The 60,948-nt window shown below is 34.8% G+C and overlaps 2 protein-coding genes across 3 annotated transcripts; both read right to left on the bottom strand.

The window, feature by feature from the left end:
• Positions 1–870: 870 nt before the first annotated feature.
• On the bottom strand, positions 871–2,112 carry LOC145565117 (uncharacterized). The gene has a single exon (XM_081625212.1). It carries the CDS (start codon positions 2,110–2,112, stop codon positions 871–873), a length of 1,242 nt encoding a protein of 413 aa, XP_081481338.1.
• A 4,673-nt stretch (positions 2,113–6,785) lies between these two features.
• Positions 6,786–31,706, bottom strand: LOC145562386 (protein VAC14 homolog). Of its 2 annotated transcripts, XM_081622646.1 has the most exons (21): positions 31,315–31,706; positions 31,098–31,211; positions 30,906–30,971; positions 30,497–30,556; positions 23,324–23,413; positions 23,128–23,247; positions 23,016–23,044; positions 22,760–22,902; positions 21,359–21,453; positions 21,121–21,207; positions 20,867–20,974; positions 19,075–19,166; positions 17,765–17,846; positions 16,678–16,743; positions 13,461–13,576; positions 13,225–13,345; positions 11,634–11,795; positions 11,427–11,555; positions 10,486–10,554; positions 9,331–9,624; positions 6,786–7,098 (listed from the first exon to the last, which is right to left on the bottom strand). In XM_081622646.1, exons 1-21 carry the CDS (start codon positions 31,402–31,404, stop codon positions 6,997–6,999), a joined length of 2,235 nt encoding a protein of 744 aa, XP_081478772.1. In that variant the 5' UTR covers positions 31,405–31,706; the 3' UTR covers positions 6,786–6,996. The 2 variants fall into 2 exon arrangements, with proteins under 2 accessions (XP_081478772.1, XP_081478773.1); XM_081622647.1 differs by lacking the exon at positions 30,497–30,556.
• Positions 31,707–60,948: the final 29,242 nt, after the last annotated feature.

The raw sequence follows: 60,948 nt of genomic DNA, 5'->3' as shown, positions 1-60,948 counted from the left end.
CAGATTACGTTGCAGACACAAATAGAAGGGGATGTAGGGTTTTCAAGTGGTTTGATGAAGGGCAGACTAACTGGCAGAGAGATGTGATATTAGGGTTAATGGAAGAGAAGAAGTTGTTAATTGCTGATGTTGAGAACTTTAGGGTGAAAATGAATGAAGCTAAGGCCCATGCAACGAAGATGCAGACTAAGTATATGATGCTAAAGATAAAAAGGGAAAAGGGGAGGGTTTATGTAGGGTTTAAGTGTGAAAGAAGGGTGTTAATTGCATTAGTAGTAGTTGTTGTTTGTGTTTATGTGCTTAGCAATATTTTCACTTAATCAGTAGTTTTAATAATAATGGTACTATTTGTACTTAGTTTGTGTTTAATGAATGGAAAATATGTAGGTCTAGAATCTATTAGGATCAGAACACTCACAGTAGCAATCCTCTGAAATCCATTGGGATAAGTGTACACTCCAACACCTCTGTTGTGCATAGGGATAGAGTTGTTGCTTATATTTGCAGCAGCTTCATTTTGAACTGGTTTGGTGTAAGACCTTTTGTTATGGCCAGGCAGTCCACATGATGTGCACTGTTGTTGTTGCCCTTTCTTGTTGGGCTTCCCTGTTGCTGTGGTTGCTTCACTGTGAACTGTGTTTTCCCTTGAAGAAGGAACATCACAGTGTTGTTCTGGTGGTGCATTCTTGCAAGACCTTTTGTTATGGCCTCCAAGTCCACATGTTGTGCACTGTAGTGGTAACCCTGTCTTTCTGACCTTCCCTTTGGCAGTGACTTCTCCTACCCCTTGCCTTCTATTCTTCTTGGTGCAGAGATTGTCTGATCTGAATGGGCCCATTCTTGTGGGCCATTGAGTGGCTCCAACAAGTACTAGTATGCCAATGCATACGTTGACTTTCTAAAGTAGTCAATCACATAGGCTTCAGGCTGCTCCCATTTGTTCCATATGACAACAATAGAATGCTTGCATGGTATACCACTCACCTGCCATGCGTTGCAGCTGCATGTCCTATGGGCTAAGTTCACAACATACTTAGTTTGTGTTGCCCCTTCCCTAACACCATAACAGAATCCACCATCCCAAAATGCAGTCCATCCTCTAGCCCAAACCTTGTGTTTCTCTAATTGTTGGTGTATTCTTGGATAAAGTGACATGTTAGCTTCTTTCATCATATCCCTCTTTTTGTGAAGTCTTTCCATTAAACTCTCCCTGATGTCTTCCAACATTGTTATGATTGGTTTGTGTCTGAATTTCAAGATGAAGGCATTAAACACTTCACTCATATTGTTGTCCACACTGTCATAACAAGACATAGGTGTGTAAAAAGCTCTGCACCATTTTTTGTAATTTCTCTTCATAAGGTCTTCAGCAGCATCATCTGAGAGTTCTTTAATTCCCTCAATCCTAGTATGGAAATCATTCTCATCGTTGCTTTTAGCTATCATCCAGAATTGTTTCCTAAGCTCAAGGCTTCCCCCAAACACACCTCTGAAATTGCAGTACACATGTCTTGCACACACCCTTGTTTCTGCTTGAGGGAAAACTTCAGCTACTGCCCCAATTAAACCTTTTTGTTGATCAGACATAATTGTATACCCTCCACCTTCAGCACTCCCCAAGTCTGATTTTAAAAGGGTCAGGAACCAACTCCAAGTGTCTGCACTCTCTACCCCCACCACTGCCCAAGCTAATGGAAACATTTTGTTGTTCCCATCTCTCCCAACTGCAACCAAAAGCTGACCCCCATAAGGGCCTTTCAAAAAACACCCATCAAGTGAGATAAAAGGCCTACAACCACTTAAAAAACCCTTCCTTAAAGCTTCAAAGCAAATGTAGATCCTATCAAACACCTCACCATTCAACTTCAACTTCACAGTGTTTTCCCTGTTTCTTCTCATCATCTCTTGTGCATACCTAGGTAGCAGACCATATTGTTCCTTATACTCACCAAGTATAAGCCCTTGCCCTCTTTTCCTAGCTCTGAAAGCCATGTACTTAGTTATTCTAATACCCCAATCCAACCAAACAGACTCCATTATATCATGTAGTCTCATGTATGGGTTTACTTTAAACTGATTCTGGTGGGTCTTAGCTAGCCAAGTAGATGACATTGACTTCACCTTGTGAGTTCTACCACATGTGTGTTCACTGACATATGTTTTCACAGAGAAGGAGTGTTTGTCTTTAGTCCATGAAGCTCAAATCCTCCTTGGACAACCTTTACTACTGTGCTCACACTCATCCCCCACTCTAGTTTTGTCATTCTTAGTGAAAGGCATGTTCCTACCTTGAGAGACATAGTAGTGCCTCAATGCCATTTTAAATTCAGATGGGTTCATAAACTTTTGCCCAGGGTAAAAATAAGATTTACTTTGTTCAATTTAGTTGGTTTTTACTCCACTATACTTATTATTGCTTGGTGGAACTAGATATCCACAATCTCCTTCCTCATCTGATTCCACAAGGCTGTCAAGGTCACTAAATCCCTCAAAATCACTGCCAATATCAACTACACCCTTTGATGCAGCAACCTTTTTCAACATCTCAACCTCCTCTTCATAAGATACTTCATGTTTCACATTGTTAGCAATTTCAGCCTTGGCTTTCACAACTTCTTCATCTGTACCTTTTGTGTCATAGTCTATAAATGGGCCACTGTGTCTAGGATGGTAACCAGCACTCAATGGATCAAAATCAGACTCTCCTTGAAGTAACCCCAGCACACCACTCCTAAACCCCATATTATGAGTCACTGGTGTATTTGTTTCAAGATGTTCAGTGTATATGTGTATTAGTTTGTGTTCCATAAGTAAAGGTAAGAGAGGATCACGTATGTTGCTTTCAAATCCCAAGTATCTTATGCCATTATCAAAATCCTTCCTAGGATCCAAGAAGTGAACCTTAACAATGTCATCATACCCAGCCCAGCTATTAATTGCTTCACATAGGCTCCATCAACATTTTTAGGTATATTATCAAACACATTAATTCTCCCACCCAAGTATGAAGCATTACTACCAATTTTCCAACACCCACCATGATGAACAACCAAACATGCAATCAACTCCATGTTCAATCTAAGATAATTAGCATTATTGCACACAATTAACATAAATCACTACTAAAAGAGCTCAAAATAAATACTCAAAGAGAATAAGTAAGCACAAACTGCAATTTCATATATGTCATCATTTTAATTCTTTACAAAAGTATTGTGATTGATATGACAATGTGTTACAACTTACACTCACACTGTCATCTACAATCACAATCATTGCAGATCAAAAGTAATGTTCAATGCATTTCATCATAATCATAAAAACTACACAAATAGATTGATAAGGCCAGTAAGCAAAAAAAACAACATGGCCATACACCACAACTTCCCCCAAAAAACTACAACTACTCCTACCCCAACCCCTGATCAACAGTCATCTTCTCCAAACAACATGGGAAACCCATCACAGTAAACCCACCACTCCCCAGACATGCCTTTCCAAAACTCAGACCCATCACTATCCATCAGAGACTCCAAAGCCCAGTTCTTGGTGGTTGGCTCAAGGTTAACTGTCTTAGGCTCCCAAGGTCTCTTGTACCACATCCTCCTCCAATCCTTGCAAACCAGCTTCGCCATCTTACCATCCCAGCTATCAAGTCTTGGAAACACATTCCTACACATAATGTCCTCCATGGACAACAGAGGGTGGGTGTGGTCAAGGCCATGACGAGCTATCTTCCTCCAACCCCTGCAAACACTTGTAATACACTCACTGTCCGCAGGGTCTCTCAAACGAGAGAATACATGCACAGTCAACACGTCTGCCATTGACAACACTAGGTGAGGTTCATCAAGGTCGGCCATGTTTATCCTAGGTAATAAAAACCAACATTGAGCGACCATAAAAACAATTGCAGAGTTTATTCACAACATCCCCTGTTGTTTACACTACTTAAAACGATTTTCTAGTGTTTCAATTCAACAAGAAAGTGATAATTCAGTTTAAATTTTATCATCTAACCATTAAAAACAAACTAACATGTTCTTTAACAACAAAAATCAATTAATTTCACAACATAAATCAGCTAATCATCAACCACAAGTAAACCCTAAAAATACCCATAAAAATTTTCACCACAATTTCGAAAAAAAAAAACACAACAACAGAGTAAGCAATGTACCTTACAAATTTGGAGAATTCAAGTCGAAAAGGACCTTGCAAATGCTTAATCGCCTCCTTTGAAGCTTCGACAATGGAGTGCTTTTGTTGAAGAACAGAGGAAATGAAAGGGCGCCAAGCTTTTTTGGGAGAAATGATTTTTTTTATTACAGACTTAACTTAAATCAATCATGTTGCACGCTTCCCCACGTTATTTAACCTAAGTTAACCTTAACCAAGGTTAATACTTAAAGAATTTATCAGAATTACCTTTCAGCCGCACTCCATTGGTCCACGTGTCCAGATGTTTGGTTTTTTACTGAAGCGTACTGAGGAAGCTTCCTAATTAATGATGAATAGTGCCACGTCATTTTTTCAGGTCCTTGATGTTTAATGTTTTCGTTCCAAGTAAGCAAACGTTTCCCTTAAGTTTGGTTTTTTCAATCCTAATTACCAAACGTTGCCCTTAAGTTTGTCCATGTCAGCATATTCACCACCCGTATTGGTGGTTGAGGGACTAAAATCAGCCATTTGTAACTTTAGGGACTAAAATCAAATAAACTGCAAACATTAAGGACTAATGGTATACTTAACTCGAGAGAGAAGTGGGTGGTTTTTTTTTTCAAATGTAAATTAAAAATTAGACCAATTAGAAAATGACACATAGGCAAGACAACCTGTTATATCGGCTTGGTGACCTGTTGGGTTGATTATGGAAGGATGGGGTATAAAGGTTGAATCATTTAGGAATAATCCAAATGTTGGTTTATTTTGGGAAAATGAGGCAAAAGTTGGATTATTTAAAGTAATGTTTCCTTAAAAAAAACTTTTAAAAGCACCATTTTGTGAAAAAAAAAGCCCTTTTAAAAGCTTTTTGGTTTAAAAAAACCACCACGTTCTTTTTTTTTTACGAGAGGAAACCTATTTCCTTAATTACCCTCTAATTAACTTAATGAGACTCTAATTTCCTCTCATTTCTTCTAATTAACCTTACTAAATAATTAGATTTAATTTATATACTACTTTCCTTAAATGTTATGTGCAATTTTGGAATATTTTATATCTTATAAATAATACCCCAAAGTTGCACATAATATTTAACAGAGGTAGTAGATAAAAAAAACCACCACCCCCTCCCTTTCCCCCTCCCCTAACGAAAACCCCTTCCCACCGAACCCGCTGCCTTATCCCCCACCTCCGATGACCTCCTCCACCGTCGAACGACCCTCCCTTTCCCCCTTATCTCCGCCGGCGACAACCACCTCCTGGATTTGAAAAACCCTAGAAAATCAATTTGGGGACTTTTTAATTTTGTGCATCTTGCTTACAATTAATGCTTGTTTTGGCTTTGATTATGTATGTATGTGATGCTAGGGTGATTTAGAAGCAAATTGCAATTGATTTGGACTTGATTTGAACATGTATTAGTAAATAAGAGCCAAAAATTCGAAAGGAGGTAGTGGTTGCCAACAGGGATAAGGGGAAAAAGGAGGGTCAGTCGTTGGTGGAGTTAGATTGTCAGAGGTAGGGGAATCTAAGCGGCTGGTCCGGTGGGGGAGGGGTTGCTGCCAAGGGAGGGGGGAAGAGAGGAAGTAGGGGAAGGGGTGGTTGGTTGGTGGTGGTTTTTTTCATGTATTAATTAAATCTAGTAATCAAGTAATTGGGCTGGTTAGAGATTAATTAGAAGAAATGGGAGGAAATTAGAGTCTAATTAGTTAATTAGAGGATAATTAAGGAAATGGATTTCCAATCCTTTCGAAAAAAAAAAAATGAACGTGACGATTTTTTTTTAACAAAAAAGCTTTTAAAAGGTTTTTTATGACAAATTTTCCCAATAAAATAAATATAACTATAGGCCAAACAATTGAGGACAAAAACTGTAACAAATTTATTGTAAACCAAAAGAAGCACCAAACACAAAGAAAAATGGAACTTCTAATAAGTATCCAATTTCCTCAACTCATTTAGTACTTTTTTTTTTTTTTTTTTTGGTGTTCCACCTAGTTCACCCTTAATTAGGGGCTAATCCGGATTCGGGGATCAGTTCTGGGTGGTTAGGTTCCATTCCCCTCCCGATTGTTGTTGTGGGGGATCGAACACGAATCCTTCCTACCAAGTGTAGTCCCAATCACCACTACACCAACATCCAATTGGTATATAGTACGCTATCTGACATTACAAACTGATCACCCAATAGCCTCATTAGTGTCATTGTCATTGTACAACACTACACCAACATCCAATTGGTATATAGTACGCTATTTGACATTACAAACTGATCACCCAATAGCCTCATTAGTGTCATTGTCATTGTACAACTATAAACAAGGCAGAACAAATTATTGCGAAAACAATTAGCTAATCGGTGATGTTGCACAGCTTAAATACAGAAATTCACGAATTACAAATGCTATAAATTCAATCTAGCCAGAGGCCAAGTATATTCACAAATAAGACGCCTGCTTATTTTATTTTGCAATAGATGAACAACAATCGACCGCCTTTGCAAAGTAGAAAATATGCTCCCTTCATCCCCCCGTGGTTTATAATAAAACAGGAACCACATGGGCAAAGCGCCATTCTTTAACCCACATCACCCCAAAACCACCCCCCCCCCCCCCCCCCCAAACAACAAAAAAAAGTAACCAAGAATAGACCTCTTTTTTTTCTTTAATGATCCCAGGGTTCTCTCGATATAAACTACCGACAACCATATCTCCCCTAATCAAAAGGCTAGAAATATACAATTTTACAAATAATATCAGATCCGACCATGGCTTCGATGAAGAGATCTGGGCAGGAGTGAGCAGCCGTGCCAAAATAAATGAGATTACCTAATTACAATTGCAACTGCCCTGGACCCATTCTTGATGGATTGGTAGGCTGGTTTGTGTCAGACGTAGATGATTGCTCCCTGTTTTCTTCAGGTCTCTGAGTCTCCTACATATATCAATATTCAGAGCAACATGGTTGTAAATGTAAGAATACATGGAAGTTGCAGACAAACATTTTTAGAAGGCATAAGTTCCTCGGTGGCTTTCTTTTCAAAGAAAATAGAAAGATAGCCAGAATGAATACCAGTAACTTTTAAGAAAATAGATCTTCAATGGTAAAACGAAGGTCCGAACCACAGATAACAGGTTCAGAAATGTTACATTGCATACCAGACATAACACACTTTACCTGGCTCGCTCACAACTAGTCAAACACTTGATGAAACAAATGTTTGCCTCAAAAACTTAATGCTGCAGCTATAATTTGTATTTCTAATGACACACAAATGCATAGTGCACTCAGTAAACAGATTGTTGTGCCACGCAGCATTGAGCACTTGAACAACATGCATGCCAATAGTCTGTCCCTTTTAAAGGTATTATATTAATTAACAATTTCAGATATATAAGTAAATTACTTAAAGAAATCTCTACAAAAAGTGTGCCTTGCATATATGATGTACAAGTCCACCTTGTGCCTTAGCTGCAAAGACCTTTGCACTTTCAAATTCCACACATCCTAAAACTAATAATAGGCCAAGATTTGGCACAAAATCGTGGCCATTTCGGCCAAATTTAAGTTGCAACTAATCCATAATATAGTCACAAAAAACTGATCAAGCTTAAGCCTGGAGCTTCTTCTTTTTCTTTTTACGAAAAAAAAAAAAAAAAAAAAAAAAAAAAAAAAAAAAAAAAAAAAAAAGAAAAAGAAGAGCTATTGAGTCATTAATCTCATTATTTTGGTGTGAGACTTAGCCCTGCCTTCAATCATTTTTGCAACCTCAATCAATTTTTCTATGCCCTTCCTCAACAGAATATATATATATATATATATATATATATATATATATATATATATATATGATCAGTTGAACCTTGCTCATTTGACCAAGTTCAATTTAGGTTGAGTTTGATTAAATAAGATCAAATCCCAAATACAGCTCAAATTAGGGTTAGGGTTTGAAGATCAGATCCTGATAGGCCTAACAAGATAACACTTACTCCCTCTATACCACATAATATACCATTCTATGAATCTATGTTATTTGGATTCTTCATTTTACCTGACTACCCTTGTTAGATTCACTACCTAACATGGGAAGTGGGCCGACATTTCATTTTGAGCCAAAATCCTGGAAAACATTTCAAAAAAGTGATACCCTTAGACACGTACCCACGTCTGACATGAACACCTCCAAGTAAAATAGCTATTAATGTCCCACTGTTTATTAATGTGTTCCCTTTCCTATTGTTGGACCAAGAAGGCTCTCGTGAGAATACCTCCTTTATGTGAGAACACATTCTTATGTGATTACACACTTTATGTTCTAAATTTAAAATAAGGTGTTTAAGTCTTTACTCACATGTTCTAAAAATAATTTTAGTTCGGTAAAAATAGGTAATTTTAAAAATAATTTCAGTTTAGCAAATATAATTTTGATTAAAACAAAATAACTTAATTTCACCAATAAGAATTTCAGTTCAATACAAATAATTTAAATTCAACAAAAATAATTTCAATTCAGTAAAAATAATTTCAGTTTAACAAAAATAAGGTAAAGTGAACAGCTAACTGTGCAAATTTGATTTTTGAGCTCATAACAATTTTTCCAATTTTTTGTAAGAAAAAATGTGTGCACATTGTATTTAAAATTTATGCAAATTAAACTTGTGTAAATTTTTTTTGCAAATTGGTTAAAAAAGATATGCACATTTAGTACAATAAATATGCACATAATATACACTTCCTCCATTTTTTAATATATGCAACACTTCCCTAAAGTGGAAATGTGACAATACTTCCAACACTATAATATGAAAAATATTTTGAGGAAAAGTTGTACTATTTCCCTTATTTAAAGTACATGACCCATTAAATTATACTTCTAACAACCTCTCACCCCATTTTAAAGTATATTAAACCATGTAAACCCCACTTTTCTTAAAATATCATGAAAAGTGTGTGTTGCAACTATTAAAAAACGGAGAAAGTATATATTAACTACTCCTCACAAACTCTATATACTATACACCAAAGGTAAATGTCCCACGTCCAAACAACAAAATAGATGTCAAGTGTAACTTGGTCCAAAATGTTCTGACTTATAGGATGAAAGTCATAAAAGGACTATAAGAACAAAATATAAAGCTAACACTTAAGGAGCAGCTCATTTTCTACCTTTGTCAAATTGGCTGAAGCCTTTTTAACCCGTGCTTGTGATTTAGCTTGTACGCGATGCTCCTGCTGCATTTTCTGAAACTGCTGCAGTCTTGAAGCAAAATTAATTCCATTGCTCATAGTCTCCACATCTTGTAAGATACCATCTTGGTTACAGTCTGGTCCACTATCCATGTGATTTGCAACCTTTGAGTGTGAGGCTTCTGGAAATGAATTCCGATGTTGCTCACTGCTGAAGGAGTATGGGGGAACAGTTTTCAATCGAGTACGCAATATTTTGAAGGCTGCACTTTGCTGCACAAAAAAGATTATTATATTTGAATTCAAGACATCAAGGAATCCCTGAAACAAAACTATAAGGCATTTAAGCCCCATTTTTGAAATTTCACATTAACGTAGTTTCTATATAAAGATATATATACCCAAAGGTCAACGAATTGGTCAAAGACAACATCAGTAATATGTCTTCTGTGATAAACAGGTTGGACTACACAGCACAGTATAAAGTAAAGTGTAGTTCATAATTTTCATCATGTAGAGGTCATAACAAGTCTATTTAACTTGTAATTCCAAAAAGCTGTTAAACAAAACAAGAGTTTCACACCACATCCATAATAAGTCATGAGCCAATATTTTACTTAGCACTGTTGCACATGTTATCACTATTGATATGTATTTAGAACCATCCTTGGAACTGTTGCACATATTTATACCAATGAAATTACAAGCAGCATTCAAAAACATTTCACCCATTGTAACATATTTAAATCTCACCACCAACTAATAAGATCCAGTGAAAAGATTCTAAATTGAGGAGAAGAATGCAAGTGCACCTTTTTTCTAATTTGATAAAATTGAACATACATATATTACTTTTTGAGGAATTTATATTTGATGACAAAAAAGAAAAAGAAAAAGAAACATGATCATTTTTTCAAAAAAATTATTCACATAAAATTAAGTTTTACAAAAGTTGATATCTTTTGAATACAAACCAACCCTCTTTTATAATAGGAAAATACATAGCTAGAATTCATGTTGTACACATATTGTAAGATCCTCATTATGATATACGAAGTAAAAAGTATTAGATAATACTATCTATAAACGATAAAGTATAAATATGCTGTTTTGTCTTTAACAATGAGAAATTACCTGGGGAAGTAGCATAAGCAGGCCATAAAGGGCTTTCAACAACCATGTATACCTTCCAGGCTCCAGAAGCTGCACCAAACAAAACACCAAAGCATTGTTATTCACCACAATTTTTTTAGATAATGACACAAGCATATAAACTTATTTTTTGGAGACTGGTTGATGACACATATGTTCATCTAAGGGCTACCACCAACCTCATTGTTGATGATGGTAAGCTCCTCTATTCTTGCATTTAATTCATGTTTACAATATAACTTTATCTTTTTTTATTTGAAAGTTTTTCTTCCAAATAATTGGATGAGTTCTACGCATAAATTGGGTTTTATCTCAACCCTTGTGAGTTTAGGGATATGTTGATGAAGAATGAGTGGTCACACAGAAGATGCCAGTTCTACATCTACACTCAATTGCATCAGATTTATTACAGATTTCAATAATTTCAAAACTACAACAAATTGGAAGACCCCCTCGTGAAAGGTTGTATCGAACAACGATATAAAAGAGGCTAGACACAAATTTCAGATATCATCCACAATGATGATTTTTTAAAATTAGAATTTTATTTGATCCAAATTGTTTTGTAATTTTTTTAGTTTCGAATATCAATATATATATTTCATATCACTTTATAAATTGTACACTACCTGCATTTCAAATTAATTGCAATGACTTAAACTTTTTTTACTCACACTTTATGTCAAATCATTGCAAATAATTTGAAACAAAGGTAGTATATATTATTAACATGTTTGTACTGAGGACACAATTCTTTTCTAGGAGGTTGGGGGCTAGGTCTGCATGTAAAGCAAAGTGACCATGAAGCAAATAACAACTAACACTCCAATATTTTATAAACCCCAACTACCTAGCTCATCAATGCAAGTTCAATTATAATGTGAATCTCAATTTGCAAAGGCAGACTGCATAAATATATATACCTGCAATCTTAGATAAGCAAATGTTGGAGTCTCAAGTAACCGAATCAATTTGTCAAGCTGGACCAAAAATTTAATGTTGATATCCTCTTCAACCAGAGACTGTATAACAGTGCTGGCATGCTGATATGTCTATTAAAAACAATAACATGAATTTTTAGCAAAAAGACAATGATTTCACAATCGTGGACAGTCATGACAAACAATTACCTGAGCTAATAAGCACAAACTAATGATTGCCATTGGAGAATGGCACCAAGAAGCATATAAAGCATGAAACAAGTCTTTCCCAGCACTGTTGACAAGAGAATGCTTCAGTAGCTCCCGCAGTTCCGATAACTCAGCGGATGTGAGTAAAATTAAGTTTAATGCCTGAAGGTGAGAAAATCTCAATTAAAACGTACATGTACGCTATAGCAAGCAAATATTAAATTAAGATCAAACAAGATTTAGGCCGTAGGACAATTTATACACATGATATAATCAGCTGATTCAGCTCTATCTTTTTCATTTGACTAGTGAACTTAGATACAAAGATTCTGAACTAAGTCAATAAAAATAACTCACAAATAGATATTTAATGAATTAAAATCACACAAAATTCTCCATCAGTCCCTAAATAAAAGATTCATTTCCTTTAGAGACATAATATTAAGGTAGGTAGCGATGGGTTATCGCCGAAGAAAGTTGAATAAAAAAAGGAAGTGAAAATAGTTTATTGTTCCTAGGAAAAGAGAGAGAGAGAGAGAGAACATAGGAGGGTTAGAGAGATTTTGTTGATCAACCGTGAAAAAAATGGAATGGGTGATGGAGCCCACCCAAATGGGAAATGAGGCTTTTGTTTAGGAACAAGAATTTTGGGATAAATGGGGCTTTAATTTTGGGGCAAATGGAGTATCAGGTATTATCTAGAACCTACTTTGCTTATAGCATTAGTCACTAGCCCTGAACCAGAACAGTCTTTCCCTTATAATTCTTCTCTCTGCCTTACTCAATAAATGGGCACATAACATGATTGTCATGAAATCATGCAAACCAGTTTTTGAAAGAATGTCAAGGTGGCATAGGGTGGCCAGTGGGCAAGGCCCATGTTGATTAGCTCTAAATGATTTCTACCAAATATTCTTCAAGCCAAATTGATATTAAGTGATGTTATGCTGATGAGAGAGTACACATAATAATGAAATTTAGTCCATGTGGATATACTTATGTTACTGATTTAATTCAGCATATTACTGAATATTAAAGTAAATAAATCCATAACTAGTATAAGATGAGAATAATAATTCATTTTCAATTTAGTCCATGTGGATATACTTATGTGACTGATTTAATTCAGCATTTGCCAAGGAAGGAAAATCAAAACAGTGATTGACAACTATTTACTTTTGTAATGAAAATTATATTTAACTACTACGGGAGCCTGGTCCATCACTACGGAAGCCTGGTCCATCGGTCCATCAAAGAAATTGATGAAACACAAGCTTTAATGATGTAAAATTAATCAGGATCAGTTTTAGTCTAAGAAGACAGTAGTATGGAAATTCCATGGCATGCAGCTAATGTTAAATGGCATAGTTGAATATCATGCATTTGTTATGCATATAAAGAACAGAATACCGTGTAGGTTAACAGTTTCGCAATCCAACTCATTGACATAAAGATACATATACAAGTAAAGCATGGAATATTCCAAATACAACAGGGGAAAAAAAAAAGGATTTTACAAAAATGAAGCAATGCAATACAGCTGGATGGTGACCAAAAAGACCAAAATAGATGCATTCCATTTATTACACACCTGAACCATGATAGAAGCAAAATCAAGATCAGGTTCCTTCTGAAGAATAATGGAAAGCTCGCGATATACTGTCTGAGCACCAAGGAGTACACAGAGCCGCCGAATTATCAATGCACCCCGTCTGAGTATAAAAGAAAATCATACAAGTCATTCGAAGTTAGACAGAAGGATGTAGCATAATTGGCAAATTTAATTTGGGCACAAAAAAATTAGCAAACACGGAGTAGAAAATTTACTTTTCTAATAGAGAATTGTCGTTCTGAAAGTTCTGAAGCAAATGAACCAGAAGATTGCGAAAGTGCTCTGTGTCTTTGGCTATGCATGCATGCACCTCAAGCACCAAGAGCACTACCTAAGAAACATGCAGATGCAAAGACTTCTGTCATCCAAAAAGATGTAAAAAAAAAAAAAAAAAACTTTAAAAACTCTCTAAATAAACCTATTAACAATATTGTTACTTCATTGTCTCTAATGTATGCAGCCTTACCCTATGAAGATATATTGTTTCATATCAACCATTAATAAAAAATAAATAAATAATAAAAAATAAAATAAAAAAATAAAAAAATAAAACTGTTTCACAATGAATTACGGGTACGAATAAACCTATGCATGCATGCACCTCAAGCACCAAGAGCACTACCTAAGAAACATGCAGATGCAAAGACTTCTGTCATCCAAAAAGATGTAAAAAAAAAAAAAAAACTTTAAAAACTCTCTAAATAAACCTATTAACAATATTGTTACTTCATTGTCTCTAATGTATGCAGCCTTACCCTATGAAGATATATTGTTTCATATCAACCATTAATAAAAAATAAATAAATAATAAAAAATAAAATAAAAAAATAAAAAAATAAAACTGTTTCACAATGAATTACGGGTACGAATAAACCTATGCATGCATGCACCTCAAGCACCAAGAGCACTACCTAAGAAACATGCAGATGCAAAGACTTCTGTCATCCAAAAAGATGTAAAAAAAAAAAAAAACTTAAAAAACTCTCTAAATAAACCTATTAACAATATTGTTACTTCATTGTCTCTAATGTATGCAGCCTTACCCTATGAAGATATACTGTTTCATATCAACCATTAATAAAAAATAAATAAATAATAAAAAATAAAATAAAAAAATAAAACTGTTTCACAATGAATTACGGGTACGAATAAGTGAATAACTTAATACAAGTACCATAACTCTGAATATTAAACATCAAGCATAATACAAAAAATTGCAAATGGCAATTGGTAGATAAATACTAGTAAAGCATCATTGCATTGGTCTACTCAGCCAAACTTTATAACTTGCTGCGGAAAGTGCAAAATTAAATTAGTTCAAAGACATATTAAGCGCACCGATGAAGTAGAAACAAGTTATTCAGCTCTAAGACACGTGTTAAAGAGCACTAACTGAATCTAGGTCAACTTATATCAATAAATCATAATGCGTCATCGTAACTGCCCAAGTCACAATGAGCTTAGGTCTATACACATTTCAATCACCTACTAAGCTCACAAATCACAAACCAGAGTGTCATCATGCATATTTTCCCACCAACAATAATTCTTTTTATTATACAGCCAAGCAAATGCAAATTATAAACATCTAAGAAAATCCATCTACATCCAACCAAAGGACCATGTTAGATTTGAAAACTTCTATCTACACATATAGTCTCTTCATCAGTACAAGCAAAACATATTTGCACACGTGTATTCACTTCTGCATTACATGTGCACTTGTTACCGACAAACAACTAAGCCTCATCAAAACTCCATAGGAATCAATCACCTTTCAGCCTTTCCATACCATATTACATAATTTCCTAATACACCTCCTTTCACCACCGCCCACCCCGCCCCTCCCAAAAAAAAAAAAAAAACGCACACACACACACACACGAAATTCTTAAAGTTAGTTACTTTCTGATTTTGTAGGTGTCATTGGAGCACATTACCCTCATATATTCACCTGTTTCTGTCTTATCATACCTACAGAGACAAACTTTATGAATAGAGAAAGGGTCCAACTGAGATTAAACCTTAACTCCTAAAAAAATAGGAACACGTCAGTAATTTGATGTCTTCAGATTACTTGTACAATTTAGCTGCCGTCTTCACCCCTTCCTTTCACACTCTTTATCCCTGTGCGAGCCTAAATGCCCAAGGATTCTCAAAATCACCCACCCAATCCCTGCCTGACATGGATTAGAAGCCACAAGAGAATCAAACCCATGGTATTAAATCTCTGCCACATTACCACATTGCAACCACTGTAAAGGATTTAAACCATGAATTCACCCCCTAATTATCCCAACCCCATACGTCAGCTAAAAATATATAATATGGTTTGTGATGTAAGAATCAGGAAGCCTGAATGAAAAATGACAGAAATTTTGATGGAAACTAAAGAAACATAAAACATGGTAAATGAATAGAGATGTGTGTCTTCAGTTGGAGTAATCAGCTTTTAAGAGAAAAGCTTCAGTTTAGAATTTTTTACGAGGTTTGTGTGAAATTGATATGTTGACACTCGAGTTGTGAATAGTTAAGTTTAGGCAGAAATGAATACTTAGTACTCATCCATCCCCAAATAAAATTCAAATTTCTCACAGATATGTCCCTGAATAAAGTTCCCAATTGTCATTCTACAGTAAGTGAGAAATAATCAAATAATAAAGAGATATAAGGTCATTTCCTTTCATAGATGTGTTGCAAGTATTCTAGGACGACTTCACAAGCAAGGTGGTACAACTATCCGGATGGAAGGAGTATTGGCTATTGGCTAAAACAGGGACATCAACTAAATATGAACAAAGGAGTCAGTTGAACCAAGCTTCAATTTTAAAGTTCATGCGTCTCAAGCCAAACTGAGCTTTGGGCCTTAAGCTGCTTATGTAAACTTGCGCTTCAGTTGTTTAATTAATATTGCCATGTAGAACTATTAGATGAAAAAACTTTCCACATCCAAGAAATATGTCAAATAAGTCATCATATTTGTTCCAAAAAGCTTTCTAAGTGTACCACAAATAAGATAATTAACTTACCAAAACAACCCACTCCCCTCCCCCCCCCCCCCCAACACACACACACACACACACAAAAATAATAATAAAATAAAATCTGCATTTAAGCTTGGAAGCTAGAAAATTGTCACATAAATATTAAACCTTCTATACAATGTGGGCAAAGATAGAATTAAAAATTACTTCCACCGTTTCTTTTTAGATAACACGTTCAATTTAGGCACACACTTTAAGGACAAGAGAGAGAATGTTAAAGCAAGTGGGTAGACCATGTGCTTAGCTTATTTAATCAAGTTTGTAGTGGGGACTTCCCAAAAAGGAATACATGTCAATTAAAAAAAAAATGTGTCAACTAAAAAAAACGGAGGTAGTATGAGATTTGGAGAAATAAATCAACAAAAGTCCAAGTAGAACAGAAAGTTACCTCGTCCGAAGAATCAGAGAGTGCTTTGAGAAGTGTATCAACTATATCGCTTAAAAAAGATAAAACCTGTCCAGAGTTTAAATTAATAATAGGTCAACAAGAAAGGAATTCTTCAATATAGTGAAAAAAAGAATTGACAAGCAGAGAGACAACTATCAGATCACTTTGCAAATATCGTGATAGAATTTTGTTCTTCACACCATATGGAAAATTATATAGAAGTAACCGTTAATATAAGTTCAAGACCACTAAATTTAGATAAGGGCACCCAACTGCATCTTACAATTAGGAGCAACTTCAGATAAGAACCACTAACTTTAGATAAGTTCAAAATAAGGACACAAGGAGAAAAGAGCAAAGCCTAAGTGAGCAGCCATGATATCAGATATGGGCAAGAGCATATCTAAATGATATATCTAGAGAGAGAGAGAGAGAGAGAGAGAGAGGGAGAGAGAGCTAGGCAGGTAAATCAAAAGTAAAGAGTTATTTTATCATACATTACAAACAGCTGAGAACAAAGAGCAATTCTTGTGTACTTAATTCATCATAAGTTCCCATTATCAAAAATTGCAATAGACATTTTCTCAAACTATCAGTGCAATCCAATACACAAAAATAAGAGAGAATAGCAGGACACAAATAAGAGAGAATAGCTGGACAAGCTTGAAGCTTCAGGAATGTTGTAGAAAGGCATTTAAAGCCAACGGTGGGCATAAAGAGGTGCAAAAGGCTTTACTGTTAAAAAAAAAAAAAAAAAAAAAAAAAAAAAAAAAAAAAAAAAAAAAAAAATTCCCAATTATATTCAAAATAAAAGCACAGGTCCATTTCCTGAATGGAGGTACATCTGTGAAAGCACAATGTGATCAGTCAAACAGAATTACAGAAGAGCTAATAAATCCAAACGAAGTATCATTAAATACCAAGTTTTACTTAATAAAAGGCCATACAAAGAGTATAACTCAACAGACGATTGCAATTAAGATAAATACTCTCTCATTCTATATCAGGTAATTAAAAACAGTTTTTAAAACTTCAATTGGACAATTTTTTCAGTAAATAGTTTCAGATAGAGAAATTCTGGAGGTACCTCACCACGATGCTTATCCAAAAGGGCTGAAATCCAATGCAGTGCTTCAATACGAGTAGCTTCCCATTCACTGGATAAATGTCTGCAAAAGAAGGGGCACATTATACCTGACCTCTTAGAAATGATTAACATGAAAAACTCAGTGCTTCTTGGTTGACATGGGGAGGTTATATCCCATAAGAATATTTCATAGAAAAATTTCGCTTACTAATGATGGAATCTCTTCATCTGATTGGACCTAATCAACTCATATTTCATTTTATGTTTACCATTGATTGTACTTCCAACTTATTATTTTTTTTAGGTGAATATAACACACCCTGAATATTAGGAAATTCCTTAAGTTGTTTAATTGACAACCTAGAAAGTTGACATTTCCATCCTTCAAAAAAAAAAAAGTTGACATTTCCATGTTAATAACCAAGGGACGACTAGGTAATTTATTTCCCCCTTCCCAAGAATTCCCAATTCCTTCCATGTTAACTTTAAGTGTCAACCAAACAGATAATCTACCAAATTTTCATGAATTTGCACTTTCCCCAATTTTTGTTGACACCAAACAAGCATTAACACTTCTGTAAAAACATATGCAATAAGCATTTCATGTCTACAAAGCAAAAGCAGTTGCAAATACTCAAATTCTTCTTATAAGCTGTAGAATTCTCATCACCAAAATTAAAAATAAAAAAAATTAAATAAAAATTAAATAAAATAAAAAATAAAAAAATAAAAAAGAGATTTTGTCAACAACTAGCATTTAAATGACCACTTTTGAAAACAACTACCTTTATTTATTTATTTTTTTCAAAAAAAAAAAACTACCACAAAAACAAAAAAAACTTTGAGTAGCACTATTACATTACATTTTCCGGCAAGAATCTCCAGTCGAAGGACCCTACTTTATAAAATTCCAATTAATTGCAATAGAGAAAATAAGGGAATTCGGTAGTCGAACACAATTACAGATAAATTGTCTTTAATTTCGTATTGTAGTTGATTTAATTTATCAATTAAATTTCAAAATTAGGGTTCTTGGTAAAAAAAATGAATTTAGGGTCTTACGAAATTGGAGGATTTGGGGCAATTAAAGTGTATTACCTAATATAGGGTTAATGTAGAGCAATGTTGTCATTTAATATGGGTTTTTTTGGATGAAAATTTTACACAATAGTCCCCAAAAACGGAAATTCTTGCCAATGCTACACAATGTTTTTGTAGTAGTTTTTTCAAAAAAAATATATTAAAAGGTAGTTGTTTTCAAAAATGGTCATTTAAATGGTAATTGTTGACAAAAAAATAAGAAAGAGTACCTTTTTGCAACAGCAAGGATTGCTCCTACATTAAATCCTTCACCTGGAGCCACCTTGAATGAGCGAAGTTCTTCATTTGTTTCTCGAGCAACCTGATTAGACATTTAGTTAAGAAACAATATAATGACATTAGTCTCAGTAGAATAAAAAAAGTTACACGGCATCTATTTCAAAATAATGCAGAATAATTGTTTTAAACTATTCACATACTAAACTTATTGAAAGCAAATGTTCAAGTAACATGTTGTTACTTGTTAAATTAATTTTACTAAATTAATCATCACACTTTTCATTTTCACGAATTCCAATTTTTTTGTTATACTTCTTGTTATAGGATAGATGCAACATTATTTTATTACCTCCCCACACTACCATAAGTAAGGGTCTAGGACTCCCTCTTGTTCAATTAAAATAATCTTCCACTATCTTTAACTAACGACAACAATCTTCCATTATCTTTCACAAAACCTTCATAATACAATTAAATTAGGATGGAAAGAGTACCAAGTTTTTATATATTTTAAACTAACTTTGACTTTAATATCTATAATCATATATTTAGTAATAAATATAAAAAACTAATATATTGATAACATACTTTAAGATAATCCAACATCTTACTAAGGCCTTGTTTTCTTCACCTTAAAATAATACTTTCTCCGTTACCCTAATATTGCAATAATTACCATTTTAAGAAACTTCACAAATTGCAACATTACTATATATGCTCATGCTCTCTCTCTATCTCTTTTCTCATCACATGGGTCCTTATCCTTATTTCTCTCTCTCATCTTAAATTTCGTGCCTTCCCCCTTGTTGCAATATTAGGGGAATGGAGGAAGTAGTATTCAGTAAAAATAATTTCAACTCAGTAAGAATAAATTTTAATTAGAAACTTTAAAAAACAAATATAATAGAAAATCAATAAAAATAAGTTTTAATCGGGAAAAAATAAATAAATAAATTCAATAAAAAAAAAATTGAAATTCGTAAAGATAATTCAAAAGGCCGAACTAACATTTATTTTTGAAAATTAGCAAAAAATAATAGTCAAAATTATGTAAAAGTTAAAGCACATCAAATTGTAAACTAAACTAAATAGGGATAAAAGGAAATATATAATTTTAATAACGGAGACTTTTTTCGAGAGCATATAGAACGCCACAATAGGTACTATAAAAATTAAACTAATGATAAAAAAAAAAAAAAAAAAAAAAAAAAAAAAAAAAAAGAATTACAATTTAAATCTAGAACTAAAAAATTCAATAAACATATAAGCAAAACTAACAAATGAGTTCAAATTAATAAAAATAATAATTTTTTTACTAGGATTTTACATAAATATGTGATAATGAGAACAGATTTACAATTTATTTTATGATAAATGAAAATAAAAAATTCAACAGCTACATATGTAGTATTAGTTAATGAATAACGAATAAGATCACAAGCTTTAAATCACTTTAAAAAAAATAAAAAAAAAAAATTTACCCATTGTTATAGGAAGTTAATCAATATTTTTTAGGGCATACAATTTTTTTAAGAAGTATCACATTCAAGAGTCTCAATGTTCAAGCAACCCATTAGTAGAGGAATGGGACAATATGCAAGCAATTATCCATCACTAACGGAGATTTATATTTAAAAAAAATAAATAAAAGGTGTTAGAGATTAAGAGATCGTATATAAAGATAGATATGGTAATAGTTGTACAATGGTAAGCATGTTAGTCAAGGTGTTGCAATTTTTTGGAAACATAGGATGAAGATATTAAGAACAAAAAGCAACTTACAACTCTAATCTTCTCCTCTTTGTCTGAAATACAAGGCAATATGGCCTCCAAAATAGCAGCATAATATGGTAAAAGCTGATCCCCCCCTAATTTTACAAATTCATTCATCTGCAAAGTTAAATTCCACATTGGATTGGTTAAGTAATAAATAAACACGAAAATGAAATAATGGTAAATGCAGAATTACATATTAAAATTGAAATTATATACAAAATAAGGTAAGGAACATTAGTTTAACTCTTTAAAAAGCATACCCAAGTAATAGAAGTCTGACGAGTAAATGCATCACCAGACTTCGCCCTTTCCACCAAAATTTGAGCCATGCGACCATAGTCTACAGACTTTAAAACAGTAACACCATAATCAGAGATATAAAAAGCTGAAAGGGAGTCACCAAAAAAAACAAAAAAAAAAAAAAAAAAGATGCCATTTCTTGCTACAGTAGTTTAATATAGTTCCGGAAATAAAAGAGCAAATCAAAAAAAAATTTACTGGAGAGTTTTTGATCTCTTGGAGAAATTCTGATAGTGCTGAGTCAGCCTGTTGTCGTATTTCATGGCTAGAATCACTTAGCATATTAAATAAACCTGAAACCAAGAACAAAAGGCACAAGCTATATGATTGAGAAGGCCTAATGAGGAAATCAAAATACAAAAAGTTAAAAAACAACTGTATATTTGGCAGTTTCTCCATACAAATTTCTCCTAAGGGCATGCTTGTATTGAGGCAAATGCAGTAAAGATAGTAAAAGTAAAACTATCGAAAAATGAAAATGTACACGGTAATTAATGGGATGAGGTTGCGGTGAAGGGAATAAGGTAGTATTAGTATGAAGAAGAAGCAAGAGCGAAAAATGACAGGAAATATTACTCTCGTAGTGGGATTGATAGTTACCTAACACCACCCCGAAGATAACTATTACCCTCTATATGATCCCACCCTCATTTCTCATCACCTATCCATTACATCATCTCCTTCAAAACAACCTAACTTACATTTTCTTTTGTTCAACTTTTATTACCCCTTAATGCATTATGTTCAATCTTAGCATGCCCTAAATCTGTAAAAATTACATATAACTAGAGCGTACATAAGCTAATGCACGGGATATGTTATTTGCAAAAGAAAACAACACAAAGTAAAACGTTGGTAGTTATTAGAGTCCCTTGAAAAAAAAATAGGAATATTAGTGGATAGGTAATTATTGGTAGTTTTATTTTATTTTATTTTTTTTAAAAAAAATAAAAAAGAAAGAAAAGAAAGTGAAGTGCATAGGATTGAGTATATTGGGGTTTTGGAGGATTTTGGTGAAATGTTATAAAAATGACTCTGCAATCATAATATAGATACACATCTAATAACATCTTGGAAAGTAGTTTCCAACTACTCCAGTTGATCTACATTTTGGAATATTGTTTTAAATTCTGTCACACTAAACAAATAAACTACTACTCCCACTAGTTCATATTGGAGTTCCTGGTTTCCTTAGTGTTTCAAAAAGATGATACTATTGTGAATCTTTGCTTCTTTTGGCAAATTAATTTTCAAAACTTACCACACAAAATAATTTTGTTGTCAAGTCTATCCCCCATAAGTCCCATTCAAAGGACCACTACCATTCTTTATTAGAAGAGATTATAGCAGGTACAGTTACTTTTTCAAAATAATTAAAAATAAATAGAGTTTCTATGGGGGAAAAAAAAGTAGCACATGATGACTGTATTGGTTTCTCACTGGCTTGGCTTCCAACTACAAACATCAATATGAAAATGAGGGGGTATATGACATGTTAAGAAATTACTAATAGTTATTATATTTATTGTTTTAAGTACATGTCATGCATCATACACTTCTGAACTAGTCAAAATACTAGAATCATATATGAACAATTACCGTCAAGGAAATCAGGAAGAAAACCCAGCATATCAATATCAGGAACACTGTCCAAGACAGTGATCCATCCAACCAGAAATTGACGAACATAGGGATTTAATACATTCATGCGCTCCCTCAGCAACGGTATGAATTCTTCAATGCTTTGTAAAACACAAGAAAACCAATTAAAATATACTCCATGAAATAAATAGATATAAATAGAACTACTTCAAGAACATCCTATCCCAAATAGAGAAAGAATCAAATGGATTACCTGAATTGATCACTTTCTGTCACAATATCCTATCCCAAATAGTAGCTTAAGGTTAATTATGATATAAAACTTCTAGAGACTGTATTAAAATTAAACAACAGAATGAGGTCACCTTTACAAGCCTATCTAAAAGATGAGCAGCACTCTGCACATTAGCATCGGAATCTGCAGATAGCTTGCACAAAGCATCAAATATCTGATTAAAAAACACAATGAAATCCCCTCTTACAACCTGCAAAAAGAGCAAAAACTGCATGAGATCTAAATCCTGTAAAATTATAGAATACAAATAAGTATTACACTCTCACCTTTGCAATGTTGTACAAAGCTTCACATGCATAATATCGAACTCTGCTATCTTGATCAGAAAAGGATTTGAGCACAGGCGGAACAATTTGCTGATAGTTCGGAGGACAAGTAATTAAAAAACAGATCAAGGAAATAAATGTTATAAAATTGCAACGTAAATCAGTCACAATGTACAGTAGACAATAAAAGATCATCTCACCATCAAGCTAAATCAGTTTGCTAATAAAATGTCAACATTATTGTATGATAAACTACTCTAAAAGTAATTCATGTAATAAACAAAAATACTAAATATGTTTTACAGTCACAAAGATTGCAAATATGACTCATATGAGTATAGCTTCATCACAACCACAGCACCACTACTGACCAATCTCTCATCTACTTGCCTATCCTAGGTCCCATCCCACAATCCATTTCCTGCCTTATCCCAACACATTAGCACCTTAAACTCCTTTCATTCAATTAATATACTGGGCAAAAGCAATCAAGAAGTGCTGAAGGAAAATCAATGTGAGTGCCATCAAAGGTCTCCATGCTCATTCACATCTTTAAATTAAAACATACAACTATTGCCTTTGAGTCCGTAACGCATAATTGATGGTTATCATCGTTATCTTCACCATTATCAGCATCATCCCACAAAAGCATCACATAAAAATTAAATGCCTTGAAACAAGTCATTTCAGATCTTCAAGAAACTAAACTACTAAAGGGTAACTCTTCCATAGATATCAAACCTCTATATAGGTTCTCTCTCTAATCTTTAGACACCCACAACTGGATCCAATTTCTACCAATCTCTTAGCCCAGCAAAAATGACACTAATCATCAATTTCTGCAACTAATTATCTAGATTTCTGACCAAATTACCAGACAATAATTTGTATTTTTGAAGCCATTTCTTTACCAGACAACTGGACCACATGAACACTCAACAGAAGACAAAATGTTGTCAAAACGATGCCCCGTCCCCATTAGATAAGTCAGCAATAAGGATAGCAATCATCCAATTGATAACTTTTCTCAAAAGTTATCCTAAAAAAAAATTGGAAATTTTATTTTGTATACAAAAAACAATGAGAATGGGTATTATAGGCCATTCTTTGATAAATGTGGAAATGTCTATTTGAGATTCATGATAATTTAACTTAAAATAATTTTTTTAAAAACAATTCTCATAATTATCGTAGACAAAATTCCAAAACTAAATTGTTTTGTTATGGGTAAAAAATGAGCCTAGTGATAAGAACTTTGACCCCGAAATTATTGATGAGTTGTAAATTAACAATTATCTTAGAACTTTGTTACTTTCTACACTTTTATACCAAGAATATGACAGATAATATTAGCCTAAAAGCTATGTTAGCTACACATGTTAGCGTGAAGGCACATATGAGATACAAGAAAAAAAAGAGAAATGAGGAAAGAACTAGTACATTTCTAAAGACTAATAAACCATTAGGACCCTATACATGCCCCATACTAAGCTTAATTCAATAATTCAAATTTCTAAGACTATTAGTACCCTATACATCTCACTCAATCATACGAAGGACATGTTGAATTGGAAAAATAATACAAGAAAACTTAATCAAACAGCTTATTATGAACTGAAAAGGTGGCTTGTCAAATATAGTAAAAATGATTGGAAAAGAGGACTTCTAACACATATGTACTAAATAGTAAATTGCTTTTACAAACACCGTCTTACTTAATTTTTCACAAACATTGAATAACATGACTAATAAGATATATGCAACCAACAACTAAAAGAGATTGAATGAAATTGCATTCATTGACTAAACAAAACAAAACAATAAGATGGGATTGATTAGTAAAACCAGGGTTAGCTAATACTCCCCCACCCCTCCTCACCCAATTTTGTATTATATAATACTTTCATTCCAATACTCAATAATTTGCGCATAAATACTCCCAAAATAGTGTATTTTGCATATTATGATATGAGAGAGAAAATTTAACAAGGGGAATGGATAGTAAGAATTGATCAACAAGGGTAGGGCTTGTTTATTTGTCTCCATTACTTCACCCAAACACCATAGAGGCTTTCCTTTTCTTGGGGGTGTTTCAATTTGATTATTTTAAAAACTTACCTAATACTCACCTTCCCTGCATGATTTCTACCAAATTTTTTTTTAAAAAAAATATCTTTAAATTTATTAGGGTGTATTATTCATATTGATTTATGAGTTTATGACCACAAAAAATCGTATTACAAAAAAAACTTAGATGAATTAAAAATATTCCTACATAGAGCATTGTGAATTCATACTCGTTTCGCGCATTAAACGAGTGTTATATCATGTTTAAAAGCAATCACAACATAAACTCACATTTAAAAAGTACACTACATCATTGATCAACGTCCATGACCTTGAGATGATTCTATCAATTATACCATACTTACTATTGTGTTTCTTAATGTTCTCCTCTTCCATCTTTTTTACCATTGATAATAAAACTTCTCTCACATTCTTTTCTTTATACTACATTAAATTATAGTCAAGCTCTTTATACAATCAATATGAGGCTAGAGTGGTGAAAAAATGAGGTAAAAGCAAGATGAAGTAGTTTATTTTGTATCAAGGAAGACAAAGATGGGAGCAACCAATTAAACTAAAAGAAGGGGTAAGGGAACAACCTTCACCAAAACTTGACCACATTTTTGTTTGAATAGAGGTTTTTCTATAAAAAAATAATGGGATAGATGGGTATGACTTTATGACAGGTGGAAGTTACCACTTTAATTTTTACTTTGAAATTTCAACCCGACTAGCTAACCCACAACCTTTTCTATTCCCTCTTCTTTTTTTTTTTTCATTTCCTACGTGACCAATAGTCCCCGCCCCTTATTTCCACCTTTTCAATTAACTTTTATTAACCCCCCTTTTCAATTACTTGATCCAAGATGATATACCATGGTGCATGATGTTTGCTAACGATTTTGTGTTGATTGATGAGACGAAAGGTGTGAAAAGTAAGTTGGAATTGTGGAGACGGACTATGGAGCCTCGTGTCTTGAAAGTGAGCAAAAGTAAGACGGAGTATTTGGAATGTAAGTTTAGCGATGTGAGAAATAGTGAGGTAGGGCATTCAAGGTTTTGAGGTCTTTCTATATCAAGGATCTATTATTCCAAAGAATGGAGAATTAGATGGAGATGTAGCTCATAGAGAATTAGTTGGTTGAAGTGGAGGGTCCAACGGATTTTTAATGTAATCCCGACATACCCCATAAATTAAAGGGAAAATTCAACCGAATGGCAATAAGTTAAGGCCTACTTTGTTATATGGTACATAATGTTGGGTCGTAAAGCATTGCCACGTGCATAAGATGAATTTGGCAGAGATACATATGTTGCGGTGGATGTGTGGCCATAAGAGAAAGGATCGGTTGAAAAATGAGATAATAATGAAGAAAGTAGGGTTTACATCGATTAAGTCCAAGATGAGGGAAAATCATTTAACATGGTTTGTCCATGTAAGAAGGAGATCAAGTGACGGTCCGAAGAGTAGGCTTGAAGAATTGCGAAGTATTGGGGTCGTGAGAGATAGGGGAAGACCTAAGAAAACTTTGAAGAGGGTGATTGAGAATGACATGAGTGCTTTGAGGATCGAGGAAAGTATGATGTTGGATAGGTTTGTGTGGAGGGAGAAAATTCACGTCAACGACGAGCCCTAATTATATATATACTTTCTTAACTTATTTTCGTATTTAATTTTATTATTTAATCTCACTAATGTTTTATGGACTGCATTGTTTTCCTTTGCTAATGTTTTCTGAAACCTTTATGTTTTTTTCACTTTAACATTTAAATCACTCCTTTAAAACATTCTTGATATTTATTCTTGGTTCTCTTTTAAACTCCCTTAATTTTTCTTGGATGCTCTTTTGTTTGCTTACTTTGCTCACCTTAAGTGATTATCTTGTTATCTCTCTTTTTTAATATCATACGATTCTTTATGACGATTCATTTTAGCCAACCCCAAATCATTTTGGGACTAAGGCTTTATTAGTTAGTCCATTAGTAATAATAATAAATAAAAAAAATAAAAATAAAAAAAGGTTGTAGTACTTACCATTACGAAGAAAAAAAGATTTTTAAAAATTATGATAAAATAAAATTAAATTAACAAGAATAATCCAAACTATTGACTCCCTCCTCATTTTAATCCAAACTATTGTTTAAATCAAATAATCCAAACTATAGGTGATCCCTTCTCAAATTAGTCTCTCTTACCTACAACTTGTAATACCGGTTAAATTTTTTTTTTTTTATTAATTTGATTTATATATTATCATCCACCGTTCACCTACAACCACAGCCACTTCCATAACCACAACCACCACCCCAAAACTCGCGACCACTAACAACAACCCCATCCACCACTCATCTCCCTCCCCCATGTGCTGCAACTCCAGTGCCCCACCACTCCCCCACCTCCACCCCGTGACCCCACCTACATCCCATACCCATTTATTTAGTTTAATCTGTCTGCCATTAAATTGCACGTCGATTACCCAATTGAAGTATTTTTTTTTTGTACCATTAATAATGTGTATGAGAGCACATGCTCATTTGTGCGCTTGTTTGAGAGATTATACAGCTGAAGTGGCAGCCATGGTTTGAGCTTGTCCTGCTGCTGCAAAATTTGCAATGCCGATTTAAGGCTAGGGTGGTTTCGAGAGATGGGTTTGGCTGGAAAGATACTTTTGGTGGCTAGGAGTGGATGTAAAGGTGGTTTTAGTGGGTGAACTTGGTTGGGTAGGTGGTGAGAGTGTGGTGCCGTGGTGGTTGGAGTGTGGGTTTAAGAGCAGGTGGTGTTTTTTTTTTTTTTAATAATGTTAAATAATCAAACCAATAATATGTTGACACTTTGCTCATTTAACCTGATTAAGAGGTTAAAAAAAGTCTAAAACTAATTTGAGAAGGAACCCTTATAGTTGGGATTATTCTGATATAAACCATAGTTGGGATTAAATTAAGAAGGGAGACAATATTTGGATTATTCTTATTAATTTTTCCCCCAAAAAAAAAAAAAAAAAAAAAAAAAAAAAAAAAAAAAAAACATTGAAAAAATTGTGCGCAACAACCGTGATGTGGTCCGCAATCCATGGTTCGAAAATGCGTCCGAAACGTCACGTATTGCCCGTTTTGTAGCGGATTTGAAGATTACCGAACCAAGATTTGCCGGTACGACACGCTGTTATTTGACAACCCGCAATTTCGGCCGCATCGACCGTTTTGAATAGAATTTCGGCCGCATCGGCCGTTTTAAGCAGAAATTCGGCTGGTTTGAACGATTTTAGCCAAGATCTGAACAAAACACACTCAAAATTTAAGCCCTTACCTCTTTTCCGGCGAAGGCTATCGACTACTGCATTAAAGTCTACCCTTTTCAATTCAAAAGTGAGTCTTTTTCTTTTTGTTTTTGTAAAATAATGAGTCAGAGTGTGTGACAGCTGGAAGGGTCTTATCTTTTGTTTTTCTTTAGAAGGTAAACCTGACCCCACCAACACATGAGCACACTCTTCCCTTTTGACCCTTCCCACTTATAATTTCTAGCACATAGAAATATAGAATAGGAATTTAATCTAAAAGAGTTACAGTACTCGTATTAAATTAGTGTAGTTACTGAAAGTACTCCATAGTAATAAAACTATGGAGAAATAAGAAATTAAGCATATAAAATTTTCGAAAAATATGAGAAAAATCATTATAAAACACATAAAACTAAAATATAAAATTCATGCGTGACAACCGCGATCAACGCATCAGTTCCGTTACTGAAATACCGCGATCGTTTCCGCGATCGTTTCCGCGATCGCGACCGAAACCGCATTTTCGAACCATGCCGCAATCAACGTATCAATTCCGTTATTGAAACATCATGATCGTGATCGCGACCGAAACCGCATTTTTGAACCATGGTTGTGGAAGGGGGGGGGGAGGGAGGTGAAAAAAAGTATCTACAAGTTAGCATGGATCCCTTGTACATTATCAATTAGATATAGTCGAAAGCCGCAATTGCCTCATCCCATAATCACTTATGTTAAACTTTCCAAAAATATCATCCAAACTATACCTCTCACATCAAAAGGAAAATCTTGGCCTTTGAACTCAAAACCATAATTACTCATACTAATATACACATAGAAAACCAATATTCCAAAATTAAAGAGCCGCACAACTTCCCTAAAGTTCACGAGAAGTTATCAAGTAGAAGCATAAATCTTGATATACACTTTTAGGTATTGCAAAAAGATTTCCTAAACTAAGACCAACATATTTTGTAAGAGTGTCCATATAGCCTCTTAAGCCAACTCCAAACAAAGGTTAACACCTAAACATGCTAGTTTCAAAAGCACAAGACTTCAAATCAATGGCCAAGGGGTCCATTAATGACATTTAATCCTTCCATGCATCCTTATGTGTGTAAAAAAAAGCACAAGGGCGTGCCTAAGAACTTTCCTCCCAAAACATGATACTAAAATTCCTCCCTTCTGCAATAAAATAAAAAGAAAACTACATCTTTTTTTCCACCAAAAGATGCATGTCAATAGGGGAAGAAATGCAATGCCAAAATCTCTTTAAAGAACTATAATTTTCTATAATGAACTATAAGAGATCACCAATACATATAGATGATTAACTTTATATTCACTAAATTACCATATAACTACAACCAAGAACAAAACGAAGATGAAAGTAGAATAGGAACAATTCTTTAGTAAAAAGTTTAAGAAAATTCCAATGGATCAAAAACTATTGATCCTTGCGAAGGCCTCTAAAATGATTACTTGCATTAAAAAATCTTTGTCATAAAGATGAATAATTTAAGATTTCTTACATTAGATTTTCACCATGACAAAGTAGCTATAATTCAATCCAAATTATGCTTCAATAATAAGACAAAGAATCAACAAAAAACATGGACTATAATAATATTTAAACAAAAAAAAAAGATTTGATAAGGAAATATTAGCCGAAGTGTCAAAGAAGAAGTTTGCACTCAACATCAAAAATTAACATAGCTTCTAAGGGTTTCCCCTTACTTGCATAAAGACAAAGGCTATGCATAAGATGAATAACTACAAATTGTTGCTAATTAGAAAGAGATATAAGATAGAATGAGAGATAGCCACAAACCCTCATAGTTATGGAAGCAAGATTATCTTGGCCGTCGTACAAGTAACTCCCATATGAACCCTAGTTGTACCAATGAGCATAGCAATAGAATTATACAGATTATCCTGGAATATGCTCTATCTGACAATTTTTCAAGAAATAATAACATCAAAGCTTATCACTTGTATCTGTCAATAAAACCATAGAGGCGAGATTGTCCACTGGTATTCTTAGTTATAACGAGATTATATGCTAATTTTCAAGAGAAGTAATAGTGCAATCTTCAAGGCCTAAGTAGGACAGCATGCCACTAAAAAACTATTCTAAAAAACCACCACAAATTGCTTTTTTACTACAGCCCGATACATATGAATCCCTAATCACAGAAAATAATCATTAATGTGTAACGGAAGCAAAAATTAATTCTAACCTCGAGATGCTGAGCGGCCTCGGAGGTCAAACCAACAGTTGCCGCAGCTAATCCAATTAATCCACCCTGCCAAAATGAACAAGCAACCAAAATTCAATTCAATTCAACTCAACTCAACTCATGCTACAATTTCACAAACTGTTCACAATACCCAGCACATTGTAATCAATTATCGAAACAAAGAGCTCGTACCTTTCGATGATTAGCCTGCGGCGAAAATGTGAATTCATCAGTCAACAAATTGATCACAGCAGTTATTTTCTCATGATCTCCAGCCGCAGCCAATTGCTTCACAATCCCTTCAACCTTAACAAAACCAATCAAAAACCAAAATTACTCCCCAGCAAAAACCAATTTACAAAAATCAATTGAAATTCACCAAAAATTAACAAATTCAAATTCAAACAACCTCAAGAGCAGCATTCTTCCGCTTTTCATACAACTTATCGGCAAGATTACGAAGCACAGCAGCCGGAATTATGGACAATGCATCCGCCATTACAGGATCCTATCTCACAGAGCAATCAAACAATGAAACCAAAATAATGACAATCGATTGTTCTCTTGTCAATGGATGATACTCTGAAGTTCAAGCAACAGCATGATTGTTGTTAATGAGTTGAGAATTTAGGGTTTTTGTCGTTGAGATCGAAGAATTCATTTTTGGTAAATAATTTTGAAAATGAAAAAAAGAAGAAAAAAAAAACTGACTAATCGTATTTTTCTGGGTTTACCAAATATTCAACCACAGATCTAGGGAAATTTGAACGGCCTTATATTTTTAATTTTTATTTAGGCAGTTTCTTCGCACTACGATCTTTGAACACAAAGGATGTTTTGGTTTGGATATTAATGACACCCATGTGTATCCTTATTTTCTTTTCTTTTTAGCTTTTGTATGTTTTTTTTTTTTTTGGTAGGTGCTAGTAAAAATTAACTAAAATGAAAAGATTTTTCGGGCTGAAACTCCTTAAAGGTCAATCCGGCTTAGGTTAGGCCCTATTTGGAAAAACTAGTGGTAGCGGGTAGCTTTTAGCGGTCGAGTAGCTGTCAACTAGTAACGGTTGATAGTCTGAGTGTTTGGCAAAAGTAACGGTTGTAATACTAAAATATATATTTTTTTAAAATAAGCAAAAATTAACAAGCACTACCCTTAAACGCTACTATTTTTAACGTTTGAGAAAAGCTACTTAAACGCTAGGGGTGAAAGTTCGTTTTGCGGTGTGATTTATAGCCCAAACCAAAATCAAACCACATTGATTCAGTTTTGGGATTTTTCAAACCACTTCGCACCATATTACTATTGAAACCGAACCAAACCACATCGTTTTAAATTCGGTTTTTCAAAAGATTATCAAACCATACCGAAATTTTTCATCCTCTTCCTTTTTGCTCCATTAAACTGGTCATTCACTCCAACATTCCCCGTGTTGGTTGACATTCTAAGACATAAAAAAAAATACAAGTTTTATTATTTTTTGGCTTTATATATGTAGGGTAGAAACTAGCTAGACTATAATTTGGATATGGGCCATAATTTGATTTGGATTTCGGTTTTTGGTTTTTCAAATCTTAAAATCGAAACCAAACCATATTAATTCGGTTTTGGGATTCTTCAAACTGCACCAAACCATATTTGAAAAAAAAAATGGCACCACACTTCTAATTCGGTTTGGTTTGCGATTTGGTTCAGTTTTAAACCGCATTAGTTTCACCCCTACTAAACCCTAACTCTACCGCTAACCGCTACTCGCATCGCTATCTTACCAAACACTGTTATTTTTTTTCTAGTAGTGTTTTGACTGGTCAAAACGCTAATCGCTACCTCAAACGCTACCGCCAAACAAGGCCTTAGTATAATAGACAAATTGGGAGAGTGGGGAAGATAAGGGTATTCAATCTTTCAAATTGTCACTAGTGGTGATTGGTTGGAATGTACTCACTTTTCTACTAGAAGACCATGTTTAGATTAGTATGTCTAAATAGTTATTGGACTGATCACTGGTGTATCTAATTTGATACTCCCTCCCTGTGTTAAATAAATGAAATATTTTACTTGTACACGTATGCCAATGTAATACTTTGACGGACAATTTCTTTAGTTATAAAGAAGTAAATGAATTATAAAAATTGAATATTATTCAATGGGATAATTTCAATAAGGACCCACAAGACTATATCTATTCTTAAGTACAAATCACAAACATTAATCAAAAGGAATTAGATGAATAGTGCAAAAGGACAAAATATTTTATTTATTTATTTAAACACGGAGGGAGTAATGCAAATCATTAATCCAAAATCTAGTTTGAGCCTATAAATATTTAATTATCTTTATTACTATAGAGTGATGGGCGTTAGAACGGTCGCACTTTCCACACTCAATCGAACACATTTATAAACAAACAACCTACAAACCAAGCACAATGATAAGTAAGAGTTCGGTCCACAAGGAACGTGATATGGTTGCTAAGGATCTTAACACTTAAGCTAATTCGAAGTCTTTGGTGATTGGAGGTTCGTCAAGTAGACAAACAAACTATATTTCTAATTCAAGTGATTAAAGACATTAGGGAATGGGATCCACTCAACCATGACAATTAGGCAAATTGGGAGTAAAATAGACAAGAGATAGCAAAGACTATATGCAAGATCAACCTCATGCAATTAGGAAACAACTCACACTACTAAACTTAGATCCCTCATTAGTTTAGCAATAGAAGATACATAATCAAATTGCAATAAGTAATGTCATACTCAATTCTCATTTCCATGTCAAACTAAGCATACCATGCTATCAAGTTCCTAAATCAAGGGTAGCTAATCCTATCATGAAAAACTAACAAGCAATCTCATATAATCAATTTAATTGCAATTCAAACATCAATACTCCTCCCAAATTTACATAACTAACCAAAAGGTTGAGCTTCATCCAACCCCTAGCAAAGAAGACTACTCACAACTCATCTTAGATGACATGCAAACAAGGGTTAGGGCCCTAAATAGGGCTGAGCAAAACTATCTGAAAATCTGAAAATCCGATGATCCGATCCGAACATTATGGATATTCGATCCGAAAATGATTTCGGATCGAATATCCGATCCGAAAAAAAATCGGATATCGGATATCCAAATTTTGGATTTTGGATATCCGATATCCGAAAAAAATATCCGAAGAAATTACTCATTATACTGTATCATTTTTACCGTACATGTTATAAAACATCCCAAACCCTAAAGTTTGAGACCCCCAATATAAATCCCTCAGACCCGCCCCCACCCGCCTCTCTTAACCTCTAACTTTCTTTCTCCTCTTCTCTATCATCTACCTATAACTTTCTCTCTCCTGTAAATTTTAGTCTCTCATTTTCTCAGATCTCCTCCATTGACAAGCTTATCAATTTCTCACTCAATCATCGCTTCTTTGTCCTTACAATTAGCACTTCACTAGTTGTTCTCACTCAACCCGCAACTCAACGACCTGTCGTTCTCAACTTCGCAAGTTTGCTTTGGCTCCGCCTCACTGAAATTTGTTCAAATCGAAAAATAAAATGGAACACTAATACTTCAATTTGGTATTGCTACACAAATTGCCATGAGTATATACATGTATATAGTGATTGCATGATTTGGGGTTTATTTCTCTTGAATAAAAGTATAGTTTTATAACTTTATTCAGCTCAAATTAGCTTGTAGTAGTAAATAATATATAACATGTATGATAAATTGATGCTATAATTTTTTTTAAGTTGATTGTTTATGAATTTTGATGTCCTGAGGCAATACAAATTCCGTTCAATTTTTATTTTTTGAAGATGTTTTTCTTTCAAATAGTAAAATACTGTCAATTGGTAAAAAAAAAAAAAAAAATCAATTTCGATTAGTGATATCCGAACTATCCGATCCTAAATTTAAGAATCTTCAGATTCGGATATCCGATCCGAAATTGGATTTTGATATCTGATATGTATACTTTATATAGTATTTTACCCCCGTCCCTTGGTCTTAATTAGTAGTGCTTTTGGCTCTTTAGATCCACTTTTATTACTAATATGTGTTTTCTAGTGTTTTCGTTGTTTTGGTTGAGTTTTGTAGGAAATTGCATCTTTGGAGCTTTTCCCGGGATTATTGCGGTACAACTACGAGCATTTGAAGGCATGACCGATTGCATTTGGACACCGAGTATTCAAGACCCGAAGTGGAGATTCGAATTGGGCCAAGAATGAAGCCCAATCCAAGTCCAGCATATAGCCGGGCCCAATCGGGCGAGCTTTAGCCCGATCGGGCGGATGCCCAAAACGAGTGGGCGAAGAAAAAGGCGGGCCCGATCGGGCGGTGCCTCGCCCGATTGGGCGCGTGTTTCTGAGGAGAAGTTTAAGCGTCGTTTAAGTTGTTTTAACTTAGGATTTTCGAGCTTAGTTTGTATACGCTTTTGTTAAGCGAGTTTAGTATTCTTTTCTCCCTTCCCTTACTCTCTCTCTCTTTCTCTCTCTAAATTTTCTCTCTCTCCTCTTAAACTCTAGTTTTATTTTCTTTCTCTACAACTCTTTGTTTAATTCCATCTCTTGTTGCCTTCAACTTTGGTAACGATTTCTTCTCCTCTAATCTCAGTTATTTATTCTCTCTCTTTCATCATGACTTGTTTAATTGCTTTTTTTAGTTTATATTTAATTATGTGTGAGTAGTGTTCTTTCTAGGGTTATGGGGATCCATAAATAATATGATGGGGTAATTTATTATTGTTAATTGTTAATGCTTGATTAATTTCCTATTGATTGATTTAATGCTATGCGGTTAGATTTGACCAGATTTAATTCGTATGAGTTTAGCAATATTGATTCGAGATTCGAGAGATGAGAATTGATATTTAGGCTTAGTTTCAATTGGCAGACTAATTTATAAATGGTTAGGTCGAGATTCGAGAGATGAGATTTAATATCGGTAAATTAATTCTGTGATTGTAATATGTAGCGAAAGCCCTTTATGATCTGATTAATTGATGCATTGATGATTGATTGTTATGTTTTACCCTGAAATATTATTTATTGGTGAACCTATGCCCTAGGTCTTTTATTATTTGATTTCTCCCTACTCATATTCCTCGTAGTGTAGTTCCTTTAAATAACAACTTTTGGTTACTTAATAATTTAGATTATAATAATTAATTAGGAATCGAAAGACTCGTTTTCCTGTGGATTCGACCCTACTTCCCTATCTATTATTAGTTAGTGGTTTTAGGAATTACTTTTGATTAGGTGATACGACTCTAGCCTGTCAATATCCTATCTGTGCTCACCCCTAGCCCTAACTACTTCAATAATTGGGGAAAAGTGATTAACTAATGAATAAACTATCATCTAACAACAAATTATCAAGAACTAAAGAGATTCAAGTGACATGCAAATACAAAATAAAATCAGAAATGAAATAGATGAAGGTGGAAGAAATTACTAATTGAAGCTTCAAATGTTGAATACAAAGTGCCAAATCTTGATAATAATCCTTGAAACTCACTATAACAATGATTGAATTGATGAAAACTAAACTAAATTACCAAAGTGGAATGTTTCAAACTAAGAGGAACTACTAAAAACTATGCTACTCATGTCTGCTTTCTAAATGAACTCAAGGGGAAGTATTTATACTCCTCGAATTACATAGGTTTATCTGTCAAAATAAAACGGATTTACAGCGAGGAGCGCCCGCTCCTCAGCCAGGAGCGCCCGCTCCTGAGTGATGCGCGCCCGCTCCTGCTGGCTTCAGAAGAAGGCAGATTTCAAATGATCGGGGAGGAGCGCCCGCTCTAGAGGCTCTACACGCTCACTCCCCTTTTCTTCAACATATGGCATATTCTTCTTGCTAGGGGAGGAGCACCCATTCCAAGGAGGGTGCACGCCCGCTCCTCCCTACTTCAGAATTGTGGTAGAAAGTACTGGAGCAGCTAGGAGCACCCGCTCCTCACAGGATGGGCTGTTGGGCAGAATGTCATGATTTCGGTGCAGTGCCCGCTCCTGGAGAAGTGCACACCCGCTCCCGCTCCACCAGGAGCGGGCTCTCCTTTATTTGATTTCAAGCCTTGAACATCATTCCACGCTTTGAATGCTTGTCAAATTGAGTCATAATACCTGCAAAACATGGACAAACACAAACAAAGAGGGGGCAAGGCCGAGACACAACTTTTATATACAAAACGGGTTAGAAAGAGGGGAAAGGATAGCAAAATCGGGTTAAAATTACCACAATAAATGGTCAAATAAACCACTTATCATAGAGCCATATCAAAGGGAGGTTAATTAGTTATGCACCAACAAATAGGGGTGTAAAAAAAAAACCTGACCCACTTAACCCGTCTCGAAAACCCGAAGACCCGCAAACTACCCGACGGGTAGTTAGTGATTTTTTTTCATTCTTACCCGGCCCATTAAACAGCTTGAAATCCAAGTCGGGTAATGGACCGCACGTTGTGTATCTCGGGTACCCATTAATTACCCGATATAATTTTTTTCTTGAAAATACGTTTTAAAGGTTTACTCTTTAGGTTCTTTACTCGCATCTTTTTTTGTTTCACACACAACCATTTTCTCTCTCATCAACCTGTAAAAAACTCAAAATAACCGGATCATCGCACCGCTATCAGTCTTCTACTTAACTCCATCGGCCAGATCTGCATTCTTCGAGACCAATTCAAGCATGGTTAGTCATTTTTCTCTTATTCCAACCACCTCTTGTCATGAATCAACCAAACTACTTCAAACATGAAATTTGTTGGCTAATCTACTAGATCGCAGTCGATAACCCATTGAAATTCAAACCCATAGTTGGATAGTCCCACAATACCACCATACCAAATGATAAATGATTTCATCTTCCACGCCTATATCACTCCGTCTCTTTGTAATGGATCAGATGCATTATACTTTTCCTCTTTTTTTTAGTTGACACCGTTTGACTTTTATACTATTCTTACAACACGCTTTGACTCGCTTTTGTGGTTTATAGATACGATAAAACATATTCATGTGGGATCTTGTTTGAATCATTTCAATGTATATTTTATTAATATCCACTTTTTATAATTTTACAGTGTTAATAATTAGAGATATTAATCATTTAAAACATGCGTTGGCAATAGTGATAATAGAAAGGTGTCAAATAAAAAAAAACAGAGGAAGACCCTGCTCTCATCAGATTATTTTCAGTTCAGTTTAGCTCTAATAAGTTCAATTCAGTTCAATTCAGTTCAGTTCAGTCAATGAGAACAGGCCCAAAATATCATTCTTTGTGATTGATAAAGGTAGTAAGCTATGAAGGGTTTTATTTATTTTTTTTTTGAAGTAATATTTTTTGGATTCTGTTCCAAATTTTGTAACTAATTGTACATTTCTTTTGAAATTTTGGTTTTTAATTGATGCATTATATTTTATTTGCTAGTTTTCGCTATTTTATTGGGATAACAATCCCATAAAAATTTTAGTACGTACTCAACTATGCGGGTACCCTATGACCTGACCCAATAATTTTGGGTACCCGATATGCGAGCACTCGATTTTCTTAGGTCGGGTCTTCACTACTCGACAACCCGAGTACCCAGACGATTGGGTATCCGAAAATCCGGGGACCCGGCTATGAGCACCCCTACCAACAAATACATAACAAGGGGCAGTGTAGTCAAATTTCACAATTATTTTTAAAATTTGAAACCAAATCCTAATCAGCCTCCCCGCTTTGAGGTTTGACATCCCGTTTTGTGTGTGTGTGTGTGTGTGTTTTTTTTTTTAAAATTTGTTAGGTCTGGCTTGAAATAAAAAAAAAATAAAAACCCTCACATTTTCGTCATTTTCTCTCTCTTCTGCTCAATCTTCTTCCCACTTTTCTTTGTCTTTGTTACTTTTGTTTGTTGTTGTTCTTCATATTCCCGTCCCCTCGGTTGTTTACGTTCAGCTTCGGTCATTGGGACTTCTTTCGTTCCCTTTATAAGAGTTGGGGTCAAGGAACTTGACGAATTAAGGTGAGTCGAATTTAGGTCAAATTCTTCTTATCTTAATTTATGCAAGGTGTAATACCCATTCTTTTAAAACACCCTTTTTACCTTAAATATTATCTCCGTTACATATTAGTTGCAACTTTTTCCATTTAGGGGTGCTACACATTAGTTGCAACTTTCTATTTCTTTCTTTTTTTGGTAAATTTTTTCATATAAAATTACTACTTTACTCTTACTTAAAAAATCGTATTCTCAATTACATAACATAATCTGGTCACATTAAACCATTTATCCAACATCATTAAATTAATGATTCCTCACAATCACTAATCCGGGTTCTTCTTCCTCCATGAGTTTCTCTCTCCTTCCTCCATGAATTGCTTTCTCCTTCCCCGATCTAACCCAGACTATCCTCACATTCGCTATCAGATGTAACCCAAGAAAATCCTCAAAATCGCTCTCAGATCTAACCCACAAAATCGTTCTCAGATCTAAGCAACAAAATCCCCACGAAAATCCTCACAAAACCCACGAATTCCTCACAAAACCCACAAGTTTGCGCAAAGAGGGTGGTTGTTTGAGGTGGTTTGAGTTGAGAAAGGGTAGTTATAAGGTGGTTCGAGCTAAGAGAAAGTGGTTTCGGGGTTGTTCGAGCCAAGAGGGGGTGTTTTCGGGGCTATTCGAGCCAAGAGGGGGTGATTTCGGGGTTGTTCAGATGGAGAGGGAGTGGATTAAGGTGGAGAGGGAGTGGTTTCACGGTGGTTTGGGTTGAGATGCGGTGGTTGTAGGGTGTGAGGTGGGTGGTTTTGAGGTGGCTGTTATTGGCCGACAATGGTGGGATGGCTACTATTGGTGGACGGTGGTGGGTAGGGTGTTGTTGATGGTGGTGGGTAATTTATTAATTACCTTTGTTTCTCTCTCCTACCTTACTTAATTTCCTATTATTTAATTCATTAATCCACCATTATGAAATTTTATCTTAGAATCCGTGTCAAGCTGAAAGTTGCAACTAATATGTAACGGAGGTAGTAAATCATTAACTTAGGAAATAACCAAAATAGTGCCGCCACCGAGATAAAGACTAAGGCTTTTCAAAGTAACACAACGGAAGACTAACTTTTCAAAAACTCAAATGACATAAAGTTTAATAAAACCAAACTTAAATTTTAAAACCAACTTAATTTAAACCAACATCTTGGAACCAATAAAGACCTTTAAAACCATATCAAAAATATTAAAACAATGATTATATGTAGTGTCAACAATAAATAAATAACTGAGTATTATAAGAAACAAATCAAAGAAACATATAACCCTCTTCGTCGCTCAATCCCAGTTAGTATGCCTGGTATACTTCCTCTACATGCATCTCTCTTTGTTTCAACCCTATTACTTACCATCAAAATGGGTCATCATAGGGCCAAGATAAAGACAAGGCCAAACACAAACAATAAAGTACAAAATCAGCAAAAATTGAGTACATATGCACTATTAGGATCAATCACACACTAACATGAATATCCTAACAATAAATTATAAATAATTAAATAAAACATGATTGTCATACAACACAAGTCAACTTACCTTTAACTCATGACTCTATTTTTTTTAATATCAATTTGTTTTGGATAACGCATTGAACGAGTTTCCTTCCTTATCTTATCCCTTATAATATAAGAGATCCCTCACTTGGGAGCAACCAAGTGATACTAAATAGTGTCACATTGTGACGAAATTCTAGCGCATAAATAATAATAATAATAATAATAATAATAATAATAATAATAATAATAATAATAATAATAAAAGAAAGTACAACGTCTTGCACCCATGTAGAAGCTATGGTTAAACATAAAACCCCGTAACTAGGGATGTCAATGGGGCGGGGCGGATGTTGGCCTTCCCATCCCCATCCCCACCAAAAATTTTCATCTCCATCCCCATCCTCATCCCATCCCTGCGGCGGGTCCAAAATTCATTCCCATCCCTGCCCGGCGGGTATAATTTCAAAACCATCTCCGCCCCACCCCCCACTTGGATATCCATCCCCACTGTATCCCCACCTCCCAATACACAATTCAACATAATTAATATAGATTACAAGAAAAAAAATTATTGTTAACATTACACACTCTTTTTTTTTTTAAGAAGTATTACACACTCTTTTAATTATAATATTAGTGTATTACAATTATTATATCTACTTTTTTAATTTACATATTTTTTTATCAAATAGTATAAAAATATATAATTTTGTTTTTAAAAATATATAGATGTGGGTGTGACGTGGGTACGAAGTGGGGCGGTAGGGCGGGGCGGGGATGGGGCGGGTACAATGTAAAATCCACCCCCGCCCCATCACCCATGGCTGGTATGATTTTTATCCCCATCCCCGCCCCACCACCCGTCAAACCAAGACCTATCCCCACCCAATTGGGGCGGGGATGGGGAGGGTCTCCTACTTGACCCGCCCCACTGACATCCCTACCCGTAACTAGCTCCCTCTATATGTTCATACTCAAGTTATATATATACGTTCTAAGAGTTTTGGTGTGTACCTTCTCCCACTTTACATGATTAACATTTTGACTCGTGATGACTCCACATAATTGATGAGTGTCATTTATGGCACTCATTTGATGAGTATTTAGCTTATTTTTACCTTCTTTTCATAGTATTCTTTTTTAATAAACGCTTAGTTTTATGCATTTTCTCTTTATTTTCCTTTTCTTTCTAGTTTTGTGTTTTTATGGTTTTTCTTGTGTTTTCTCCTTTATTTCTCCTCTTTTCGTGGTTGTAGGTATTGAACGAGGTTGGGTACTTGATATTGGTGGTTTTCTAAGTTGGAAGATGCTTTTGGAGTAAGCTCATAGCATTGGGAAAGCTCAAGATGCAAGGAAGTGGATGCTCCAAGTTCTAGCTCTTGCGCTCTTAAGCCGTGCTCCCATGAAGAAGTGGTGTTGAAATGGGTGCACCCGGCTGATGGGAGGGTGAGAGTGAACATAGATGTTGCAATTATGGAGGGGATTGGTGTGGGGCTGGAGGGGAAGCTGCTTGCTGTAGCAGATCTGCTGTTGAATCTGTGAAGCTTGTTGAGTCTCTAGCAGCAAGGATGGGAGTCAGGCTTGCTAAGAGGCTTGGATTTAAACACATTGAGTTAAAATGTGATGCTCTTGAAATTGTTAAGGCTATATGGTTGGAGCCCCCTGGCGGAACCCCAACAGACATAGTGATTGAAGATATTAGATACATGTGATTTGTAGAACCCTCACAGATGCTGCAAATTCCCTCATGAATCTCTTCCTTCTTGCTTCATTATTTTCATTATTCTTATTAATATCGATCATTAATTCATTATGCTTATGCTTATGTTATACTTTATGATATTTATATGTGTGATTCAAGTATATGAATGAAATTAGACTGAGTCAACTGCCCAACCTGACAAACCTAAGCCTGCTCTTGCTCCAGCTCCTGCTCTAGCACCCGAGCCTCAAAACCCAATGCTCCAGTACCTAATCATGTAAAGCCTAAGACATCTATTTCAGACATGGTAATAACATAACAACTCTATATCCTACTATAAAAGATGACCCTACATAAAAATGCAGAAGATAAATAAGGTTGAATAAGGTAATTCCTTTACATCAATTATCTCTAAAGTATCTAATCGAAAAAAATAAAAAAGACTTTAAAGTAAACCTATTAGCTCAAATGGTAGAATACTATGCAGATGCATAGAGGTGTAGGTTCGATTCCTACATAGGTTATCTATAAAAGTAAATATAAAACACTATAAAGGTATTCGAAATACCTCAAAAGTAAATTAAAATAACCAAAACGTAAATCAGCTTAGCTTAAAGGTGTATTGAAAATTAATTGGCTTTGGATGTATTTTGTCATCATTAAACCTGAAAATTCCCAAAAACTAAAAAATATGATCATAGTACTAAGATTGATTAGAGAACCAACTTCAGCTCTAATATTCCTCCAACTTAAAGTAAACATGAAACACTTTAAAGTTATTTAAAATGTCACAAAAGTTAATAAAAACTAACTATAAAATTATTTCAAGTTATATGGGACTAAACCTATGTGGGATTCGAACCCACATCCTTTGTGCATTTACGCAATGCTCTACCAATTGAGCTAGTAGATTAGTGTTATTAACATGTTTATGTAGTACCAATTCTAACAAAGAAAACAAGTCTTGCAAAGTAATTCAACATAATAAATTAAGCTAGTATATAAAACATTCATAGTAAAGAAATATTACTTAAGGTAAATCAAAATATCTTTAAAGTAAATGAACTAATCTATCAAAGTAGGCTAGTATATATTAAACATTCGAAGTAAAGGAAAAGTAAATAAAAAAATTATAAAAGTAAATAAAACTATCGCACAAGTAGATAAAAAAAATATATAAACTTACAAATATATTAAGCTTGATGTAGAGGTTTTCAAATTAAAAGTAAATAAAACTATATCAAAAGTAAACAAAAAAAGAACTATATATATCAAAAGTAATTAGAAAAACTAAAAAAGCAAATTAATATATCTCTAAAGCAAATCAAAATGACTCTAAAAAGAAATCAAAAGTACAACAAAATATGCCAAAGCCTAGAGGACATTTTGCTTAGCTGCTACTATGCTATGCCTATGCTGTTGTTGTTGGCTGCTCATGGAGCTGGCTCTACTCATGCTTCTGCTGCTCTTCACAGCCTTGGGAGGGCCTGTAGGGTAGCAGCACTCAACCCAATCATTTTTCGGGCTGATCTACACATGTTTCTCCCTTGACAATGGGATCATTATTAGTTATAATCATAAAAGCATCACGACTACACAGCCTGGCCTTGCAGGTACAGAACGTTATGTAGTGTAACACTTTAAACAATGGAAGAGAATTTGACGTTTTATAATAGCAAAGTTTAGTAAATCAGCTAGTTTCCTTCTGTAGTACTAGACAACATCTTTTTTTAATTCTTTTAGCATAACTTTGACATATTATTCTTTAGAATTATACATGTAATAATGTTGTACTTCACGCAACACTTTAATTCTAAATTCAAATATTCTGAATCAGATTGTGCAGCCAAATGGAAATCAGATCAGAATATGTAATGCAAACAAAAATCGTCAGGCTAAAAACTAGGTCATTGGAGGAAAGCCTAGCAACCACTAATCTTAATAAGCATTTTATTAGAAGTGAACTACCACAAATCAGCAATGTATACACATGAGTTCATACAGCCACACAATTATAGAAACCCTTGCCCATACAGCCACACAACTACACACACCCTTGTTCAGAATGCCCAACATTATAGATGTATATTAATCTAGGATCAAGCAGCAATTGATGCATTGAACATTAGCCAATCAAAAGTAAAAAGGAAAAAGTCAAAAGTAAATCAAAATATCTTCAAAACAATACCAAAACAACTATGCAAAACTAGTTACAATTTGGGAAGACAACTAGGATAAGATAATAAGGTAATTCAACATGGCACACTCATCTATTAGGTTGTTTTCCGTAATCTACAAGCTAAGCTAGCCCATGATACTTTCATCAAATAAAAACATCATATAAAAACATCATATAAAGTACTTGGTTAAAAAGTTAGAAATTAAATATAGACCTTTTACATTTTTCACTAATCTTAGGCAGTGGAGTTGCCTATGGAGAAGCAACCTGAGACTTCATAGAAGCTCCACTCTTAATAGAACCCACAAAGTCAAACCTTTTGAGATACAATTTGCCTCTGTAAGCAGCAAGGTGAACATAGTAAGAGATGCAGCTCCTAGAAGTATAATAAAGTGACTGAATAAAAAAAAAGCAACAGAATACAACAACTTACCACTAATTTAGAGTAATCAAACAAAATAAAACAAAACTCTAATTCAAATAGATAAAAATGAAGACCTCATATGAAAAAATAGAGAAAATTTCGAATCACATCAAAATCAAACGAATTATTATCACCAAAAATGAAAATAGAACATAAAATTACCAAAATAATGAGTAATCATTAACCTAATTAAAAAAACGCAAAACTACAAATAAATCAAACAAAAAATAACAAAAAGAACCCTAATTATTTCAAACTCAAAAAATCGAGATTTCAAACAACAAAACCCTAATTGAATAAAGAGAACAATGAAAAACAAATCAAATATCTTACTTAATCAGAAATATCATGGAATGAAGATCCAAGAACAAAATTTCAAAAAAAAAATGTGCGAAGAACAGAAGATAAATATCGCAATAGGAGAGTTCTTTGGAAGATAAGAATTGCCTTCGAGAGGATTCGTAGGTAGAGAGAGAAATTGCGGAAGAAGAGAGAGAAAAAAAATGAAGCGACACCTGAAAAAGAAGGGAGGTCATTCAACTAACGAAATTACAAAAAAATATACATATATATATATACTAACGAAATTACTAACGAAATCACTAACGAAATTACGAAATTACAAATTAACGAAATCACTAACAAAAAAAATGAAGCGGCGCCTGAAAAAGAAGGGAGGTCATTCAACTAACGAAATTACTAACGAAATCACTAAGCATCAGCCATTGGATTGAGAGCGATCAATGGTCACGATGAGTTCCTAGTTCCTATTATAGGACTTGGTTCTCACAGGAACTCAATTATATATATATATATATATATATATATATATATATATATATATATACTGCTTCATATTTCGTCTTTTCTAGGATTTCTATTGAAATTTAAACTTTACATATTATTTTGAGTCATGATTAAATTATTATTATTGATTATTATTGCTCTTATTATGATTATTTTTGTTACTGTTATTGATAATATCATATATTATTATTCATAGTGTTGTAGTTTTATGTGTATTTCATTTGCTCTTGTTTCGTTTCTTCTTCTTGATTTTTGGGCGAACTATGATTAGCTCGGGATAGAATTCGGGTTAGTAATTAACTGTCTAATTAGGCTTGCTCAGTTTTCCACCCTAGTAACCCCCCATTTACACCCTCAATCAATGTCATTCAATCACCAATTAAATGTTATCCAAAACACTTGATATTCCCCAACTTTTATTTACCAAAAAGAAGGCTTCCTAAACATGATTTTGCTGCACTTTCACAGCGTTTTTCTCCCCTCAAATTCCCTCAAATTTTCGTGTATTTATCAAGGGTTTTCTTGGGTAAATTTCTGGTGTTTTTCCCCTCAAGTTCGAGTACTCAATCATCCTCAAGAACACCAATAAAAAACAGGGTAAATAGAGCTTTGTTTGGGCGTTTTGGTGGGCAATCCTTGTTGCACTTTAATTTGATTTTATGGCCTTCATTTAAGAGGTAACTAAATTTATTCCAAGCTTTAGTAAACATGGCTAGGATAGGTTAAGGCTAGGTGCAAATTAAAGTTGATTATATTAGAATTTGTTGCGATTTAAGGTGCTAGAATTTCATGTTTGTGTGCTGTTTTGTGCTTAAGAAATAAGGGTCACTTATTCATGTTTATTGCCAGATTTTATGCTAGATAATCATTACTATAAGTATATTAAGGTTTGGTTCCATAAATTATTGTTGTGTTTTGGTGGTTTTTAAGCATGATTTTTACGCTAATGCTCAATGAAATAGCTGTTGTAATTGTTGTCATTGTACCGTGGGTTTACATCACTATTTGCCTAGTTTTTGGTTGATTTTGTACCCTAATTGGTGTAGTATCATGATAGGTGTGTTCCTAAATTGTTTAATCATATTTTGGGAAGTTATGCCATGTATTTTAAGCACTAGAAGGACCCAATTGCTGCTGCTATACTCATTGAGGTTGTCGTATACTCCTAGAGCCCCTAGTCATGTTATTTGCTTGGTTTCTAGGCCTTTATTGTTGATTAATAATCTGGTATCATGTTAGGAATATCCCTAAATTTAATTATCATGTATTGGGCAAGTTTTTGATATGAATATAAGCCTAGAACTAAGCAAAGGTGCTGCTGCCAGGTCATTTTGTGAACAATGGAAATTGAGTTGTTTTAAGTGATGTATTGCCTCATTTTTATGCCTAATCTTGTGCCTATCATGATCTATTATGTTTTTAGAGTGTTTATGTTAATGGCCTAGGATCAATTAGGTTTTGGGTGAATTCATTGTGCAATATGCTGCTGAAATTCTTATTCGGGGCTGCTGCGTTGTCATGTTGTTTTTACCATGTTAAAGTCATGAATTTAAGCTTATCTTGTATTTATATATTGCCTAATATGTGGATTAATATGCCATGGTTTTATTTTATCATTTTGGCATGATTTGGGTGTGTTTGTTTAAGATGTTGTATAGCTGCTGCCATTTTTGGGTGTTAAGTGAATTGTCGACGTTGTTGTGCTTTAAAGAAGAATTACACTATATTTAGCATCGCTTCGTCAAGGGTTGTGTACGGAGTGTCTTGTGATATTTTGTCATAATTAGCTTCGTACCCAAATCCAGACAATAAGAGTGACACCTTGTTATGATATATAAATGATTTTGTATACTTTGAAGAATTTTGAGGTAAATTCTTTTAAATGATTTTTGATGAATTTTGGTCTTAGAAGTAAAGACCTGCACTACTTTAAATTGGGGTTGATGATCCCTAAATGTGTTCGAATGATTTTTTAAGAAGAATGTTTACAAATTTTATATATTTTGTGAGTGTAAGACAAACATAAGGCTGCGAAATTCAATGGTTGGAACATGCCAACATCTTGGGCTGCGGTATTCGAGATGGAATTTTCGAGGTTAATTGTTGTCGTCCGGAACTACTCGGGCTGCGGAATTCGAGTAGGAAAACTGAGAGTTTGGCCATTCTTAGACGCAGACGGCTGCGGGATCATCTGTAGGTTCGCCCTGACAAACCTTTGGTGGTGGGCTGCGGGATTCACCGATGTTCATATATTATATGCTTACCTCATATTCCATCTATTTTTGAAAAGTTAAAATTCGTTGTTTTAAAAGTATTACTATTTTGGAAATGTCTTCTTATGTCAAGTCCAGAATTTTTCTTAATCTCTTTAAAGAACTTTTAAAGGTGTTAATTAATGTTTATACGAGTTTATCGTTCTATTTTTGGTGTTGTTATTTTACTTTGAAATTAGTTGTAAATTATTGATGTTATTCAATATGTTTGTTTTGTATTAAAATCGTGTCGCATATGTGTAGACATCTACTTTTGGCCTCCTGTCCCAACAGAAAGTGCTATGACGATAAATAAAACCATCTTTGTGTTGGATCAACGTGAAGAATGCTTATGGACAGCTAATTGAGTCACAAAAATGCAAAACATCTAACCTAACCCAAAAAAATGAATTAAAGTCCAAATTAACTAAGCCCGATCATAATTAGGCTTAAGCCCGAGGTTAAAACATAATTTTCACGAATTTAGAGGCGCCTAGGTTAAAAATTAAAGATGCCGTAGAAAAATCCGCGCGCATCTCAATGAGTCATGCTGGTCTGGCGCACGCAACTCACACGGTTGTGCGTGACACCTAGCGCAACTTCTAGTGATGCGCTTGCGGAAGATTCAGAATTTCATAAAAATATAAAATTGAATCTCATCATAATACCGCGCGCAAGACATCCAGTTGCGCTGCCCTTTGTAGCGCATGCATCTAAATCACTTGCGTCGGGCTGTCGCGCGCAACCCATTCAGGTGCGCGCGATCCTGCTGCGGCGGAACACTCGAAATCCTAAATGCATCCATTCCCTATAAATAAAGGCTTAATACGAGGCTTAAATAAACAGGAATGAACCCAAAACTCTGGCAGAAACTTTGTGAACTTGTGTACTCTTAACCCTCTCTTTACTACTTGTTACTACGGTGGAGGTTCCCGAACAAGGAGTCCATAAGTGTTCTAAACGAAGATCTAGCAAGGAGAAGTGGTAAATTCCCGAGCACTTAGATCAATCATCTTTTCCTTTTGTTTAAACAAACCTTTAATTGATTAATTAGTGTTGTTTGACCATTTTAAACAAACTTTTAATTAATTCATTTCACATAGTATCTTGCGTTAAATAAAGAATAGAATTGAATAATTAATTGTTGTTTGATCACTTCAGACAAGGCGAATATTGTTTATTTCTTGTTCTTTTTCACGAATATTGAATAAATAAGAATAACGAATTTTGCAATGTAATTCCTATGTGATTAATGCTTGTAAATAAAATCAACTAACTTAGTTTTTAGGTAGCACGTTGCATACATTGTTTGGTGATGAAATTGTGAAAAAGGAAGAGCTAGTAGAGGCCGCACTAGGGCTAGGATAGCGATTCCCCCCCCTAAAGGGAACGTTATCTTGGTACCCTCGCTCCCAAACTCAAATCTGGTACACGTAGACCAATTTGGGCATGGGTAAACTTACGATTCATGCTAAATATCCCTTGAACTCTACTTGGGAGAAAGGCATGAACGAGGTTTATGAGTTTTCCTAAACTTCATTGGAGACTCCTTACTTGTTTCTTACAAAAAAGCGTAATAATAGGATCAAGTCTAATTCAAGGTCCCCCAAACAGTCAGGAATTCAAAACCTTATACACCCTAACAAGTGTAAAGTCCTAGGCTTTTAAAGGTCCAATGGGCATACAAGGAGAAGGATCCCCTACGATGGGCACACCCTCCTTACAGTGGCGACTCCACTAGGGACTTAGAGGTTACAAGATTAATTTTTACTTATGGTCCAAGGTTTCCAACACTAGGGTGCCTATGGGTTGTGACGGGAATTAATTTGGATAATCTCTAGTTAGAGAGAGAGACTTGAATGCATAATATCTTCCTTTTTCCACAAAAGTAAAAGCCAAACAAGCAACATTGCATCATGCATAATCATAGCACACTATAACCTTTGGGGATTGGCTCATTAACTAGGGGTTGCCAACACTAGGCTTTTATCCCGAAATCAATAACAATCATCCCACCAATATCGCCAACAAAATGTTGGGAGGGCTATGTCATGAGTTAACACGTTGAGTGATTGATTTGTGCATCATTGTAGGGAATATTTCAAGCATCCCACAGTTGAGCCCCACTGTGATCATACACTTAAGTATGGTGGCGTCCAAGGGGAAGGAAGCTAGAGCAAAAGAGTCGTCAATAAGTTTTATGAACTTGTAAACCGTTCATAGGGTGAAGGTTACACCCCTTCACGATCCATGAGATCACTAACTCCATAGTGGTCTTGAACCATGACTGGATATTCGGGGATGAAGGTACAAATCCAACCTAAAAGAAATTGAACCTGCCCTAAAAATAGGCCTTTACTTTATTCTTCTCATATTCATGTGCGCTTTTCGATCAACATACAATCAATATAGGGAAATTCACTCTAGTAATCACAAACTTTTTTTTTTCTCAGTGGTAAAGCCTAAAACTTTTGATTGTCAATGGTAATCACATATTAATATTATTAAGCTAATGGTAACTTAAGTTAAACAATTTGTTAAAATCTTTACCATGGTTTAGCTATTGGACAGTAAAGACATAAATACCCTTATGTCTTTCCTCCTCCATCTTCTTCCATTAGAGCCACCACCACCATTTTTAAACTGCTGTTAAGGTCGGAAAGGGAGTGCAACGGCAACACCAAAAGCGGCGGCACCAGCGAATTCAACAAATTAGACCCCGAATTCAACAAAATCCCAACAAATTCGACCCAAAACCAACAAATTAAATCCCAAAATCAACAAAATCGACCACTAATTCGACCCCAAATCAACATATTTGACCAATTCGACTCCAAAAATTAACAAATTTGACCCTTAAAGTAGCAATTCGACCCCCAAAATCAACAAATTTGACCCCAAAATCGACAAAGTCGACTCCAAAAATCGACAAATTCGACTCCAAATCAACAAATTCGACCACAAAACCAACAAATTTAACCCCAAAAACCAACAAATTCGAACCCAAAACCAACAAATTCGACCCCAAAAATCAACAATTTCGATAAATTCGACCCCCAAAATTAACAAATTCGACCCCAAAATCACCAAAAAACCTAGAAATTTCAACCCAAATTCGGGGAACGAGAGGGAATCGGGGAAGGGAGGAGGGTGGTTGATTCCGGCTAGGGAGGATGGCTGATTTCGGCATTCCGACAAGCGATTTTAATTTGGTGGTTATGACAGGAGAGAGAGGGTGGGTCGAGAACAAGGGAGGGGTGCTCGTTTTGGGATTAGGGTGTTGGTGGTGGGGGTCTCCGGCGGGGTAGAGGGTTGAGACGCCGTCAGCCGCACCGAGCTGAGCTCCGACAAGGAAAGGAGGGCTGGTGGTCGGAAGGGGTTTGGATTTTTTGTTTTTTTTTAAAAAAAAAAATAATTTGAAGGGTATTAATGTAAATCTATTGTTACTTAACATAAGATTAACCCTGGTTAATCGTTTTATGATGTTTTAATATCATTAATGTTACCATTAGCTTAGTTTTATTAATTCGTGATTACCATTGAAAATCAAAAGTCTTAGGCTTTACCACTGAGAAAAAAAAAGGTTTGTGGTTACCAGAGAGAATTTCCCATCAATATATTAATCTTAAACCTTTTTAATCAATATATTGGCGATCACTTGAATTAAAATCATATTAGCCTAAAAAAATTATTAATTATCTTATTAAGCGTGATTTCAAGTACAAATTCCCTTTAAATCTGCAAGAGATGGCGTGATCAAGCAATAACAATAATATCAAACAACATTTTAATATTGATACAACAATCATCATCATCATAATATATTCTCATCAAAGCATAATATTATTAGCAATATTCTAGGCATGATACTAGCATGATTAATAACAAATCCTAGTATATCACTAAACAATAAAGATTAAAGCTTTAGCCCTAACATGATACTAACATGATAGAAGAAATAGGAAGCAACCTAAACATGATACTAAAAAGCAATAAATAACATCCTAACATGATACTAGGAATTAAAATAATCTAAGAATGCTTTCTAAAGATATAGAGAAATGAAGCAACTTACTTTGTTGCCTCGTATCTCTTCCTATCAAAACAACACACACGTTAGTAACTTCAAGAAAAATATTAAATCAAACAATTAATTTAAATAATTAAAATAGGAATTTGGGACCAAAACCTCAGAAATTATCAACCTTTCACATCTAGGGCAAAGGTAACTTTAACCTTGGCTAGGTGTGTCTAAGTCTCGTGAATGTAGTATTGTGTTTAGCAAAGGCTAGGCTTAGAAATCAAGAGAGAGAAAGAAATAATAAGCTTCTAGCTTAAAGAGAGAGAATTAGATGATTGTTAATGATTGAAAAAGGGGTGATATGACCTCTATTTATAAGGAAAAAAGAGGGTCAAAAGATTAAGAAAAGAATCCGAATTCGAATTGGAATAAAACTCGATGGATAACAGTTTTTGCGGTTTTTGTTTTTATCATAACTTTTGATCCAGAAATTGAAATAATGCAAATAATATGTTGTTGGAAAGATCCTGAAGTCTACTTTCCAACCCAATTAGAATCAGATTAATATCTTTTGTAGAATAAAAGATATGGCCGAAATAGTGGGACGGTGTTAGTTTTAGATAGAGTTTCGTATTTCTTTCATATCTTTTTCGTTATAGACCGGAATTAATATTATAATATTATTGGAAAGATAATTTCAAGAGATATCCAACCAAATAATATTTGGATAAAATTTATGAGGCACAAAAATAATATTTGAACATATTCCATTTCGCACAGAACAAGGATTCTAAAAAAGAGGAGTTTTATTCAATTTCTAACTCTTTGATCTTATCTTTTCAAAAAAGGATAATTAAAATCTCTTAGAAACTTATAGAAACTTCTAATTAATCCTAATTAATTTAGGAATGGGATTAAACCTTTGGACTCTCCATGTGATCATTGGGTCGTAGGTAAAATCGGTTTGGGGCTAGGTTAGTATTTTGGCCATAACTTCCTCATTATTCATCGGAATAGGGCTTATAATATTTCGTTGGAAATATATTTTCAAGACCTATCCAACTACACAATTATTGGACCCATATTATAGACCAAACTAAACTGAACTGGATGTTTTTCATAAATAGGGTATGAAAAGAAAGATTTTCGAAAACAGAAAGAAGTATTTTTTATTAAAAACAGAGAGATTCACGAGACTCTTTCACATTTCACCTTGTTCGATAATCAAATGACGTGAAAGGTACTCATCACTGGGTTTGGTTTTTAGGGAGACACAATCAGGTGTCTATAGAAGCCCTTCTTTGACTAAGTTTGGAGAAACATAAGTTTCGAAAACAAAAGTCAAAGTAGCGATAGGGACGGAGAATTATTCAAAACATTTTGCAATCCCAAATCATTCTTGTAACCCCGATACCTGCAAATTAGTGTTAATTAAACAGATAAAAGAGTTAAGAAACGCGTATCTTGCACCGTCGAGTACACGTCTCTGGGGTAACCGATTTTGTTGCATTTTATTGCTGTGACGACCTTCCTCAAGCTAAGGGATATCGCCGAAGGCCGCTCCGCTTGTAGCTGTCTTCAATTTTTTTTGCTATGACAGTCCTCCGCAAGCTAGGGAACACCATTGAAGATTGCTCCGCTTGTAGCGATCTTCTGCTGTTTTATGACCTTCTTCCGTAAGCCAGGGAACATAGTCGAAGATAACTCTGCTTGTAGCCATCTTTCATTTTTTATGATAACCTTCCGTCGTCGAAGGTGACTTTGCTTGTAGTCATCTTCAGTTATTTGTGACAACCCTCCACATCCTAGGGAACGTCGTCGAAGACCATTCTGCTTGTATCGATCCTCGGTTTTGTTGTGAAATCTTCCACATCCTAGGGAACATCGTCGAAATCTGCTACATCACGAGCTATTTTCTTGAATCAAGGTGACAACCTTCACAATCATAGCGAATGTCGTCAAAGATCGCCTCATCACGCGCCATCTTCTCAAATTTGGGTGACAACCTCCACAATCATAGCGAACGTCATCGAAGACTGCCTATCTCGTGCCATCTTCTTAAATCTAGGTGACAACCCCCGCAATCTTAGCTAAATCCGTTGAAGATCGCCCATTTTGTGCTATCTTCTCAAATCTAGGCGATAACCCCACAATCTTAGCGAAAGCCGTTGAAGATCGCCCATCTCCTGCTATCTTCTCAAATCATGTGACAACCCCCACAATCTTAGCGAAAGCCGTCGAAGACCGCCCATCTCGTGCTATCTTCTCAAATCAAGTGATAACTTCCTCAATCACAGCGAAAGCTATCGAAGACCGCCCATTTTGTGCTATCTTCTCAAACCAAGTGACAACCCCCACATCTTAGGGAACGCTGTCCAAGATTGCTTCGCCTTGAGCTATCTTCTCAAATCGGGTGACAACTTTCACATCTTAGGGAATGTTGTCAAAGACCACTACGCCTTAAGCCGTCTTGTCAAATTTTCTCATCTCCACGCCTTGGAGGTGATAGCTTTGCATGTCTTTGAAAACTTGCGTCTTTTGCCTTAGATCTTTGTAAAGATCACTTGTCCGTCTGGGATTTAGTGCACCTGCATCTATGTTTTGGACTACAAGACTTTGCTTATGTTTTTCTTAGGGTTGACCTAAGGCTTGCTGTGTTTGACTCATTGTGTTTGGTTGACTTAAGGTTGACTCAAGGTTTAGCTTATTTGACTCTTTATGTGATTTAATGTGGTTTGACATGTGTGTGTAGACTCAACTCGATGAGATATGACATGACTCAACGTACATGACTCGTGTGTGCATTGTGTTTGTGCTTGTGTGACTTAAAATGCAGAAAAGCAAAAAAATTTCTGTTATTTTCGTGGAGGGTACCGACTTTCTCCCGAAAAAGAAAGACGCGAATAAGAATCGAAGTGAAGTGTTTAAGCTTTGTGGTGCATGTTGAATGAGCTTAGTCAAATGTATGCATTGATGTTGTATCTCATGGTGCAAGGATTATAACATCCTAGGCTATCTCAATTGTTGACTCGATGATGAAAACTTAGGCACGAAGGCTAAGTACTTCATACTTTGTGATGCAATGATGATTATAATAATGAGTGACCTTGATATGACAAGGCATGCTTCAACGTTGTGTTAAGATATCATGAAAAAGGGTTCCTATGGGAAGGTTTTTTTGGTCATGTATCTGTGATGTGTATGAAAGTGACACTAAAGTGATGCTGCAAAGGCTAAGGGTGTGGAAATATATTTTGTGAAGAGCCAAATAATGGTGACTTTTAGGCTAGGTAAGCTAATGATGTAGGGATCAAGCCCCCAAGTCTAGCTCTAATGGATAAGGATGAGCATGATGTGAGTATGTGAATGTACGAATGCATGATTATTACGACCGCACCCAATATGAGGTTGCCTACGTATCCGTTAGGAATCAGGCCGAACGTAGCTCTAGCCGAACCTCGCACAAGTGTGTGTATACCTCAAAGAGGTCTTTGAAGGGTTTTAACGTGGTTAGGTTAAAGGTTGAAGAAGGGGATAAAGGCTCAAGACCCTAGATAAGCCCCCAAGGTGTGCAACCTTGCTTTTGAATCTTTGTATTTGTATGCTTAAGGTTTCTCACTTTTGTTTTTATTTTTGCTCTCTCTTTTTTTGTTTTTGCATTTTTTTTAATTTTGAATAAGTGTGGACAATCCCGATCATGCGGTCTATGACTCACTTGACATTCATATTTCTCAGGCACGGTACCGAGCACTCGATAAAAGACGCAATCTAAGACGTGTTCATATCAAAGACATGTTCATATCAATGACATTGGAACACTTTCCCTTTTGCACACTTTTATTTTTTTGCTATTGAATCTTTTGAATTTTTGTAAAAAATCACTTAAGCTCTTGTATTTGTAAATTGCATAAGTTGCACACCATCCCATCCCAAGGTAAGGTAGATGTGGGTTGAAAAAATGAAGGTCTATTGTTAGACAAGGCTCAAAGTGGTTTATCAAGAAAGGATTGTATATGTGAAGGGTGAAGATGATATGATATGCTATAAGGGGTGCCTCAAATCATTAGTATACCTTGTGCTTAGTCTAGCGTGGATCTTTTTTTTTTTTTTTTTTATTTTTTTTTTTAAATGCAATGCGATGATCATATGCAAGAAAGGAAATGCTCATTTTATTAAAAGGAAAAAAGAAAAAAAATCCTACAAAATAAATCTAAGGAAAATAAAAAGGTGCCTATGCTATACTTATTAGGGAAAGGAGGAATAAAAAAAAGAAGAGGAGGTCACAAAATCTTGTCGTTGAAGCCCGCCTTGTATCTTGTGTTTTATCATCACTCGGTCTTCTTGCTATCTGGAGGTATGGGAAGCTTGTTATTATCAACCAAATATTGGATGGCCTCTTTTAGCGTTCAACAGCTCTCAGTAGTATAACCCTTACCTTGATGGTATTTGCAGTGTGCATTAGGGTTCCAACTAGGCAGCTGTAGGGAATATTTCAAGCATCCCACACTTAAGCCCCACTGTGATCATTCACTTAAGCATGGTGGCGTCCAAAGGGAAGAAAGCTAGAGCAAAAGAGTCGCCAACAAGTTTTAGGAACTTGTAAACCGTTCACAGGGTGAAGGTTACACCCCTTAATGATCCAGGAGATCGTTAACTCCAATTGGTCTGGAACCATGACTGGAAGTTCGGGGATGAAGGTACAAATCCAACCTAAAAGACATTGAACCTGCCCTAAATATAGGCCTTTACTTTATTCTTCTCATATTCATATGCGCTTTCTGACTAACATACAATCAATAGGTTAACCCTAAACCTGTTTATCTAAGTTGGTTGAAATTAATGCACAAAAAAACTATTATTGGCGATCACTTGAATTATAATCATATTAGCCTAAACAAGATTATTAATTATCTTATTAAGCGTGATTACAAGTACAAATTCCCTTTAAACTTGCAAGAGAGGGCGTGATCAAGCAATAACAACAACAATAATATCAAGCAACATAATAACCACAATAATCATCATCATCATAATCTCAATCTCAATAAAGCTTAATAATATTAGCAAGATCCTAGGCATGATACTAACAAGATTAATAACAAACCCTAGCATGTCACTAAACAATAAAAATCAAATCTTTACCCCTAACACGGTACTAACATGATATAAAGAAAGAATAGGAAGCATCATAAGCATAATAATATCAGAAATATTAGTTAACCCTAAACATGATACTTGGAAGCAATAAAACATCATAACATGATACTAGGAATCAACAAAATAATCTAAGCATGATTTCTATATCAAAATAATAATTAAATTACTTAATTCGATGCCTCGTATCTTTTTCTAATAACAAAATACACACGTTAGTAACTTCAAGGAAAATAATAAATCAATTAAATTAAATAATTAAAATAGAGATTTGGGACCAAACCCTCAGAAATATTAACCTTTCACGTCTAGGGCGAAGGCAACTTCGAACTTGGCTAGGTGTGTCTAGAACTAATGTATGAGTAATTTTGTGAGAGGGGAAGGTTTAGAAAAAGAATAGAGAGAGAATAAGCTTCTAGCTTTAGAGAGAAAGAAGAGATGATTGTTGATTGTTGATGATAATTGTTAATTATTGATGATTGATGAAAACGGGGAGATACGACCCCTATTTATAGGAAAAATAGCACGGAATCAAATCAAACCCCATTCGGAATAAAATACCTCATGTCGCCAACAACAGGAGTCAGCGCTAGGCAACAGGAGCAGCGCCAGGCGACAACTTTGTCGTCTCGCGCTAAGTCAAAATTAAAACGCTCTTTGTACGCGGAATCATCTTCTTAATACGATTAAGCAGCTAATTCCGCATTAAGAAGATTAAAATCATATTTGTGCTAAATCACATATTTTATTCAAAATAAAACTCTTTAAAATATAATTATCAATCCGAATCTCATTAGAATTAAAAAGAACCTTCTAGATAATCTAGAAGATTAAAAACAATCCTAATAACTTTAGGAATAATAATTAATAGGCCCTCCTCTAGATCATTGGGCCACATATAAAATTCATTTCGAACCCAATTTAATTTAATCCATAACTTCCTCATTATTCATCGGAATTGGGCTTATAATATATCGTTGGAAAGCTCTTTTCGAGCGCAATCCAACTACACTATTATTGGACCCTTAACATGGACCAAACCAAATTAGACTAGCTATTTTCATAAATAGGGTAAGAGAAGAAATATTTTCAAAAACAGAAAGAGAGATATTTTAATAAAAACATCCGCATCACTAGACTTTTCACACTTTCACTTCGTTTGACAATCAAATGATGTGAAAGGTATTCATCACTGGGTTTGGTTTTGGGGAGACACATTTGGGTGTCTACAAAAGCCCCCACTTTGACTGAGTTTGGAGAAACGTTTCGAAAACGAAATTCAAAGTAGCGATAGGGACGAAGAATGATTCAGAACGCTCTGCGATCCTAAATCATTCTTGTAACGCCGATACCTGCAAACTAGCGTTAGTTAAACAGATAAAAGAGTCAAGAAACGCGTATCTTGCACCGTCAAGCACATGTCTTCGGAGTAACTGATTTTGTTTGATGGTTTTCCTCAAGCTAGGGGATATCGCCTGAAGACTGCTACGCTTGCAGCTACCTTCAATTTCTGCTGTGACAATCTTCCACATCCTAGGGAACACCGTCTATCATTGCTGCTATATCTCGAGTTATTTTCTTGAATCATGGTGAGAACCTTCCCAATCATAGCGAATGTCGTCGAAGACCGCCTCATCACGAACCGTTCTTCTCAAATCTGGGTGAGTACCTCCACAATCTTAGCGAACATCGTCGAAGACCGCCCATCTCGTGCCATCTTCTCAAATCTAGGTGACAACCTCCACAATCTTAGCGAACGTCGTCGAAGACCGCCCATCTCGTGCCATCTTCTCAAATCTAGTAATAATTTCCACCATTCTAGTGAAGGCTATCAAAAATCGCTTCATCTCGAATCGTTCTTTTCTCAAATCAAATAATAACCTCCCCAATCATATGAAAGCTATCGAAGGCTGTTTCATCTCGAATTGTTCTTTTCTCAAATCAAATAATAACCTCCCCAATCATAGTGAAAGCTATCGAAGGCCGTTTCATCTCGAATCGTTCTTTTCTCAAATCAAATAATAACCTCCCCAATCATAGTGAAAGCTATCGAAGGCCGTTTCATCTCAAACCATCCTTCTCAAATCTAAGCGAGAGACTCTTTTGGAGCCTTATGTTGAAAGCTTCTTCATCTTGAATCTTCAAATCTTCTTGTTCTTACTTTTAGGAGTAATCGACCTTTTTAGATTTGGGAGGAATTTTATCTTAAGATTCTTCGATCTTCAAGTCAATCTCTGTAGAAATCTCCATCCTAGGGATCCTTTGTGATTATAATCAATCACTACTTAAATCAGTTTTCAAATTCACTTAATCAATATGCAATCGATAATTAGATCGTCATCAGGCCGATCATCAATCAAGACCGTAATCGGGCCGGCTACTAATCATGTCAATTTGCTTATAGGGGCTAACTGGCATACCAAGGAACCCGAAATTAGTGCATGAGGTCCGCATAATCACTTATGGGGGCCACGCATCTTGTCGCTGTACCATCGCGCGTCAGTGCATACTGTCGCCAATATTTTGCTTTGTCGCCAGGCGACTGACATTAGCACCAGGCGACAACTCTGTCGTCTGACGCTGGAGTCGGGTTTTTTTCGAATAAAACCCCCTTTTTCCTCCATTTCCGCTGCTACTGCTGTTCGCTGCTCGGTTTCGCTTCGAATCTTCAACTTGGTCGTTTCCTTTCAACTAAGTCCGCTCAAATCCTTTGCAAATTAAAGCTCTTCATCTCTAATTTTACTGATCCATATAAGAATTTCATGCGTTTATATTCGCGGTTTTTCTTTTTTCACAAAATCGGGGAACATTCTTGCTTGCTCGCTCTTTGGAAGTGATAACTTCCTATGCCTTGAAACTTTGTCGAAAACCGAGTCCAAGTTAATTTCCGTAGAGATTTTTGTAATACCTCATATTTTTATACGTATTTTTATTTAAAATAAGTATTTGTGAAGTATTTAAATAATTTGAAATGTTTTATTTACGGTATTTTAATTATTTATTTTAAATAAGTTTGGAAATATTTTATAAAAGGAAAGTTTATTTAATTAATTATTTTATTAAAGTTGGGGTTTAATTTAAGAAAGTTTTATTTTAGTAAAGTTTTATTAGGAAAGGGATTAGAAAAGAGTAAAAAGGGAAAGTTTAGGTAAAAAGGGATTCTAGAGAAAGGGGTATAAATATTCAACACTTGGGGCAAATTAAACTTTGCCTAGAGTGGAGAAAACCCAAGGTAAACTTTCTCTCTCTTCTCCTTTATTTTTCTCCTTTTTCTTTCTTTCTTTCTTTTTCCCCTTCCCCTTGTTTTCGGTTCACCATCGCCGGCCACCACCACCACTGGTGGGCCGCAGGCCACCAGCAGCACCAGCCGGCAGCGACGGCTACCACCAGCAGCAGGCAGTGGTGGCCGGCCTGCTGTCAGCTGCTCTTTTTCCGAAAAAAAAAAATTTATTCTTTGTTTTAATTTTTGTTAAACCTTAGATCTAATTATTAAATATGGGTTTTGTGATTGATATTATGATGTTTGATTATAAGTAGTATGTAATTTAATTTTAAGATTTTAATTCTAATTAAAAAAAGCCCCAATTTTGAAACCCTAGATTCATAAATTATTAATTGTTGAAGGATTATGATTTAGGGTGGTAAAACTTTTGATTTAAGTGTTTTAAAGCCTAATTACAGCAAGTTTTCATTAAAATATAATGCAAGAATTTTTGGTAGTACATTAAAAATCAAGTTTCCTTAAGGAATTTTAATTACCCATTAATTGGGACTAAAATATGATGTTTTAAATATAATTTCAGCTTATTTAAATTGAATTATGAAGGGTTTAATAATAGTATATATTGCTGGAAATTTGTGTAGAGAGCATTTTAATACTCTTTTATTATTTTAAATTGTAGGAGAATTCGAAGTGAGTGATTTTTATTAGTCGTGGCGATATTAAGATCGTATTCGAGGTACGTTTGCGTACTTA

The sequence above is a fragment of the Chenopodium album genome, chromosome 10 (assembly GCF_948465745.1).
Source record: "Chenopodium album chromosome 10, dcCheAlbu1.1, whole genome shotgun sequence".
Classification (NCBI taxonomy): domain Eukaryota; kingdom Viridiplantae; phylum Streptophyta; class Magnoliopsida; order Caryophyllales; family Amaranthaceae; genus Chenopodium; species Chenopodium album.
This window is presented reverse-complemented; position numbering and strand designations above follow the sequence as displayed.

Bases quoted from the DNA above. Each gene is read 5' to 3' on its own strand.
- LOC145565117 (XM_081625212.1), bottom strand. From the start codon at position 2,112: ATGTCATCTACTTGGCTAGCTAAGACCCACCAGAATCAGTTTAAAGTA.
- LOC145562386 (XM_081622646.1), bottom strand. From the start codon at position 31,404: ATGGCGGATGCATTGTCCATAATTCCGGCTGCTGTGCTTCGTAATCTT. The intron at 22,903-23,015 runs GTAATCCATTTG...TGTTTTACAAAG, and splicing joins ACAGAAAGTGATCAATTCAG to CATTGAAGAATTCATACCGT. The intron at 9,625-10,485 runs GTAATTTCTCAT...TTTTTTGTGCAG, and splicing joins TGCTTATGCTACTTCCCCAG to CAAAGTGCAGCCTTCAAAAT.